We start from the raw sequence: 72,089 nt of genomic DNA, 5'->3' as shown, positions 1-72,089 counted from the left end.
GGTGGATGGAGCGAGACATGATGTCCAAGATGTGCTCAATTGGATTCAGGTCTGGGGAATGGGCGGGCAAGTCCATGGCATCAATGCCTTCATCTTGCAGGAACTGCTGACACACTCCAGCCACATGATGTCTAGCATTGTCTTGCATTAGGAGGAACCCAGGACCAACCACACCAGCATATGGTCTCACAAGGGGTCTGAGGATCTCATCTCGGTACCTAATGGCAGTCAGGCTACCTCTGGCGAGCACATGGAGGGCTGTACGGCCCCCCAAAGAAATGCCACCCCACACCATTACTGACCCACTGCCAAACCGGTCATGCTGGAGGATGTTGCAGGCAGCAGAACGTTCTCCTTGGCGTCTCCAGACTCTGTCATGTCTGTCACATGTGCTCAGTGAGAACCTGCTTTCATCTGTGAAGAGCACAGGGCGCCAGTGGCATATTTGGCAATCTTGGTGTTCTCTGGCAAATGCCAAACGACCTGCATGGTGTTGGGCTGTAAGCACAACCCCCAGCTGTGGACGTCGGGCCCTCATACCACCCTCATGGAGTCTGTTTCTGATCATTTGAGTAGACACATGCACAGTTGTGGCTTGCTGGAGGTCATTTTGCAGGGTTCTGTTCCTCCTTGTACAAAGGCGGAGGTAGCGGTCCTGCTGCTGGGTTGTTGCCCTCCTACAGCCTCCTCCACGTCTCCTGATGTACTGGCCTGTCTCCTGGTAGTGCCTCCATGCTCTGGACACTACGCTGACAGACACAGCAAACCTTCTTGCCACAGCTCGCATTGATGTGCTATCCTGGATGAGCTGCACTACCTGAGCCACTTGTGTGGGTTATAGGCTCCGTCCCATGCTACCACTAGAGTGAAAGCACCACCAGCTTTCAAAAGTGACCAAAACATCAGCAGAAAGCATAGGAGCTGAGAAGTGGTCTGTGGTCACCGCCTGCAGAACAACTCCTTTATTGGGGGTGTCTTGCTAATTGCCTATAATTTCCACCTGTTGTCTATTCCATTTGCACAACAGCATGTGAAATTGATTGACAATCAGTGTTGCTTCCTAAGTGGACAGTTTGATTTCACAGAAGTGTGATTGACTTGGAGTTACATTGTGTTGTTTAAGTGTTCCCTTTATTTTTTTGAGCAGTATATTTACAGAGTGCAATTTCATCTATAAAGTCATATCCAGACTGGGCAACCCTTATGCATCTGCTGCAACAGTTCTTTGCCGAACACCAAGCAGCTCTGGAATGTGAGGCTGACAGGGAGACCGCAGAAAGTGCTGGGCCACCACCCGAGACAGCGTCAGAAGGGCAATGGGGGTATGGCCCAGATTACCTGTTTTCCAGGATGAGTACGGAGGAGCTAATTAAAGAATGCTGGCTGCAGGGTCTTGTATGCCGTGACAATACCCGCAGCAAGATGCTCTGGCAGCTCTGGTGGGCACACTTCTGCGGTCAGGTTCCGAGATGAGTCCTACGTACCTGCTACGTGAGCTGGAGGAATGTTTTAAAGATGCATGGAGAGAGGCACGCAATGTGAGGAAGCTCAATACCCCATTCCATCCCATTCTGGCACGATCAATGTCGCAGAGTGGATGATGAAAGACGTCTTCAAAAGCTTCTTTTATCAGCGGAAGAAGCAGTAGTCCAGCCTGCAGGGGTGCCCCAGGAGGAACAGGTACCCCCATCATCTACAGTCGGTGTGGACTATGTTACAGAGTTCTCGCTTCCAAAGGTGCAGTGTACCCTACTGGGAGGAGATGTTGGTGCGAACAGCATATTACCACCGTCTGCGCAGAATTTGCAGCTGGAAGAAGCTGATTTTCAGGCAAACCTGATTGTGGAGGAGATTATGTTGACAAGAGAGGTGGGAGTGTCAGATATTATTCCCAAGAATGTGTTCGTGAGAACTGACTTTGGACAATTGACAGCACAATCTGTGCCTGACATTTCTAAGTCTGTTGAATAATGTGAATCATCTCAGGTAGTATGTGATGATGCTAAACCTTGCAATGGTACTGCAGTGACTCTGGGTAAAAACGTAGTGCCCCGTGAACATTTAGCATTTTCTACTGTGCTAGAGACTTGTGATAATACCAGTGAAATGAACTGTATTGCGGCAGGAACTAACCCTTCTTTTCCTCAGGGAACACCTGCTGATCCGCACAACATTAATGCCAATGTATGTGATGCTGAGAATGTTACCAACCAGTGTGTACTAGAAAAAAACTCTTTGTTGTTACACAGGGCTGAATCTATTCTGTCAGAAAGTGCATGCCCTGATATAGAGGTGTGTGGGGTGCAGTTAGCAGATTATGTTCCACCTGTATCAGTAGTTGGGTTGAAGGCTGTATACAACAGTGTGTCCCGGGCCACTCTGATTAACGTGATAGGATGTAACCCTGTCTGTCCACAGGCATCTTACCACAAGGTGAGGATAGGGTACCCTGTTCCCAAATGTGTGCTACCCAACCTGCCTAAGAGTGAGGTACTTGAAACTGGTTTGGGGCAAACGCACTCCACCTACATGAATGATGGTGATGTCATTACTGATACTGCAATGTTGTCAGCTTTTCTTGCTATCACCAATCTCCCCCAGGTCCCGGGTGATCCGGATAACATGCCAATGTCTATGTGTAGGGACAAGGAAATGACTCCCTGTATTGTTGAGACAGCTCAGTTTGATTTGCAGGTAGAGCAGGACCAAGATAAAATGCAAATGTTTATGTGTCAGGGGGGTACAGTGAATCGAAGGTGTGGAGGAAAATGCTCAAATTGATTTGCAGGTACTGAGGGGCCCCGAAAACAGGCAAACGTCTATGTATAAAAGAGGGGCAATGATTCCTCGTATTAATGAAAATGCTTGTGTTGTGTTGCAAATACCCCAGGATGATGCACACACAGTCTGGATAATAATGAGGATGATGTATTGTCTTGTACTCGTGTTACCAGTAATTCTGATGATGGATGTATCAATGTAGGAAATAATGTGTCTGTAGGGGGTGCTGCCAGCATGTTAGGTACCAGGTTTGTGTCAACAGCTGAGGGGAAGGGAGAAACACACGTTTCTGTCCCTCACAGTCAGACCCCCCCTCCCTGCACTGCTCTTGCATGCAGACACCCAGCAGGAATCCCCATACACTGAGGCTTCAGTGGAAAACTTACCTCTTCAGGCTGAACAGAGAGCTAGTCCCAATACAGCACAAGGGCAGGAAGAAATTGTTTGGAAAAAGTGCCTAGGTATATTTTCCCCGGTATGTGTTAATGAGGAAATTTCTCCCCATTGCGGTACCGCTAGACCCACCGAGTTACAGACACCTGGGAATTATGTGGGTACACTGTATAAAGATGTGCCTGATGTGAGGTGTGGCCTAGCTATAGGTACCAAGCAGAGGGCAATGCAGAAGGTCTGCACATTAACCCTTGGAAAGGAATCAGAAAGTATTTCTGCTGATAAGAGACTGTCTCCTTTAAACTTAGCAATGAAAGTAGAAAACTTATCAGTGTCAGGAATGGCTGTGCCTGACATAGGCACTAATGTATGTAAAAAGTGTGAAATTGTGTTTAATCAGAATGAGAATCCCCATTTACAAGTGCCAGGTGATAAGATGAACAAAAGATTTGGACAGGAGTGTGATGCAAGTACTGCCATGCAAACCCCCCTCTGTCCTGACAGAGAGCAGCCAGGGAGGGGTGGGCCACAGTCAGAAGCTGCAGAACCTCTGAGGGCGAGGGCCTATCAACCTTCTCCTGAGGCTGAGCCAGGAAAGGAACCTTTTACTCTCTCTCCAGGTGTAGGTAACAGGAGTGTAAAAGTATACAATGGTTATTCACAGAGGTTGTGTATGGAGGTGGGCGCCCCCAGTCTTTTGGAGATGGGGCAGAGTGACAAAGGTCGTAGCTGTGACACAGCTATAACACATACACTAACAGCAGAGATAGCAACACAGGGAGCACCGTGTACGAAAGAGTGTGTTCCCATCACAAAACACATATTTGCCCACTATACCAAGAAAGGGCAACCAGCTGATCCTGAGTTAGCATCTGTAAGGATGCAGATCAGTCAGACAGGCTGGGGAGATAAATCAGGAAGACTTGATCTCAGAAAGGGACATTTACGTGAGGATCCCAATGTCCTAGGTATACCCCAAATGATGTGCAGGGAAACCTGTCAAGAGCATCCTGTAGGAAAAGATGCCCTGACCTCAGGGCCCATGTGGGTGAGGGGCAGGCCACCATATCAGGAAAGGGCACAAGGTGAGATTATGTGGGAGAAGAACATAGTCACTTGTCCCACCGTGAGCATTAATCATGAGAGTACTCCCGTTGGTAATGTATTCACCCATGTAGAGTTGAAAGTACCAGGGGATAATGTGAATCAGATGTGTAAAAATGTGTCTGATGTCGGTCAGAGTAAACTTAATAGATTGTCTGGAGACAATAGGAAACTCCTGAGATGGATTCTCACCTTGCAGAAATATACCTTTACCATCCAGCACAGAAAGGGTTCTCAACACACTAATGCAGATGGTTTATCATGGCAAGGTGAACAAGTGGTCAGTAGCGCAGCACTGAGTCGGTGACGTGAGTCACCGCCCCTTGTGTGCCATTTGCTGGGGGAGATGTCACGTTTAAATACAGAAAGGAGGATCACAATTTATATGTGATCTAAAGTGTGGTGATTACCTGCAGGAATAATCACCAATAATGTTTTCAAGTGACTGAATATATATAATGTTGTATTCTTTTCAGCCTAGATGTGACAGCATGGCTGACAGGCAATAGCCTGCATTTGACCTCAATAGGTCCATGCTGGGGGAGATCTGCAGACCATAAAGTTTGAGATGACATGTGCCTGACTGGACCATTGTAAAGGGGGATGACATTTCTACATCAAAAGCAGAGATTTGCAAGCTCTGGACATTGAAGGCTGATAAGGCCAATTTGTTTGTTGTGTCAACAGATGGGCTGTAAACAGACCAGGGATCCTGTTTCCTGGCTAACGTCATAAACCTCACTTTCTTTGAAAGAGATTCATACAGTACACCTTTGGGGATACACCCCTTACCTCCCCCCTTGGCTTTTGCCAAGCACCAAGTATGTAAAACCTGGTGTAGATGTAGTCCAGCACGGAAGTGGTTAAAAATCCCAAGGGAGGGGGCCTGATGAAGCTGGAGACTATATCTGTCCCTCTCATGAAAAAGTTTGTGTGTTCTCTTGGGGAAACAGTACATGCTGGAGATGACCTGAGTAATCCTGTGAAATCCCCCACAGCAGAAATATTTAAAACTTATTTGCGTAAGTGAATAGGGTTTCTGTAAGTTTTTATTTCCTTTTAATTTTTTGAGATTGCTGTATTCTGTGTGTGTTTTTAAAATATTCTTAATAACCTTTGTAACCTCTTTGTAACCAAAGCTCTGAAGTATTCTTGAAATTAAAAACCTAATTTTAGTTCTGATTCTGTTGTACTTATGAACTCAAAGCCTGTGTATGGCTCACGCCTACCTATTTTTCTAAGTATTGCAGTATGTGTGTGACATGTAAAGCTAAAGATGCCTGCAATGTCCGTAATACGTTGAAAAGTCTTTGCTAGTGGCAGCTGAAAGTATTTAAGTAATCCCGTGTGTCAAAAGTGACCCCGTACGTCACATGTGGCAGTTCTCAAATTGACATATTTGTGGAATTGGCCAGCAGCGTCGTCACACCTGCATACTGTACAACAATTTTAGAGTATATGGGTAATATTAATCCATTACAAATGTATATCATCTTGCTGAAATTACACCATCTACCAAGCTAAACAGTTCTGCTTGGCTCACGTAGATCATTCCAAAATGTCACCTCTCCACAGTATTCAAACTTCTATTATTACTCCATTCACGACATCTGAAAACCAGCATTCGCCCACTAGATTATTTTCAAGAGAAAATATATTTCCTAATACTTTTGGTTGCACTTCATCAGCTGAAACAGCTGCTATGTACCACTGACTTCTTGTAACCAGGCAATTCTCATTTCCAGTTAACGTATGTGATTAGCCGCAACTTCACTGAAAAATATATGCAGTCAGGAGGTCAACTGAACATCAGTATGTCACCAGTTCTGTATGTCAACCTTAACTTTCAGTTGTCTTCGTATTATATTACTTTTTTGTTTTAATCACTACTAACAGTGGCTACCTATTGAGCGATTATACATTTTATTCAGAGATGACCAGCTTTTTTTTTAGGTCACTCGTCTGTCTTGAGAACTTCTGTAGTAAAAATTATTTTTTATTTTCTTATTGTTTACAAATTGCTTCAGTCTGTAAATACCTCATTATAAATCACATTACGGGCCGGATGCAATGCCGTCTGAGTAGGTCAGAGGTGTGGGTTTCGAGGATGAACTCAAACTTTTTCTGTAGTAGCAATTATTTACAATGGGTGTACTATGGTATGCCGGCGCTTGGTATCCCGGTGCCCAGCATACCGGTGCCGGGATCCTGACCGCCGGTATACCAGCAGCGGGGTGAGCTCAAGAGAGCCCCTTGTGGGCTTGCTGCGCTTGCCACACTGGGGGTACGGTGGCGCGCTATGTGTGCCACGCTATTTATTCTCCCTCCAGAGGTGCCGTGGTGGGAGAGGGAAAATAGTTGTCGGTAGGGTTAGGCACCCCCCTTGTGGAGTTAGGATTAGGCTACAGGTTGGGAGGGTTAGGGTTAGGCACAAAGGGGGGAGGTTAGGGTTAGGCTGCGTGAAGGGTTAGGGTTAGGGGGTGGGGAGAGGGTAGAACACCATCTACTCACCCCTGTTGTTATTTTCAACTTCGGTATCCAATCTTCTGTATTTTGATTGCCGGGATACCATACGCCAGGATCTCATACTGATCCCCAATAAAGACCTCGGGTGCAGCTACACTTTGTGCATAAGTGACTATCCACAACCATTCAAAAATAACATAGATAGTAGGAATGAGGCACAAACTGATTTAGCGCACTTAAAATCCACATGCATTAACCAGAAAGGTAAAAACCTATGAAATCACTATGTAGGTCTTAAGCAGTTCCACATACAGCTCTAAAGTTGATAAATCAGACACTTTGTTGTATATTTACTAAGCTTCGTGATTGTGCTGATTTCAGCTGAGATCAATCTCCGCTGACATCGGCCATTTCAGATTGCAGCTTTTTGAGAAAAAAAACACGGTAATTTACTAAACGACCGTGTTTCTTCAATTTGCACTCAATGATGTCCATGTAATTTGTATTGTTGAGCAGTGTTTTACGGGAGAGATTAGTAAAACACTGCCGGACATAACACAATGAAGCCCGGCCGGATCAGTGAGATACGTGCAGGACTTCATTGTGTACAGTATTGAAATAGTAAAAAAAGAAATTAAAAAAATTGCGTGGGGACTCCCCTCCTACACATAACCAGACCCGGCTCTTTGAGCCAGTCCTGGTTGTTAAAATACCGGGGGGGGGGGGGGTGATGCGTAAGGGTCCCCAGTATTTATACAACCAGCACCGGGCTCTTGGACCGGTCCTGGTTCCAAAAGTACGGGGGACAAAAGCAGAGCCGGATTAAGTCCATGGGGGGCCTGGGGTACTTAAGACAGTGGGGCCCCTATTCAAGAGAGGAGGAGGAGGAGGGCGGGGTTCACATACCAGCCAAAGATCGAAGTGCGCTCCCATCCCCGCCAACCGCACAGACAGCTCAGCGACGGCTCAGCTCTCCAATCATGTATGAATGAAGCAGCCTGCTGCTCAGCCATTGGGGCAGCCTACTTCACTCATGTGTTATTGGACAGCTGAGCCGTCGCTCAGCTGTCCTGTTTGTACGGCCGCCGCTGCAGTGCGGACGGGAGCACAGCACCACAGACCGGATCGGAAGAGAGATCCGATCTGTAGTGTGGCAGGGGGCCTTTTTGGAAAGGGGGGCCCGGGGGTACGTATCCCCGGGACCCCCCCTCAATCCGGCTCTGGACAAAAGACGTAGGAGTTCCCCGTATTTTTAAAACCAGCACTGGGCTCCAACAGCCAGGGCAATAATGCCACAGTCGGGGGACAGATTTATGTAGGTCCCTGCAGCCATGGCATTAACCCCCCAACAAGTCACCCCTGGCTGGGGTTCCCTGGGGGAGTGGGGCACCCAAGGACCAGGGGTGAAGCCTAAGGCTTTGGGTGCCAGGCTGATAGCTGTAAAAAGTGTAAAAATATTAAAATAACTATTGTCTTTTGCTGTGAAACAACAGGTCCCAGCAAGCCTCCCCTGCATGCAGGTACTTGGAGAACCACAAGTACCAGCACGCAGGGCATTAAAGGGCCCGCCTGTAACTGTAGTTCCACAATAAAAGAAATATTAAAATAAAGACACACACACCGTGACAGTAAGGTTTTTATAAAACACACACACACTCACACATACTTACAGATGGGTCCACGGTTATCTTGACTAGTTTATTGTGCCTAGGCACAACACGACTTATTAGCATAAACCCTTCATCTATTGTTCTCAACTGCAATACAATACAGAGAACAATACAGCAGGGGATTAAGTCCGACCTGCCAGTCTCAGATAATCCTATTAAAGGTCAAGATAAATGTGGACCCATCTATACCTACATCCCATGCAGCCATTCACGTCTCCTTCTCCAGTAGAATCATGGGGGTACCTGTAAAAAATATAAATATATACTCACCTATTATCCTGTGTATATCTGTCCCATTCAACCCATGTAGGCATCCACAGGGTTAAAAAAAATGGAAACACACAATCCATCGCACTAAAGGGGATCCATGTTTACACATGGATTCCCCTTTCCCCAAATAGCGGGACCCTTCATGACTTCTGTCAGTTGGGAACCTGCCAGCCAATCAGGGAGCACCATGTCATAGTGCTCTCTTGATTGGCTATGCGCTCCTGGCCTGTCAACCAGGAGGAGCGCATAGATTATAATGGAGGATCACAATCCTCCATTATAGTCAATGGTGGGAACTTTGTGGTCTGTGGTAGACCACAAGGTTAATTGATGTCACCCACAAGAGTGACCTCCGTTAACCTCACGGCCTACTGCAGACCGCAAAGTTCCCACCATTGACTATAATGGAGGATCATGATCCTCCATTATATCCTATGTGCTCCTCCTGATTGACATGCCAGGAGCACATAGCCAATCAGGAAAATTGTATATCTGTGTCCAACTGAGTCTGTATATGAAGCACAACAGAACTTAACATGGAAAAAAACCCGGCTGCATCGTAGCACTTCATATGCAGATTCAGAGACTTAGGTGGTCATTTCCGAGTTGATCGCACATAGCAACTTTTTGTTGCTCATGCGATCAACTTGACGCCGCCTATGGGGGAGTGTATTTTAGCATATCAGAGCTGCAATCGCTTGTGCAGCCCTGTTATGCTAAAAAAGTTTCCTGCAAAACAAGAGCAGGGTCAGACCTACTTGCCCTGTGCGACGGATACAGTGATGAAGGTCCCGGGATTGACGTCAGACATCCGCCCTCCAAATGCCTGGACACGCCTGCGTTCGGATCCCTACGCCTGGAAAATGGAGAGTATACGCCCCTGAGCGCCTCCCCGCCATCAGTCTTCTTGCGATAGCCGCTGTGATCACTTTCAGCGCTGGCGGCGACGGTCACCAGGCAACGACGCACGTGCGCATTGCAGGTACCGCGCAGCCGCAGTGCCAACCTATTCGCACCACAGCGAAGAACCGCTGCGTGCGAACAGGTCGGAATGACCCCCTTAGTCACACACAGATATACAAGTGTTGTATATCAAAGTAATCAGCAAGGTGTCCTGGTGGATTATAGTTGAATTGCATTGTGACCAAGATACATTTTCAGCAAAAAGACACCTAATGCTTGCAGCGTCTCATTGAACCTGGGTGGTCATTCCGAGTTGTTCGCTCGCAAGCGGATTTTAGCAGATTTGCTCATGCTAAGCCGCCGCCTACTGGGAGTGAATCTTAGCATCTTAAAATTGCGAACGATGTATTCGCAATATTGCGATTACACACCTCGTAGCAGTTTCTGAGTAGCTCCAGACTTACTCGGCATCTGCGATCAGTTCAGTGCTTGTCGTTCCTGGTTTGACGTCACAAAACACACCCAGCGTTCGCCCAGACACTCCTCCGTTTCTCCGGCCACTCCTGTGTTTTTTCAGGAAACGGTAGCATTTTTTCCCACACGCCCATAAAACGGCCTGTTTCCGCCCAGTAACACCCATTTCCTGTCAATCACATTACGATCGCCAGAACGATGAAAATGCCATGAGTAAAATTCCTAAGTGCATAGCAAATTTACTTGGCGCAGTCGCAGTGCGGACATTGCGCATGGCATTAAGCGGAAAATCGCTGCGATGCGAAGATTTTTACCGAGCGAACAACTCGGAATGACCTCCCTGGTGTACTGAAGGGCTGTTTGGCATGACTGCAGCAATTATGTACTGTGTGAGGACACATCTATATCATGTTGACACAATGAAATATCAACATTATTAGAATGTCCACAAAACAGTGTATCCCAGTGAATCTGTCACTTAACTGCTATTAGATCTTTGACTGCATCTTTAGGGTCAAGTGGTCAGCAGATTGTGACTTCCAGCAGTGATTGAGTGATTCTGGCAGTAAATAATGGTAACTCTCTAACCATAATCCTTACTCTATCCTTCCTGCATACTAACCTTAAGCCTCCCACTAGTGTCAAACACTAACCCTTGCCCTAGTGACTAACCCAAACCCTCCAGAACTGTAGTCTAACCCTTTTCCTTCACTTACACAACCTAACCCTAACATTCTGCTCTGTGCATACTCCTTAAGATTAAAAATGTCCAACACTAATATACATATCAATGCAGTATAATACACTTTTGATACTTAACAAACTTGCTGGAGTGCAGCTTCAGGTAAGGATGCAAGTTCACAGAACTTCAAAGCTACTCCACATATTGTAATATTAAAAGGCACTCACCAGATTTTTGCAGATAAAAGAATCAGTTTTACTCACTTATTTTCCATAAATCTCAGGTCAAGTCGACATTGCAGTCCTTATCATTGACCTTTGTCAAGACATTTACATTATTACATTTCCTTCAAGCGAGTAAAGAACCCAAATAATCTTTTGCTGTATATCCCCACACCCATTAACATCAGTGCTCACACCTGTACACATTAATTGCACATCCACATTAATAAAACTATTAAGACATTTTTCCCATCTATGGAAACAATACAAAAATGTAGAACCTAAATTAGAACCTAATAAAAGGGTTATTAATGCAAGTTCACTAGTGACCAAAGCAATTAGAAGCACTGGCTAGAGCAGTATTAAGGTATTGAGGGCAGGTGACACTGTCCCCTGTGCCTCCCTCTGTCAGGGGCCCCCTAGCCATAGCGCACAGACATCACTGACTCTTATGCAGCAGCAGATGACAGCATTTGGGACTGGAGAGAGACACACAGAGGGTCCTCCTGAGTCCTGTCCCAGTGTGTAAGCAGTACACAAGGTTCTGTTATACTTGCTTGTGACAAGATACTTTAACTGGCAAGATGTGGAGGGTCAGAGGAGTGGGGATGGGCCCCCCATTCATTAAGTGCCTTAGGCAGTCCCAAGGATTAATCAGGCCTTGATTTAGTATACTGTAGGTGCCAACTTGAATGCTTGTTTGACTTGTTGCAAGACCAAATAAGACCATTTGGCTAGATTGGCACCCTTGTTGTGAGAGCTGTAATTGTAGAGAATACCTTGTATGAATTTGTGGTAATAATTGGCAAACCTAAAAACTGCTGTACCATTTTTAGAGTAGTGGTTTGTGGCCAATTGAGAATAATCTGAACTTTCTCTGAACCCATTTGCAATCCAGACCCAGAGATAATACAAGTATCCATTGAAGGGAATGGAGTCCACCTCAAACACACATATCTCCAGCTTGGTTGTTTTGTTTTAATCGAATAAGAACTACCGTTACGTGTTTGCGATGTCACTCAATATTTCAGGAAAAGATGAGGATGTCCTCAAGATAAAAAAGTTTTGGAGCATTGCACAGAGCAAAGGGCATTACTAGACACTGTACTCATAAGGCCCGTCCCAAGTATTAAAAGCTATCTTCCAGTTGTTGTCCTGGCAGATTCTCATGAGGTTGTATGAACCTCTGATGTCTAATTTTGTGAAGATGGTTGAGATCCGTGGAAGTAGATCCCAATATTTAATTGTGATGTAATTTAAGCCTTGATACTCAATTCAAAGGCATAGACCTTCATCTTTTTTTTTTTAGTGCACTGCAAATCTCCCGTACCTCGTGCAGGAATATTCAGTGTAAGATTGTATATAACTGAATGGACTCCTCAGTGTGTTATGTAATCTTTTCAAGCTAAAAAAAACATTGTAGCAACTGATTTGTATTCTGTTAATGAAAAATAATTGTACAGTATAAGACCCTAATTTATAGAAATGATGGGTCCTTTCCTACTTGCACTCTGTGACCTAAACCATAAATCTCAATCTCTTTACATGTAGGCACTAAAATGTTCCAACAACAGAAAGAAATGTGTTAAAAAAAGGGGTGAAACACATGGCTGGCAGGATGATTTATCTAATATGCAGAACCTGTTCAGTAATTTTCAGACTGTGAAAGCAACACATCAGCCACATAAAATAAATTTATTTAATTAAAGGAAGTGTTAATTAAGAGGTCTCATTTATTTTGGCTTTACAAACAACTCTTTTCCTCACTCCATTGAAGCCTGTGGGACTGACATCGATGGTGACAACAGACGTTAATGGTGTCATGAGTTAATAATAAAATGAATCATGTAAAGCATTAAAGAAGAAAAATAGAAGGGGGTATTTGAATCAAGACCAATAAACAAAGCAAACGTATTTATACACAGTGAGAACAATTACCTATTATTGATGCACACACAGGCTCCCTCAAACACGTCTGCTTTTTAATACAAACTGTGCCTTACATTGAAACGATCAGGCATAACAATTTTTTTCCATTAATCTAACTGAAAACTATTTGTTTTATGTGTCCACACACTGCATGCTAATTATTCTTCCTGCGTAGTGATTTTTAAACCAAACACTGAATACCATCATTATGATTTAGCTTGCAATATTTAACATTTTAATGTTGCACGCTGTTGTACCATTTTTTAACCTCACATTTCAGTAGAAGGTGTGAATTTTTATCTGTGATTAGTCTAGCAACTTTTAGGATAGAGTCCGACTTGATCGCAGCAGCAAAATTGTTCTCTAATGGTCAAAACCATGTGCACTCCAGGGGGGAAGGGGGGGGGGGAAACTATAACATGTGCAGAGAGAGTTAAGGTGTGTACACACGGTGAGATTTTTTCTTGAGATTTTGACTATATAGTCAAAATCGCAAGAAAAGTTAGTGCAAATCGCAATGTGAAAGTCACCTTGCGATCCCGATGCGCGGCCCCGCCAGGTCGGCATCGCAAGAAAAGATAGATTGTGCAGGCAAGTCAATCCTTGCTAGATCGGTGTACTATCTAGTTCATCTCACATGTCAATGACATCTCACATAAGCCAAAATCTCACATAAGCCAAAATCGTAAGCACACATAGTCCATATCTCAAGAAAAGTTAGTCAAAATCTGTCCTTTCTGGGCTCCGGGGAGTTCAACGGAAATCGCAAGTAAAAATCGAACATAGCAAGGATCTCACCATGTGTACACACCTTTAGATTTGGGTGGATTATTTTGTTTCCATGCAGGGTAAATACTGGCTGCTATGTTTTTTCGCTGCAATTTAGATTTCAGTTTGAAGTTAACACACCCCACCCAAATCTAACTCTCTCTGCACATGTTATATCTGCCCCACCTGCGCTGCACATGGTTTTGCCCATTAGAGAACAATTTTGCTGCTGCAGGTCTTAATTAGGCCCTCTACTTGCTAATATGCTCATGGGTGTACCGACTGAAGAATCCATTGCTTCTTAATTAATCAGTTAACGAGCCACGTCATGCTGCCTCTAACTGGGTAATGGCAAGGGGTCTATAGCTTGTCTAGTTCAGGGCCTGATTCAAAGATGTACACTCACTGAACACAATGCCTATGTTTGTGCAGTTATCCGACTTTTTGTACTGCGCATGCACCTGGGTCGCACTGCGCAAGATGGCTTAGAGAAAATGGTTTAAATAAGGATGTGGATGCAGATAGGATGACAGACTGTGACCATTTGTGGGATGTGACTGGTGGCGGTTAGTCAAATGCAGGCATGTCGTAACCATTTTGTGGATGTGTTCCAGCCAGCGACTCTGTCTTTGGATGCATTTCAACCCTAGATTTGCTCATAACTTTGATGGTGTGACAGATACAACACAGCTTGTAAATAATCAGTGCATAAGGCTTATTGTATTTGTTTGCAAAATAGAAAACAAAAAAGCTTTTTAAAATATGATGTAGCCTACTGACAATTTCTTATTACTAAACCTTAAAACAAGTGTGTCAAGGATAAATGATAATGGGATTAATTATTAGTTTGTAGACAATCACTCTGCTGGTGAAATACATACAGATGTAGCCATGCTCACCTTACTGCGATGTGGCATGTTGCACCACAGCATTTCCTTTAAGAATGAATGGAACGATCGCCGGCTGGAAACAGTCGCAGCCTGGCATGCCATACAGCAAGTCATGTTGCAGCAAAGATGAGCATGGCTACATCTGTACATGTGCTAATGAGTGTAAACAAGGAAAAACTATTAGCACTCAGTCAGAGTGTTCCATTCTGTACTATAATGTGGCACAAACAGGTAACTGCTTTTCCAATCAGCTGATAAGGATGTGCTTGGTTTTCAGCTGTGCCAGTTATCATCCAATAAGAAATGATGAGGTCATATTGCCAACTGCATCATCATTACGTATGTTGTATTTGATCCTACCCTGTAGCTGATGCAAAAATGTTGTAAGCTTCCTATTGTTAATATATCCGCAGCTGCTGGATGTGTGAACATAACGTTACTTTATATGGCCTATGTGAGAGCGCCATTTCACATCCCTGTCTCTATGGTTTTGAGGGTCAATACCTGAAAGAAATTGTGTGTTCCATATTGCGTTGGGACTTCGCATTGTTATGTCGGCGGTCGGGCTCCCGGCGGCCAGCATACCGGTGCTGGAATCCTGACCTCTGGCATACCGACAGCTGGGCTAGCGCAAATGAGCCCCTTGCGGGCATGGTGGCGCATTATGTGTGCCACGCTATCTATTCTCCCTCCAGGGGGGTCGTGGACCCCCAAGAGGGAGAAAAGCTGTCGGTATGCCGGAGGTCGGGATTCCTGCGCCGGTATGCTGGTCGTCGGGTGCCCGGCCGCGGGCAAACTGAAGACCACCCCTGGGCATGCGTGGTGTAAAGCCACCCAAAGGGCCTGATTCAGAGATGTGCGTGAACTCGATGGTTAACTTACATCTCAAATGTTTGTAGGTCTACAGTTGTGCAGAATGAGTCCTGCATCATCGCTCGCAGTCCCCCATTAGCTGCAGATTGATTGACATGCTGCAGCTTTTTTGAGGCAGAGCAGGCGTGGCAACGAGGACCATTTTACTAAACTAGGGTTTGCATGGGACAAGCTCTGTGTGTTTAGACAAAAATTTTATGGACCTAGCAGAGGCGTTCCGGTGTCAGTTTACTCAGATGGTCAAGGGCTGCAATGGTGATCTGATGCTGCATCATTGGGCACAACACTCTGATCTGCAATACATGCAGGAGGCTTCTTTCTCCTACAGACACTTCCTGCTGCATTAGAATATTTGAGCACCGCTGCAGCGATAATCACTGCATCCATTTCTGAATCAGGCCCAGCCGATGATCACTTCACTATAAATCAATCTCTGAATCAGGCCCAGCCGATGATCACTTCACTATAAATCAATCTCTGAATCAGGACCAAAATAGGCTAATAAACTTAATGGTTTAGTAATCTCTCTCACCACCAGTCCCATAAACTCTAATTACTGTCCAAAACAGATCCGGTTACATGGATATTGGTTTAAACTCTGTACATTTTTGTAACTGTGATCTATTAATGCCCATCTAGACTAAAGCATTGAATGTTTAGACTATTCATGCACTTCATAGCAAAACGTGAGTCACAGTAATAGTAGTAGAACAAACAATTGCACCGATTTACTACAAAATGTAATCTTGAATTCAGCACTTCACAAGTGTACATAACAAAAGGTATTATTACACAATAGCTTTTTCTTCATAATTGTGTCCCCTGAATTTGGGAATGATTAATTTTGAGAACAAATCAGCTCTAATACAAGTGATCACATTTTTCAAAAGCCCCCATGTTTTTATTATGCATCTGGAATCCCTGATAATAGCTCAGACTCTCTATTTTTGCTAATTACAGTCTAAAGAACTTTCCCTTTCACTGATGAAATATATCCAGCTTGGGGCAAGGCTTATTCCCTATAACTCGCAGTTCTGCTGTTATCTGTCACCACTCACACATCTTATGGGGCTATGTGTCATCATTAAGAGGGGAGGCTTCCTGTATAACGGCTGACACAGGGCATTCCTGTATTATCAGTAGTCTGCGCTGCCTGATATTTGCTGTCCAAGGTTTTATTTAAAAAAATAAAATAAAAAATCTCTGATTGACTTTATTCAAAGGTGACTGATCTGTCCTTCCCAGATATAACAATATATAAATGTAAAAATTTCTATCCACAAATAGCTTTTTTTGTGCAATCTATGTAACTGTAGTATGTGTGGGTGTATAACACATATATAATTATTAGTGATGTGCACCGTAAATTTTTCGGGTTTTGTGTTTTGGTTTTGGATTCGGATCCGCGGCCGTGTTTTGGATTCGGACGCATTTTGGCAAAACCTCCCTGAAATTTTTTTGTCGGATTCGGGTGTGTTTTGGATTCGTTTTTTTTTTTACAAAAAACCCTCAAAAACAGCTTAAATCATAGAATTTGGGGGTCATTTTGATCCCAAAGTATTATTAACCTCAATAACCATAATTTACACTCATTTCCAGTCTATTCTGAACACCTCACACCTCACAATATTATTTTTAGTTCTAAAATTTGCACCGAGGTCGCTGGATGACTAAGCTAAGCGACCCAAGTGGCCGACACAAACACCTGGCCCATCTAGGGCAGTGCCACTCCTAGATGGGCCAGGTGATTGTGTCGGCCACTTGAGTCGCTTAGCTTAGTCACACAGCTACCTCATTGCGCCTCTTTTTTTCTTTGCATCATGTGCTGTTGGGGACTATTTTTTTGAAGTGCCATCCCGGCACTTCAAAAAAATAGTCCCCAAACAGCACATGATGCAAAGACCCAAGTGGCCGACACAAACACCTGGCCCATCTAGGAGTGGCACTGCAGTGTCAGACAGTATGGCACTTCAAAAAAATAGTCCCCAAACAGCACATGATGCAAAGAAAAAAAGAGGCGCACCAAGGTCGCTGTGTGACTAAGCTAAGCGACACAAGTGGCCGACACAAACACCTGGCCCATCTAGGAGTGGCACTGCAGTTTTCTAGCGAGAGGATGAGTGCTTCCATCCTCATGTGAAGCTGAACCACTAGCCATGAACATAGGCCAGGGCCTCAGCCATTCCTTGCCACTCCGTGTCGTAAATGGCATATTGGCAAGTTTACGCTTCTCCTCAGACACTTTTAATTTTGATTTTTGAGTCATTTTACTGAACTTTTGTTTTTTGGATTTTACATGCTCTCTACTATGACATTGGGCATTGGCCTTGGCAGACGACGTTGATGGCATTTCATCGTCTCGGCCATGACTAGTGGCAGCAGCTTCAGCACGAGGTGGAAGTGGATCTTGATCTTTCCCTATTTTACCCTCCACATTTTTGTTCTCCATTTTTTAATGTGTGGAATTATATGCCAGTATCAATAGCAATTGCCTACTACTATATATACTGCGCACAACTGAAATGCACCACAGGTATGGATGGATAGTATACTTGACGACACAGAGGTAGGTACAGCAGTGGCCTACTGTACCGTAATGCTATATATTATATACTGGTGGTCAGCAAACTGTGCAAAACTGAAATGCACCACAGGTATGGATGGATAGTGTACTTGACGACACAGAGGTAGGTACAGCAGTGGCCTTCTGTACCGTACTCTTATATATTATATACTGGTGGTCAGCAAAATTATGCACTGTACTCCTACCATATACTACAATGCAGCATAGATATGGAGTGTTTTTCAGGCAGACAACGTATACTGGTGGTCACTGTCAGCAAAACTCTGCACTGTACTCCTCCTATATAATACTGCTGCTCCCCAGTCCCCACAATTAAGCAGTGTGAGCACAGATATATGCAGCACACTGAGCACAGATAACGGATAAGGAGCGTTTTTTTCAGGCAGAGAACGGATAAAACTGGTGGTCACTGATCAGCAAAACTCTGCACTGTACTCCTCCTATATTAATAATACAAAGCAAGCACAAATATTTGCATCAACAATGGATAAAAACGGAGAGGACGCCAGCCACGTCCTCTCCCTAACATTTCCAATGCACGAGTGAAAATGGCGGCGACGCGCGGCTGCTTATATAGAATCTGAATCTCGCGAGAATCCGACAGCGGGATGATGACGTTTGGGCGCGCTCGGGTTAACCGAGCCATACGGGAGAATCCGAGTATGCCTCAGACCCGTGTAAAATGGGTGAAGTTCGGGGGGGTTCGGTATCCGAGGAACCGAACCCGCTCATCACTAATAATTATATTATGGAGCTCACTCATGGCACTGCAGTTTGCGCGAGCCGGTCTACTGCATAACATTATGGGGCTAAAGTGTGCCTGAAGCCTGAAGTGTGCCAGTAACTGTAAAATATTTCCACTGTACTGTACCATATGCCTTCTTGATTGAAGTGTAAATGGGTAGGAAATGCACACACTGCCCCTGTAAGCAGTCCTACTTAGTAAATATGTATACATACAGTAATTAAAAAAAAGTCACAGTGGCTTTTTTATTGTTCTATTAATTTGGCTATTATAAAATGAGAGCTTATGAAATGAAAATAATAAAATTAGGCAAAGGGGGAGGCAGTCATTACTGTTGTGCCTAGGGGCCTCCTCACCCCTTAATCCGCCCCTGGGCTAATGCGGAGTTGTAAGTACATTGAGCATACAGTATGTTGTAGTTATCTAGTGAAGTGACTGCCACTGTGTATGAAACTGGTTTGCTATGAGCCATCAGTCCGCGCTTGCACTTTCCTTGTATAAAGAAAAGATACACTTCCAAACAGATGTATTTTTGCTTACACCCAGCACTGTATAGCTTGCAGTTCCATCGGCACGTCTTCACGGGACTTTGCCTATGTGAAAATGCTCCTCTGCAATCCATTTCCTCTTCATCAGTGAGTTGCTGGTGTGCATGTGATCCATATTCACACAACTCTGCTTTATCTGTACTTACGTGCACTCATTTCCAGAGCATGTTCTGTGCAATTTCATACAGGATACCCTCAGCAAATTGGCATACATTCTGCTATGCCCCTATGAGTGTAATAGTACATGACAATTTACCAGAGGCACCAGACGTGCACGCACATCATACATGGCTGTAATTTCTCATAGATTTTCCAGTGTGAAAATATGCAAATGCTTGTTTATTGGCATTGCGCTTGTGCACTACTGTGCAATAGACATAGTAAATGTTCAACTACACTGGTGGATCTGATTTCTCCCTATTTGATGCATCATCCACTGCAACATTGACTCCTCAAGCAGCCCCTCCCTGGCCCAGTCTTCCTTATAACTTTGTAAAGATATATCCGCTGTGGCTGCTATGCTGCAAAAAATATGGCAGCTGCATGCTGAGACACTCCCATGACACTCCCATAGTACCTCCTCTCTTTGTGAAGACTTAAGGACAACTCCCAGTGTCTGCCATGCAGAGGTTAAAGTGAGCCAGAATGTGGCAGAACTGTATTCCACCAGTTCCATTTGGAGACAGTATGTGTCGCATTATGTGATTTAAAATTTGTGTTGCAAAATTCTGCATGGTCTCCTGAATGTCCCGTATGGCATTGGTTTGGGAATCCAACAGCCTGAGGACATTTTCATGGAATCAGTTGATTTGTTCCTATCTGAATACCAAGGGTCGTGTATCTATTGTTTGAGTCCTGTATTTGGGCCAAGGTGAATAAAATGTCCGAAAGATGGTTGTTTGTGCCATCATGTTGTGGTTTAACCTGTGTGCTGTTTAAGCTGCTGATACACAGTACATAATGAAATGAGCAAACAAGAAAACAGCACTTACAGCAGTACAAGACAATATAGGACAGGTATAGAAAACCCGGGGGTAGGTGCCATCATAGGGAGTATGGATGTGTAATGGGCGCTGCGGATCCCTTGTGGCACCATATAAATAAAGGCTAATAATAAAAATTTGACGGACTTGTGTGTTCAGCAGCTAGGTTCTGATGCCAACATTAAAGATGCAGGAGAAGCAGTATTGGGTGCTCCAGCTGCAGTAGGGGAAGATGTGATGGTAACCATGACCTTGTACTCCATCACTCCACCAATGCCACATCCCCCTATCCCCCAATGCAGTCAGCAATACCCCTATTTGCCCCTACCATACCTCCTGGTCCACCACACCCTGGTTACTAGTAGAACATGATGGACTTCCAAAGTACAATTGTCATTGCTGTACACACAAGTCAGTCAAATCACCAGCTTAAACAAAATAGCACACAGGTTGAACCGCAACATGATGAGTCCATCATGTTCTGCCCTCAATGCCTACCACTAAACCACAAGGTCCACATGGTTTGGGATGTATTTATATGAGTTATGTGTCACTAGCACATTTGACACTTTCTACCAATGAAAAACAATTAAAAGTGGCTTCCATGTACTCCCGTGTTTTACAAACACAGACCGGAATATGGGCGCAATTGAAAAACACAGACCAGACTGAAAACCATCTATTTACGGGAGTTTCGATAATTCTCACCTGAAACACACCTGTAAAATACAATTGCATAAACTTTTAGAAAACACAATCCCCCAAAACATGGGTGCAAAGTAAATTTCCATATTTCCTTTAAAAAAATGCACCCATGTCCAATTGATTCCACCCGTATTTAATCTCGTACAAACGCGGGTAATGAATCTTAGTTAATTTACCCCTATGACTGCTGACACTGTAATTGTTGACAATATGACAGCATCCCATTAATGCCATATGTGTATAGAAAATAGAAAGACTTTTGCTATCAGTGCTATCACTAGAAGACAGAGATAGATAAAGCTATAGATATACAGAGCAATGGTGTGAGAACTGTACGCTGAGGTGTTGATATAGATGAATGTTGTTTGCGGTCAGTCAAAAATAATTAAATCCAGCCCACAGAAACTTTCTTAGTTGTTTTTCTATCATATCTGCACCCTTCCAGCATAAAGTTCAAGCACTGACTTAGACATCAATCGGCCAATAGATGTTTTGAACCAAGATGAGTGCCGGGGAATGAAATGAGTTTAGTCCTCTTCAGCATTTCTCTGCCTTCTTCAATTATTGTGCTATATTATTTTTGTTGTTTGTTAAAAGTAAAGCTTTTAAATTCAATCTGATTTTCTTTACAATTAACAGCACCAAATATACTCTAAACAATAATGCAAACAAATAAAATCATACAGTAAAAAATAATTCAATATTGTTGTTTATTGTTTATAACCAGGCATTAATACATTCTTCAATACCCATTCTATCATGATTTATTATGTGACATACTATTGTTTACTGATTTGTCAATTTTACCCCTGAAAAGTAATAATGCACGTGCTCAAGAGGCCTTTCTGCACATCTGAGATGGATCATAACATCCTATCCCATCATAAAATTATATATATATATATATATATATATATATATAATAACACAATATTACTGCAACATATATTTACATTTGTTGTAACATGTTGTGTACAGTAGATCTATTATGCATAAAAATAGGGGATATCTTTTCTATATTTGTAATTATTCCATCTTCTTGACTGCTTGTGTCTTTTACAAACATGATTCTTAAGGGAGAATTTAATTAGCTTAGAGAGATAGCAACCTAGAAACTAGAAGTGAACAAATCTATTTATTGTGCAGTGCAGAATGACATTTGAAGGATGATGAATCATTGGGGGAATTTGTTCTACATTCCACTTTAATACTATACAGTAGACAATACTTTTAAAACACTTATGAAATAATATAAAAACTGGTTTAGTTGTTATCTGTTAGCACTTTAACTATTAGCATCCCTTATTTTAAACTTTTTATACAGTGAGATGGTGGTGGTATGGAAAGGGGGTCCTGGAGTGGTGGGTGAACAATAATCTCAGTCTCAGACATGTTGTGTTCAAGAAAGTTCTTGGACATCCAGGAAGAGATGTAAGAGAGAAAATTAGAGATGAGAGAGAGTGTAAAGGTGGAGAGGTTAGGTGAGGAGAGGGAGATTTGCATATCATCAGGCTAAATATGGTATTGTAGACTGGAGGAATTGATGGGTTCATTCATGTAGGAGGTTTACAGAAAGAAGAGAAGGTTACCAAGGACAGAGTCTTTGGGAACACGGACAGGAAAAGAGAGTGAGTGAGAGAGAGAAGGAAGTAAAGTTTAGATAGAGACAGAAATGGAGCAGTTAGAGTAGGGGTGGGCAACGTGCGACCCGCGGGCCGGATGCGGCCCGCGAACCGATTCTGCCTGGCCCCGCTGTCTCACACCAGTGTGCAATGACAAGCGGCCCGACTGGATGAGCCGCTTGTCATTGCGCTACATAACTCCCAGACGCGGCGCCGCAGAGGAAATCCCGGTCACGTCACAGGGTCTGCTGAACGGGATTTCCACTGTGACGTCAGTCGCTGGGCGGCACGGGGGGCGGGGCCATGGCGGGAGTGGGGGGGGAGGGGGAGGGGGAGGAGATTAGGGACTGCTATACGGGTTTAGGGGAGGGGGGTGAAGAGGGGACGGACTTCTATATGGGGGGGGGGGGGAGTAGAGACTGCTACATGGGTCTGGGGGGGGGGCTAGTAACTGTGCCCAGGGAGAGACAGAGCTGTGAATACCAGCATTACACAGGATGCTGTTTGTTTTCAGCACTGTTTTTTATTTATTTATTTATTTCTAATATGTGTTTTTTTAGACATTTTGTATTTGCCTGTAAAAAACTGGGTGGTCTTCATGTGACCGCCGGTCAGCTGACCGACAGTCACATGACCTCCTCGGTGAGCCCGACGGCTCACTATCCCGATGGTCGGCATGCCGACCAACAGGGACTATTTCTACTCGTGGGTGTCCACGACACCCATAGAGTGGGAATAGAACCTGTGGCGACCACAGGTCGTCACCGAGCCCGCAAAGGGCTTGCTGCACTCGCCCCTCCCCGCCGGGATCCCGGCGTCGGTATGCTGCCGGCGGTCAGGAGACAGTCGGTCCCCCGTACTACACCCTAAAAAACTATGTATGTAATGTATATTGTGGTGTATGTTTTATATATATATATATATATATATATACACTATGTTTTTATAGTTATATACATAACTATGGGCCTAATTCAGACCTGATCGCTAGCAGGCAATTTTTGCACTGCTGCGATCAGGTAGTCGCCGCCTACAGGAGGACGGGGTAATCGCTGTGCAGGGGTGCGATCGCATCTGCAGAGAACTGCACAGCCCAGGACTTACTCTTCCAGTGCGATGATCAGGACCGGAGCTGACGTCAGAAACCCTCCCTCCAAACGCTTGGTCCCTCCTTCATTTTTCCGGACACTCCTCTAAAACGGCCAATTGCCACCCACAAATGTCCTCTTCCTGTCAATCACTGTGCGATCGCTTTGTTCGTACCATCCCGTCGCTGCCCGACGCGTCTGCACTTTGCATACCGACGCGCCTGCACAGTACAGACCCGATTTTACAAGATATTTGGTGTGTGGCCCTCGACTATTCACTGGAAGTGTTAAGCGGCCCCCCAGCTGAAATAATTGCCCACCCCTGAGTTAGAGGGACAGAAGGAGAGCTAAGACAGAAGGAGAGCCAAGACAGAACAGACAGGGAGCAGTGTCATGGAGCCCACAAGAGAGGAGCGTTTGGAGGAAGTATGGTCAACTGTTTTAAAAGCAATTAGCATGTCAAGCAGGATTAGAATAGAAAAGTAACCCTTAGGTAAGAAGATCATTAGTGATCTTTGTAAGGACACATTCAGTGGAATGAAGGACATATTAAAGTAGGTTAGAGGGAGAAGGAGGAAACAAAAGTAAATATGTGATGACTGACGAGTTGCTTAAGAGCTTGGATGCAAAAGGGAAGTAAAAGATGAGGTGGCAGTTTGAGAGGGAAAGTAGACTAAAAAAGATAGAATAGGAAAGACAAGGGCATACTGTATATAAAGGAGGAGTGGGCCATTATAGTAGAAAGAAAAGTGAATAAGTTGGGAACAAGTCTCGAGAAAGGATAGAAGAACTGGGTTGAAGTGGGATTCAGTGTGCAAATGGAGGAGAAATAGGATGAGAGGAGAGATAGGACTTTATCCCCTCCAATGAGGAAGGGAGGAGAAGAAAGAATAAGTAGGCTGGCATTAGAAGGACAGTGAGGAGCAGAAGAAGAATTTTGAGAGGAAATATATAATATATGGTTTTCGGATACAATACAAGCCTACTAGCAAGTACATATACTTAATGGCATGAAGTCATTTGGTCTTCATTTATAATGTCTACAGTTATGAAGTCAATATCGTTAGAATGTAGACAGGCAATGTGTTGACATTCTCAGAATAACACGGAAGGGCTGGACTGCACACCCTATTTTTAAACATGAGGTGCTACCTTGCTGAGAATTGTAGCGACATACAGAAAAATAAAATGCAGGTGCACACTCTCAGCACTAAAAACACTGTTAATCAGAACAATTACAATAAACTACATATTATAGTTATAATTAACATTGTTAAATTGCAGTTAGCACAATTTTTGGGCAAACATGTGGGTCCATCTACTTTGTCCTGGTGGCCTCATTAGGTGGGAAGTGGGACCCTGACATCCGTAATACTGACCAGTGGCGTCACAACGTGGGTGCGAGGGGTGCGGCCCGCACCCGGGTGTCACCCGCTGAGGGGTGACACCAAAATGCCGACTCCTGCTCAGTGACAGGAGCCGGGTGCTGCACTGTAACAATACGTGCAGCACCTGGCTCCTGTCCCTGTGTAGGAGCCGGCACTGCATTCACGAGAGACTTGCCGCAGCTTCACCCGCCGGCAGCGCCGCACACTCACCGGACACAGGTGAGAGACTCAGGAGCCCCAGGCTGCAGGCTTAGGAGTGGGGAAGCGGTGGGATGGGGGAGGAAGGGATAGAGGCACTTCCCGGGGGGGGGGGGGGGGGCAGCCAACATCTTCTTAACCCCCTGGAGTACCGAAAACGGGGGTCCGGCCCGCCCGCGAGGCCACGCCCCCTTATGCCTGGTCACGCCCCCGTTTCGCGACCTCCCGCACCGGGTGTCACCAGGGGCAGTGACGCCCCTGATACTGACATACAATATTGTATAAATGTATCCAGGTCTTACCTTTCATAGTTACCCTTCTAATATGTAGCCAGCAAATGTAAGGACCCAAACTAATTAAAAACACCTACGGGCAGGTGGGAGGGGTGCTAGTCCAAGCAGAAGGCATCTCTACCTTCAAGTGTACATGCATTTACAATTGCAGAGTACAAGGGGGGCTGAACTGTACATCCTAATTTTAAACATAAGAGCTGCTACCTTACTGAGACTTGTAGTGCCACACAGAATAAAAAGAAAATCTTAGTGTGCATTCTAAGCACTAAGAGCACTGGTAAACTGAACAATTATAATAAACTCTACATTTTAACATAGAGTGAAATTGAGGTTTTTATCACAATCTTGTTGCTAAAAATGTGGGCCATGCATGCGACCTCATTAGGTGGGTCCCGCTTACTCTGGCCGTGGTATGTGATCCTCTGGAGGAGGCATCTCTATGAAACAGATGCCACCTGTTTTGTGATAATGAAGATCTGAGTGCTGCATTTGAAGACACAGAATCGGATCACTATCTCAGCCATCTGTCACGCGATTGTTTAGGCACTGGCCAGCCTGCATAAGATGAAGCTTATTTATGCTTACTGTCAGATCCGTACATCTGAGTCCAGGAAGTCTGCTCCTGACAATGCACATCCTAGACCCACAACACACTCCTGTTTTGCAGAATAGTACCAGTTGCCACCCCTGCTCCGCCCCCTAAATACCACAACATATCAATCATGCTGCAGCTGACAGGGGGTTGTGGCAAACATCGAATTTGTATGCAAACCATAAGGTTTGCATACAAATATGAATTAGGACCTTAGTCAAGAACTTGGGCTGTGCATTTTCACTCCACTTGACTTGCCATTATAACAGGTATTTCAACTCCAGTAGCACACACATATCATCTTTAGAGTTAGGGAGACTCAGGGTTAGGGGTAGGGGTTAGGGATAGGGGAAGAATATTCACCGGAATGCTGGAGGATGAGAGGTCTGATCTGTAAGTGACTGTCACATGACCACAGGGACTCAGAAGCCACTACAGCTGTCAGGAGCAAGTTATTGACCACTGGGCCACCAGGGACAATTTGTCGACATGTCGTCATTTCATCAGTGTCTACATTGTGACTATGTTGACATTCATAATATCGACATTATGTCTGCCGACATATACAGTAATAACAAACAAAAATGTAGTATTGACCTAAATAACCATTATGTTATAGTGATGTTTAATGTCAACATATACGCAAAAATATGTTTTGTTAACTGAAGGTAAAATTATGAATTTGTGATGTTGCGGAGTAAACTTATGGTCTATGCAAACATTTCAGGCTATTCCTGATTGACACACAGGTGAAACTTTTTCCCTATACTGCAAATGCACTGACTGTGAGTGACCTCACATGGGAAGTGGGAACTTGAAGGAGTATGTTTAAAAGACCACCATTTGCAGGTTGAGTATCCCTTATCCAAAATTCGGTATTAGGAAAAAATTATATCTTAGTCATCTTCATATTGAAGATTTGTCCACTCTTCAAATATCTTGCAGGTGCATCTAAATGGTTAAGTCATGTTTTTTATTTCTTTAAGTATTCCTTTTAATTATAAGAAATGTGTTTGTAGTTTAATAATTTTAAATAATACAAAAGGAATTCAGGAGCTGTATATCATTTTTAAATAGAGATTAACAGATGACTATTTACAATATCCTAAAGCAGTAGAAAAATATAGTGCTGTGTGAAATGTCCTTGAACCGTTTATCCAAATGAATAATACATAAAACATAAAAAGGGATGGGACCCTTATTATAAAGTGTTTTACATCTTGAGATGTCAGTAATAGCAAATAATAGTCTATTCACAATAGAGATGTGCGGCGGACACTTTTCGGGTTTTGTGTTTTGGTTTTGGATCTGGATCTACGTTTGTGTTTTGTAATTGGATTGATTTTGCCAAAACAATCCTTTCGGGTTTTGGACCTGGATGTTTTCGAAAGATAACCTAAAATCACAGAATTTTGGGGTATTTTTGATCCTACAGTGTTATTAACCTCAATAACATTCATTTTCACTCATTTCCAGTCTATTCTTAATAGAGATGAGCGGGTCCGGTTCTCAGAGAACCGAACCCCCCCGAACTTTGGCTTCCGAGTCTGGATCCGAGCCAGGCTCGGATCTTCCCTCTTGACTCGGAAACCCGAACTCGGCAAAACGTCATCATCCCGCTGTCGGATTCTCACAGGATTTGGATTCCATATAAGGAGCCGCACGTCGCGCCCATTTTCACTCCAGTGTCGTAGAGTGAGAGGACGTGTACTATTCAGTGTGCTCAGTCTCTGTTTATTCGGGCGGGAAAGTGGGGTGACAAGTGTTGTGCTGCTCAGTCCAGTCCATATAGCCAGTGTAGCTGTAAAGTGGTGCTGTGTTGTGCAGACCAGTCCAGTGTAGTCACTCAGTGTATTGTGCTGCATCAGTCCAGGCAGTCACAGTGTTAGTGTTTTCTGCTGTCATATAGCCAGTGTAGCTGTAAAGTGGAGCTGTGTTGTGCAGACCAGTCCAGTGTAGTCACTCAGTGTATTGTGCTGCATCAGTCCAGGCAGTCACAGTGTTAGTGTTTTCTGCTGTCATATAGCCAGTGTAGCTGTAAAGTGGAGCTGTGTTGTGCAGACCAGTCCAGTGTAGTCACTCAGTGTATTGTGCTGCATCAGTCCATGCAGTCACAGTGTTGGTGTTCTCTGCTGCCAAATATCCAGTGTCCTGTGTCATCAGTAATTCCAGTGACGATATACGCTGCTGTTATATATATCCACTGCTGCAGTATAACAAATTACAATTATATTATTATTAAAAAGCTGTTGGGCTGCATCAGACCAGTGGTAGTGTGTGTCCTGTGTTATCAGTAATTCCAGTGGCGATATACGCTGCTGTTATATATATCCACTGCTGCAGTATAACAAATTACTTACAATTATATTATTATTAAAAAGCTGTTGGGCTGCATCAGACCAGTGGTAGTGTGTGTCCTGTGTCATCAGTAATTCCAGTGGCGATATACGCTGCTGTTATATATATATCCACTGCTGCAGAATATCAAATTAGTTACAATTATATTATTATTAAAAAGCTGTTGGGCTGCATCAGACCAATGGTAGTGTGTGTCCTGTGTCATCAGTAATACCAGTGCCGATATACACTGCTGCTATATATATCCACTGCTGCAGTATAACAAATTACTTACAATTATATTATTATTAAAAAGCTGTTGGGCTGCATCAGACCAGTGGTAGTGTGTGTCCTGTGTCATCAGTAATTCCAGTGGTGATATACGCTGCTGCTATATAACCACTGCTGCAGTATAACAAATATAACAACTAGTGATGAGCGGGTTCGGTTCCTCGGAATCCGAACCCCCCCCGAACTTCACCCATTTTACATGGTTTCGAGGCAGACTCCGATCCTCCCGCCTTGCTCGGTTAACCCGAGCGCGCACTAACGTCATCATCCCGCTGTCGGATTCTCGCGAGATTCGTATTCTATATAAGGAGCCGTGCGTCGCCGCCATTTTCACTCGTGCATTGGAGATGATAGGGAGAGGACGTGCAGCGTTCTCTCAGTTTCTGTGTTCAGTGTACTGCAAATATCTGTGCTCAGTGTGCTGAAAATATCTACGTTCTCTGCCTGAAAAACGCTCCATATCTGTGCTGCACTGTAGTATATAGTAGGAGGACAGTGCAGAATTTTGCTGACCAGTGCCACCAGTATTATATAGCAGTACGGTACAGTAGTCCACTGCTCTACCTACCTCTGTGTCATCAAGTATACTATCCATCCATACCTGTGGTGCATTTTAGTTGTGTGCAGTATATATAGTAGGAGGACAGTGCAGAATTTTGCTGACCATCAGTATATAATATATAGCAGTACGGTACAGTAATCCACTGCTCTACCAACCTCTGTGTCGTCAAGTATACTATCCATCCATACCTGTGGTGCATTTTAGTTGTGCGCAGTATATATAGTAGGAGGACAGTGAAGAATTTTGCTGACCACCAGTATATAATATATAGCAGTACGGTACAGTAGGCCACTGCTCTACCTATCTCTGTGTCGTCAAGTATACTATCTATCCATACCTATGGTGCATTTTAGTTGTGCGCAGTATATATAGTAGGAGGACAGTGCAGAATTTGGCTGACCACCAGTATATAATATATAGCAGTACGGTACAGTAGTCCACTGCTCTACCTCTGTGTCATCAAGTATACTACAAAAGTTCAGTAAAATGACCCAAAAATCAAAATGAAAAGCGTCTGATGAGAAGCGTAAACTTGCCAATATGCCATTTACGACACGGAGTGGCAAGGAACGGCTGAGGCCATGGCCTATGTTCATGTCTAGTGGTTCAGATTCACATGAGGATGGAAGCACTCATCCTCTCACTAGAAAACTGCAGTGCCACTCCTAGATGGGCCAGGTGTTTGTGTCGGCCACTTGGGTCGCTTAGCTTAGCCACACAGCTACCTCATTGCACCTCTTTTTTTCTTTACATCATGTGCTGTTTAGGGACTATTTTTTGAAGTGCCATCCTGTCTGACACTGCAGTGCCACTCCTATATGGGCCAGGTGTTTGTGTCGGCCACTTGGGTCACTTAGCTTAGCCACACAGCTACCTCAGTGCACCTCTTTTTTTCTTTACATCATGTGCTGTTTAGGGACTATTTTTAGAAGCGCCATCCTGTCTGACACTGCAGTGCCACTCCTATATGGGCCAGGTGTTTGTGTCGGCCACTTGGGTCACTTAGCTTAGCCACACAGCTACCTCATTGCACCTCTTTTTTTCTTTGCAACATGTGCTGTTTGGGGACTATTTTTTTTAAATCTGCCATCCTGTCTGACACTGCAGTGCCACTCCTAGATGGGCCAGGTGTTTGTGTCGGCCACTTGGGTCACTTAGCTTAGTCACACAGCTACCTCATTGCACCTCTTTTTTTCTTTGCATCATGTGCTGTTTGGGGACTATTTTTTTAAAATTTGGCCATCCTGTCTGACACTGCAGTGCCACTCCTAGATGGGCCAGGTGTTTGTGTCGGCCACTTGGGTCACTTAGCTTAGTCACACAGCTACCTCATTGCACCTCTTTTTTTCTTTGCATCATGTGCTGTTTGGGGACTATTTTTTTAAAATTTGGCCATCCTGTCTGACACTGCAGTGCCACTCCTAGATGGGCCAGGTGTTTGTGTCGGCCACTTGGGTCACTTAGCCACACAGCTACCTCATTGCACCTCTTTTTTTCTTTGCATCATGTGCTGTTTGGGGACTATTTTTTAAAATCTGCCATCCTATCTGACACTGCAGTGCCACTCCTAGATGGGCCAGGTGTTTGTGTCGGCCACTTGGGTCGCTTAGCTTAGCCACACAGCTACCTCATTGCACCTCTTTTTTTTCTTTGCATCATGTGCTGTTTGGGGACTATTTTTTTATATTTGCCATCCTGTCTGACACTGCAGTGCAACTCCTAGATGGGCCAGGTGTTTGTGTCGGCCACGTGGGTCGCTTAGCTTAGTCACACAGCTACCTCATTGCACCTCTTTTTTTCTTTGCATCATGTGCTGTTTGGGGACTATTTTTTTAAATCTGCCATCCTATCTGACGCTGCAGTGCCACTCCTAGATGGGCCAGGTGTTTGTGTCGGCCACTTGGGTCGCTTAGTTAGCCATCCAGCGACCTTGGTGCACCTTTTTTTTTTCTTGCATCATGTGCTGTTTGGGGACTATTTTTTAAATTGGCCATCCTGTCTGACACTGCAGTGCCACTCCTAGATGGGCCAGGTGTTTGAGTCGGACACTTGGGTCGCTTAGCTTAGTCAACCAGCAACCTTGGTGCAAATTTTAGGACTAAAAATAATATTGTGAGGTGTTCAGAATAGACTGGAAATGAGTGGAAATTATGGTTATTGAGGTTAATAATACTATTGGATCAAAATGATCCCCAAATTCTATGATTTAAGCTGTTTTTGAGGGTTTTTTGTAAAAAAACACCTAAATCCAAAACACACCCGAATCCGCCAGAAAATTTTCAGGGAGGTTTTGCCATAATGCGTCCGAATCCAAAACACGGCCGCAGAACCGAATCCAAAACCAAAACACAAAACCCGAAAAATTTCCGGTGCACATCACTAATAACAACCTGTTAGGCTGCATCAGACCATTGGTAGTGTCCTGTGTCATCAGTAATTCCAGTCATTCCTGTGACGCATATTGGGGGTAATTCTGAGTTGATTGCAGCAGCAAGTTTGTTAGCAATTGGGCAAATCCATGTGCACTGCAGGGGGGGGGGGGCAGATATAACATTTGCAGAGAGAGTTAGATTTTGGTGGGTTATTTTGTTTCTGTGCAGGGTAAATACTGGCTGCTTTATTTTTACACTGCAATTTAGATTGCAGATTGAACACACCTCACCCAAATCTATCTCTCTCTGCACATGTTATATCTGTCTCCCCTGCAGTGCACATGGTTTTGCCCAACTGCTAACAAAGTTCCTGCTGCGATAAACTCGGAATTACCCCCATTGTCTCTTATAACTCCCAAAAAATAATGGAGAACAAACATTTTGAGGAGAAAATAGGGAAAGATCAAGAAGAACCACTTCCTCCTAGTGCTGAGGCTGCTGCCACTAGCCATGACACAGACAATAAAATACCATCAACGTCATCTGCCAAGGCCGATGCCCAGTGTGATAGTAGAGGGCGTGTAAAATCCAAAAAGCCAAAGTTCAATAAAAAGAAACAAAAAAAGAAATTTAAATTGTCTGAGGAGAAACGTAAACTTGTTAATATGCCATTTACGACACGGAGTGGCAAGGAACGGCTGAGGCCCTGGCCTATGTACATGGCTAGTGGTTCAGCTTCACATGACGATGGAAGCCCTCATCCTCCCGCTACAAAAATTAAAAGAGTTAAGCTGGAAAGAGCACAGAAAAGAACTGTGTGCTCTGAGATGGTATCACAAATCCCCAATGGAGAGTCCAATTGTGTCACGGTTGTTATGCCTGACCTTCCCAACACTGGACTGGAAGAGTTGGCTCCTTCCACCATTTGCACGCCCCTGCAAATGCTGGAAGGAGCACCACAGTCCAGTTCCTGATATTCAAATTGAAGATGTCACTGTTGAAGTACATCAGGATGAGGATATGGGTATTGCTGGCGCTGAGGAGGAAGTTGATGATGAGGATTCTGATGGTGATGTGGTTTGTTTAAGTCAGGCACCGGGGGATACACCTGTTGTCCTTGGGACGAAGAAGCCCATTGTGATGCCTGGGCAAAGTACCAAAAAAGCCACCTCTTCGATGTGGAATTATTTCTCCTCAAATCCGGACAACAGGTGTCAAGCCATCTGTTTCCTCTGTCAATCTGTAATAAGTAGGGGTAAGGATGTTAACCACCTAGGAACATCCTCCCTTATACGTCACCTGATGCGCATTCATCAGAAGTCAGTGTCAGGTTGTTAAACTTTGGGTAAGAGTGTAAGCAGTCCACTGACACCTAAATCCCTTCTTCCTCCTGTACCCAATCTCCTGTAAGACACACCACCAACTCCCACAATGTCAACTTCCTCCTCAGTTAGGAACGTCCATAATCCTGCAGGCCATGTCACTGTCAAGACTGAGGGGTCCTCTCCTAACCGGGATTCCTCCATAGGATCCATGAGTGGTACGCCTGCTTTTGCTGCCGCTGCTGTTGTTGCTGCTGGGAGTCGATCGTCATACCAGAGGGGAAGTCGGAAGACCACTTGTACTACTTCCAGTAAGCAATTTACTGTCCAACAGTCCTTTTGCAAAGAAGATAACTGAGGCCTTGACAGCTATGTTGGTGTTAGAGGTGCGTCCGGTATCCACCATTAGTTCAGAGTCACTTAAAGATTTGTTTGAGTTACTGTGTCCCTGGTATCAATTCCCATCTAGGTTCCACTTCTCTAGGCAGGCGGTACCGAGAATGTACACAGGCGTCAGAAAAAGAGTCACCATGGTCCTAAAAAATGCGGTTGTATCCAGTGTCCACTTAACCACGAACATGTGGACAAGTGGATCAGGGCAGACTAAGGTCTATATGACTGTAACAGCCCACTGGGTGTTATGAGCCACGGCAGTGGCTCATTCCTGTTTTGCATTTTGGTTATGTATTTTATGTTATACTTCTGTTTCTGTTCCCCGTGGGTGTCATGGGGTGTCCGGAGCCCACCCTTAAGGAGAGGGTACTGTTATGAACCCCACGTAGTGGTTCATTCCTTGTTTCTGTTCATGTATTTTATGTTATAGTTCTTTTGCAGGCCAGGATTTCCCTTTGCTCTGGTTTAGAAGACTCTTGTTTGCTGCCGGTGGTGAGTCTGTGTAATTGCAGCCTGTTTCCATGTGATTAGCCTCACCTGTCTGTTAATTGCACCTGTCAGTTGTGCAGCAGGGCAGCTGCACAACATAATTAATTAGGTTCTCTGCAGCTATTGGAGGGCTGCCTGTTATATTCTGTGCATTACACAGACGCCGGTGATAGTTTCTGATCTAGTTTCTGTCTAGCTGCTTCCAGCCTTGAAGCATTCTGATCCAGCATCTTGCCTTGAAGCGTTCCTGTCCTGAGGTCCAGTGGCTTTGTCTGTTCCTGATCCTGATCCCGTATCCTGTTCCTTGGTGTCCACTGCTCAGTCGTTGGAACTCTGCCTGTCCTCCGGTCCTGAGAGCCTGTGTCAGCTACATTGGGGGTTCCTGTCCGTTTGCCAGTATTTGTACCGGTTTCGTGAGTAGCGGCTTTGCCGCGTCCGTCGGCCAAGGCCGCTGTATTCTTTAGTTTCTAGTTACTGATGTTTTGCAGAGGGTTCTGCATATGTTGTCAGCGCCGGTACACAACAGTATTGTGTCGGCGTGTGGACAGCAATTCCTTTGTTGTTTATCCTGGCGGCTGTGCCGCATATACATTTAGTTTTAGATCTCTTTGTAGCCCCTATCTCTTAGTTTGGTTTAGTTAGAGGTCCCCTTGTTATCATCCCATCTCGGTTTACGCCTTGTCTCACATTAAGACCTGGGTTCATCGGAGTTGGGCAGACCTAATCCGCCCTTCAAACGCAGCTGCCGTAGGCCCAAGAAACCACAGTCTCGCAGGCATAAACTGACCACGCGGGTGAAACAACGGAGGTAGGTTGCTAGGGGTTACCATCACACCTGGCCATTATTTCAGCGTCATGTTCTGGTGCTTTGGAGTTGCTACACTACACCTCTTTGTTCAGAGCACCAAGAACGTAACACTGGGTAGATGTATGGCCTCCTACAGTGACACCAGTAGCAGGATCTTGCAAACGCCAACTCGTTCCCAGGCAGGCTACGCTATGTATCACCGCTTTCCATAAGAGGCACACAGCTGACAACCTCTTACTGAGGGACATCATTGCAGAATGGCTTACCCCAGTTGGACTCTCCTGGGGATTTGTGATATCGGACAATGCCACCAATATTGCGCGTGCATTACAACTGGGCAAATTCCAGCATGTCCCATGTTTTGCACGTATAATTAATTTGGTGGTGCAGAATTTTTTTTAAAATGAGAGGGGTGTGCAGGAGATGCTGTCAGTGGCCCGAAAAATTGCGGGCCACTTTCGGCATTCTTCCACTTTGTGCCAAAGACTGGAGCACCAGCGAACACTCCTGAACCTGCCCTGCCATCAACTGAAGCAAGAGGTGGTAACGAGGTGGAATTCAACACTCTATATGTTTCAGAGGATGGAGGAGCAGCAAAAGGCCATTCAAGCCTATACATCCACCTATGACATAGGCAAAGGGGGGAAAATGCACATGACTCAAGCGCAGTGGAGAATGATTTCCGTCTTGTGCAAGGTTCTCCAACCCTTCGAACTTGCCACACGTGAAGTCAGTTCAGACACTTCCAGCTTGAGTCAGGTCATTCCCCTCATCAGGATTTTGCAGAAGCAGCTGGATAAATTGAAGGAGGAGCTTTGACGGAGCAATTCCGCAAAGTATGTGGGACTTGTCAGGATTCAAGGGTGGTCAATCTGTTGAAATCAGAGCACTACATTTTGGCCACCGTGCTTGATCCTAGGTTTAAAGTCTACATTGTATCTCTCTTTCCAGCAGACACAAGTGTGCAGAGGTGCAAAGACCTGCTGGTTAGTAAATTGTCAACTCAAGAGGAACGTGACCCATCAACAGCTCCTCCTTCATTTTCTCCCGCAACTGCGGCTGCGAGGAAATGAGTAAAATTTCATAGCAGATCCGCTGGCGATGATGAAGGACAGTCAGGAGCAAGTATTGACATCTGGTTTGGACTGAAGGAGCTGACAACAATTACTGACATGTCTACTGTCACTGCATATGATACTGTCACCATTGAAAGAATGGTGGAGGATTACATGAGTGACAGCATCCAAGTAGGCATGTCAGACAGTCCGTACGTATACTGGCAGGAAAAAGAGGCAATTTGTAGGCCCTTGCACAAACTGGCTTTATTTTACCTAAGTTGCCCCCCTCCAGTGTGTACTCCGAAAGAGTGTTTAGTGCAGCCGGTAACCTTGTCAGCGACGGCGAAGGAGGTTACTTTAACAAAATGTGGAGAAGATGATGTTCATCAAAATTAATTATAAAGTCTTCCGGGAAGACCTTTACCAGCAATTGCCTCCAGAACGTACACAGGAACCTGTGATGGTGGATTCCAGAGGGGACGCATTAATACTCAGTGAGGAGGATGTACACAGTGAAAGGGATGAGGAATCGGAGGATGATGATGAGGTGGACATCATGCCTCTGTAGAGCCAGTTTGTGCAAGGAGAGATTGATTGCTTTTTTTTTGGTGGGGGCCCAAACAAACCAGTCATTTCAGCCACAGTCGTGTAGCAGACCCTGTCGCTGAAATGATTGGTTTGTTAAAGTGTGCATGTCCTGTTTATACAACATAAGGGTGGGTGGGAGGGACCAAGGACAATTCCATCTTGCACCTCTTTTTCTTCTTTGCATCATGTGCTGTTTGGGGACTATTTTTTTTTGTGCCATCCTGTCTGTAACTGCAGTGCCACTCCTAGATGGGCCAGGTGTTTGTGCCGCACACTTGTGTCGCTTAGCTTGGCCATCCAGCTACAGAGTTGCACCTCTTTTCTTCTTTGCATCATGTGCTGTTTGGGGCCTTTTTTATATCTTCCCTCCTGTCTGCCAATGTAGTGCCACACCTTGATGGGCCAAATTGTTTGTGTGACTTGGCTTAGTCATACAACTACCTCATTGCAATTATTTTTCTACTTTGCATTATGTGCTGTTTGGGGACTAGTTTTTGAATAGTGCCATCTTGTCTGCAACTGCAGTGCCACTCCTAGATGGGCCAGGTGTTTGTGCCGCACACTTGTGTCGCTTAGCTTAGTCATACAGCCACCTCGGTGCAACTTTTAGGCCTAAAAACAATATTGTGAGGTGTTCAGTGTTCAGAATAGACTGTAAATGAGTGAAAATGATTGTTATTGAGGTTAATAATACTGTAGGAGCAAAATTACAGCCAAATTCTGTGATTTTAGCTGTTTTTATGTTTTTTATCTTCCAAAAATCATCCAGATCCAAACACACTGGAGAGGGGGCAACTTTGGTAAAATAAAGCCAGTTTGTGCAAGGGCCTCCAAATTGCCTCTTTTTCCTGCCAGTATACATACAGACTTTTTGACATGCCTACTTGGATGTTGTGACCCATATAATCCTCCACCATTCTTTCAATGGTGACAGTATCATATGCAGTGACAGTAGACATGTCAGTAATTGTTTCAAAATGAATACAGAAAAGACAGAAGAACAGTAGACTCTTGTTGGGGAGCACTCAATTTCAGACATACAAATATTTGTTATGAATATCTGTTAAGATCATAATTTTTATTATTTAAAGTTAATAATTTGTTCAGGTTTTGCCCATATATGCGAAATTCTAAAAATATATTAAACATAATAAATAGCCTTAGCTATGATAAGTAAATTAGCCAGATTCCTTGGTGTTATAGTTGATGTATTTAGAGGTATGCTCAATAAAGTGGTATCTTAAGAAAAAGTTCTTATGGCCATCATTTGATCTGCATAAGCAACTTTAAAGAAAGGTTATTGCAGAAATTTAAATCAGAGGTCATGTATCCAATTGACGGTATCCTGTTTTTATAGACTGCTTCCTGTTAGCAGACAGGTGGATCTAGTATGCAGCCTTAGATTGCAGTACCTGGGTGTTCCAATGTGGTCTCCCATCCGAGTACTGGCCCGTCCCTCCACTTCTTGGCTTCCAAGATCAGATGAGATTGGGCATCTCCAGTGGGGTATGACCGCAAATTGCTGTGCTTAGACCTCCCGTCTGAATAGACAGTGGTAACAGGCCTTAATATTTGTCAAAAACAGTGGTAAGAGTACATAACACTACTCAGTTTAGGCAGTAACCACTTCCACTTGTGAAATATTTGGCTAGTCTATACAGTGGTCACCATTAGATAGGTATTTTCACATGTGTATAAGTAATCACAGGTGAGAGTGCAGGAAGTATTAATAAATATCCTGCTTTAAAGGTAACACCGTACGTTGGCTGTAATCTCTATGATTGTGATCATAAATAAACCACATTAATATGATAAATCATAACATTACCATATATCTGGAATTAAAGCAATCCTCCAGAGATAAACGCTCCTATGTCATAAGAAACAACTGTATCTATAATAATGTGATCTTTCAATCAATGCTAAAAATAGCAGGTGCCCATATGAGGCGAGAGACTCATAGAAATAGGGTAATATGCCACAATATAGCTCTTATACCGTGGGAGCTTAAAATTCAATGCCACAGGCTGAAGTTTATTGCCTTTGATGTCTAGAGTTGATTGCTATACACAGTATAATCTCACATTCTGTGCTAAAAAATAGCAATTCGTGTATGAAACAAGAAACTCAAAAGCATAAGATAATATACTACAGTATAGCTCATATACCACAGTATAGAAATTATGATCTTAACAGATATTCATAACAAATATTTGTATGTCTGAAATTGAGTGCTCCCCAACAAGAGTCTACTGCTCTTCTGTCTTTTCTGTATACATTTTGATACAATTTTTTGACTCCGGGGAGCACCACTGAGGGCTAACCTATATACACCGTACTGGCGAGAATAAGTCTCAAGATGCTTGGTTACCTGATTATGAAGCAATTTCATTGATTACTGTCAGTTTGTTCAGACAACTATCATCATTGATTGATTACAATTATCATAATCTGTGCGGTTCCCCATATAACCAATTTCTATGTCAGTAATTGTTGTCAGCTCCTTCAGTCCGAACCAGATGTCAAGAAAGAGAGAGATAAAACATAGGCTTTAAACCTAGAATAGAGCATGGTGGCCAAAATGTAGTGCTCTGATTTTAACAGATTGACCTCCCTTGAATCCTGGCAAAGCAAATGAGGGGCTCCATCCACAAGTTCCACATACTTAGCAGAATAGCTCAGTCTTAGCTCCTCCTTCAATTTCTACAGCTGCTTCTGCAAAAGCCTGATGAGGGGAATGACCTGACTCAAGCTGGCAGCGTCTAAACTGACTTCATGTTTGGCAAGTTTGAAGGGTTGGAGAACCTTGCACAACACAGAAATCATTCTCCACTGCGCTTGAGTCATGTGCATTCCCCGTCCTTTGCCTATATCGTAGGTGGATGTAAAGGCTCAAATGGCCTTTTACTGCTCCTCCATCCTCTGAAGCATATAAAGTGTTGAATTCCACCTCGTTACCACCTCTTGTTTCAGGTGATGGTAGGGCAGATTCAGGAGTGTTTGCTGGCGCTCCTGTCTTCGGCACGCAGTCGCTAAATGTTAAAAGTTGCCTGCAATTTTTCGGGCCACCGACAACATCTCTTGCACACCCCTTTCATTTAAAAAAAAATGATGCACCACCAAATAAACTGTATGTGCAAAATGCTGGAATTTCCCAGATGTAATGCACGCACAATATTGATGGCATTGTCAGATATCACAAATCCCCAGGAGAGTGTAAGTGGGGTGAGCCATTGGTGGTCATTCCGAGTTGTTCACTCATTGCCAATTTTCGCTATGCTGCGAATTGTTGCTAAATGCGCATGCGCATGTTACGCAGAGTGCATGCGCTAAGTTATTTCACACAAAACTTAGTAGATTTGCTGGTGTTCGTGAGGCGCTTTTTCAGTCGCACTGCTGATCGGTGAATGATTGACAGGAAAGGGGCGTTTCTGGGTGGTAACTGAGCAGCATTTTCCGGGAGTGTGCTAAAAAACGCAGGCGTGTCAGGGAAAAATGCGGGAGTGTCTAGAGAAATGGGGGAGAGGCTGGCCAAACGCAGGGCGTGTTTGTGACGTCAAACCAGGAACTAAACGGACCAAGCTGATCGCAATCTTGGAGTATGTCTGGTGCTACTCAGAAACTGCAAGAAAATATTTAGTAGCAGTTCTGCTACTCTTTCATTCGCTATTCTGCTAAGCTAAGATACAGTCCCAGAGGGCAGCGGCCTAGCGTTTGCAATGCTGCTATAAGCAGCTAGCGAGCGAACAACTCGGAATGAGGGCCATTGTGTGATGATGTCCTTCAGTTTCCATAAGATGCTGTCAGCAGTGTGCCTCTTACGGAAACTGGTGATACACAGCGTAGCCTGCCTAGGAACGAGTTGGCGTTTGTGAGATGCTGTTGTTGCTGCTGCAGAAGGCAATACATCTACCCAGTGGGCTTTCACAGTCATGTAGTCCTTAGTTTGCCCTGCTCCACTTGTTCACATGTCCGTGTCACTTCGTGTCGTGAATGGCATTTTACATAGTTACATAGTTTCTTAGGTTGAAAAAGACAATTTGTCCATCGAGTTCAGCCAATTTTTGCTCTCCTACACTGTATTATTTTTAGAGATGTGCCCCGGAATTTTTTCGGGTTTTGGTTTTGGATTCGGTTCCGCGGCTGTGTTTTGGATTCGGACGCGTTTTGGCAAAACCTACTTGAACATTTTTTGTCGGATTCGGGTGTGTTTTGGATTTGGGTGTTTTTTTTTAAAAACCCCTCAAAAACAGCTTAAATCATAGAATTTGGGGGTAATTTTAATCCTATAGTATTATTAACCTCAATAACCATAATTTCCACTCATTTCCAGTCTATTCTGAACACCTCACACCTCACAATGGGGGTCATTCCAAGTTGTTCGCTCGTTGCCGATTTTCGCAACGGAGCGATTAAGGCGAAAATGCACATGCGCATGGTACGCAGTGCGCATGCGCTAAGTATTTTAGCACAAAACTTAGTAGATTTACTCACGTCCGACCGAAGAATTTCCATCGTTGAAGCGATCGGAGTGTGATTGACAGGAAGTGGGTGTTTCTGGGCGGAAACTGGCCATTTTCTGGGAGTGTGCGGAAAAACGCAGGCATGCCAGGATAAAACGCGGGAGTGTCTGGAGAAACGGGGGAGTGGCTGGCCGAACGCAGGGCGTGTTTGTGACATCAAACCAGGAACGAAACGGGCTGAGCTGATCGCAGTGTAGGAGTAAGTCTCGAGCTACTCAGAAACTGCTAAGAATTTTCTATTCGCAATTCTGCTAATCTTTCGTTCGCTATTCTGCTAAAATAAGATACACTCCCAGAGGGCGGCGCCTAGCGTGTGCAATGCTGCTAAAATCTGCTAGCGAGCGAACAACTCGGAATGACCCCCAATATTATTTTTTAGTCCTAAAATTTGCACCGAGGTCGCTGGATGACTCAGCTAAGCGACCCAAGAGGGCGACACAAACACCTGGCCCATCTAGGAGTGGCACTGCAGTGGCAGACAGGATGGCACTTAAAAAAATTGGCTCCAAACAGCACATGGGCCCTCATTCCGAGTTGTTCGCTCAGTAATTTTCTTCACATAGCAGCGATTTTCCGCTAATTGCGCATGCGCAATGTTCGCACTGCAACAGCGCCAAGTAAATTTGCTAAGAAGTTTGGTATTTTACTCACGGCATTACGAGGTTTTTTCTTCGTTCTGGTGATCGTAGTGTGATTGGCAGGAAGTGGGTGTTTCTGGGCGGAAACTGGCCGTTTTATGGGAGTGTGTGAAAAAACGCTGCCGTTTCTGGGAAAAACGCTGGAGTGGCTGAAGAAACGGGGGAGTGTCTGGGCGAACGCTGGGTGTGTTTGTGACGTCAAACCAGGAACGACAAGCACTGAACTGATCGCACTGGAAGAGTAAGTCTCGAGCTACTCAGAAACTGCATAGAAAAATCTTTTCGCAATATTGCGAATACTTCGTTCGCAATTCTGCTAAGCTAAGATACACTCCCAGAGGGCGGCGGCTTAGCGTGTGTACTGCTGCGAAAAGCGGCTAGCGAGCGAACAACTCGGAATGAGGGCCCTGATGCAAAGAAAAGAGAAAAAGAGGTGCACTGTGGTCACTGGACAGCCTCGCTAAGCGACACATTCACCTCAATATCACAGGAATTATTATTCATTCTAATCAGTGGTATTATTGGTCCAAATCACTGGAAGAAAATGACAAAATCACAGGTATTATTTGTTCTAATCAATGGTATTATTGGTCCAAATCACTGGAAGAAAATGACAAAATCACTGGAATTAAAAGGCAGTAATGTCGGGAATTATATCAAATGGCATTACCACTGGACATATACGGAAGTTTCAACCAGGATGGCACTTAAAAAAATTGTCCCCAAATAGCACATGATGCAAAGAAAAGAGAAAAAGAAGTGCACTGTGGTCGCTGGACAGCTAAACTAAGCGACACAAACACATCAATATCACAGGAATTATTCGTTCTAATCAATGGAATTATTGGTCCAAATCACTGGAAGAAAATGACAAAATCACAGGAATTATTCTTTCTAATCAATGGTATTATTGGTCCAAATTACTGGAAGAAAATGACAAAATCACTGGAATCATTTGGCAAGATCACTGTAATTAATAGTTAATTATAAATCACTGATATTAATTGGTAAAATCTCGCTATTGCCTGCCTAGTGAAGTGGAATCTAGATGGGATTTTATACCGGGGACACAATAACTTCATCAATTGTCTAAATCCCAATGCACTAATGGCGGAAAACGGGTGCACGTCTAACAGCGCACTGATTATACTGAGAACTGATTATACTGATCAATCACTGATTATACTGAGCACTGATTTTACTGAGCACTGATGATACTACGGAGAACTGACACTGAGCAGCGAGAACAGCACTGGACTATTGTACTGTAGTATACTGGTCACCACAATGCAGCACTGTACTACTATATATATATGGAATGGATACTTGCAGTGGCACGGAGCTGCAAGATACAGCAATGGCCTACTGTACTGTACAACTATATACTATTGGTCACCAAAATGCAGCACACTGAGCACAGATATTTGCAGCACACTGAGCACAGATATTTGCAGCACACTGAGCACAGATATGGAGCTTTTCAGGCAGAGAACGTAGCCACGTCCTCTCCGTTCAATCTCCAATGCATGAGTGAAAATGGCGGCGACGCGCGGCTCTTTATCTCGCGAGAATACGACAGCTGGATGATGACGTTCGGCTGCGTTCGGGTTAACTGAGCAAGGCGGGAAGATCCGAGGCTGCCTCGGACCCGTGTAAAATAGGTGAAGTTCGGGGGGGGGGGGGGGGGGGGGTTCGGATCTCAACGAACCGAACCCGCTCATCTCTAATTATTTTCAGGATAAATTTTCCTACACTGTATTACAGGTTGAGTATCCCATATCCAAATATCCGAAATACGGAATATTCCGAAATACGGACTTTTTTGAGCGAGAGTGAGAGAGTGAAACTTTTGTTTTCTGATGGCTCAATGTACACAAACTTTGTTTAATACACACAGTTATTAAAAATATTGTATTAAATGACCTTCAGACTGTGTATATAAGGTGTATATGAAACATAAATGAATTGTGTGAATGTATACACACTTTGTTTAATGCACAAAGTTATAATAAATATTGGCTAAAATGACCTTCAGGCTGTGTGTATAAGGTGCATATAAAACATAAATGCATTCTGTGCTTAGATTTAGGTCCCATTGCCATGATATCTCATTATGGTATGCAATTATTCCAAAATACGGAAAAATCCGATATCCAAAATACCTCTGGTCCCAAGCATTTTGGATAAGGGATACTCAACCTGTATTTTCAGGATACATTTTTACTGTTGATAAAGTTGGCCGTTGTGGTGTATTTTTCCCTTCAGTTTATTATAGCTACAGTGCCTGATCTATGCACTATAAAGTTTTTACTAAGTCTGCTAATACTAATCTCTCAGGTGTTTTCTTACTGTGAAAAAACCTTTTCGCCTCTGTGTGGAATCTCCTCTCCTCTAACTTAAGTGGGTGTCCACGTGTCTTCTGTGTTGATCTTACCAAAAACAGATCTCCTGCAAGCTCTGAGCATTGTCCCCTTAAATATTTCTAAATGTTTATAAATGTTGCCATTTTTACGTTTCTCATCAGAAAATTTTTGTTTTTCTGGTTATTAATTTTTGTTTCTTGGATTTTACATCACCTCTATGACATTGGGCATCGGCCTTAGCAGACGACATTGATGGAATTGCATCGTCAATGTCATGACTGGTAGCAGCAGCAGCTTCTGCACTAGTACTAGGAACTGGAAGTGGTTCCTGATCTTCCACAATTTTTTCCTCCAATTTTATGTTCTCCATTTCACAGGACAGCACCCCTTGATTATTACAACACATAGAACAGTTCCCCTTTATTTTCACAGTACCACTGTATTTTTACAGCATACAGGACAAGTGTACTTTTATTTTAACAACAGCACCCCTATATTTTTTTACAGCATACAGGACAAGTGTACTTTTATTTTATCAACAGTACCCCTGTATTTTTACTTCATACAGGACCAGTGTAGTTTTATTTTAACAACAGCACTCCTGTATTTTTACAGCATACAAGACAGGGCCAGTGTACTTTTATTTGAACAACAGCACTCCTGTAATTTTACAGATTACAGGACCAGTGTACTTTTAATTTAACAACAACACCCCTGTATTTTTACAGCATACAGGACCAATGTACCTTTATTTTAACAACAGCACCCATTTATTTTTACAGTATACAGGACAAGTGTAGTTTTATTTTAACAACAGCACCTCTATTTTTAAAGCATACAGGACCAGTGTACTTTTATTTTAACAGCAGCACCCCTGAATTTTTACAGCATACAGGGCCAGTGTACTTTTATTTTAACAGCACCCCTGTATTTTACAACATACAGGACTAGTATGCTTTTATTTTAACAGCACCCCTGTATTTTTTACATCATACAGGACCAGTGTACTTTTATTTTAACAACAACACCCCTGTATTTTTACAGCATACAAAAAAGGTCCAGTTTACTTTTATTTGAACAACATCACTCCTGTACTTATACAGCATACAGGACCAGTGTACTTTTTTATTTTTTTTTATTTTAAACAACATTTTATTGAAGAACTGCACAAACATACAGAAAATAGTTATTAATACAATAGTATACAGTAATCCATTTAGGTTTCGCATGTAACATGAACACATTAGTATGAACAACAGAAATTTTGAAAATGTAGAATGGATCAAATAAAATATACAATATACAGGGTGGAAGCATCGGTGGTAGATACCTTAGAAAATACAGATCATCCAAAACTGAGCCTAGTTAGAAAGGCTGAGCACCAGTCGTGAGCATTTCAAGACTGTAACATGAGGTTAATGATATTGCAGTATGTAATGTAGTTTTTAGTGAAAGGGGAAGAGATTTCAAATGAGGCAACCATATGCTAAAAAATTTACTGGCCTGCTTCTCTTTATTAAGTGACATTTCAAGCCAATCCATTGAAAATAAATATGAAACCCGAGGTAGAAACAAAGATAGTGTTAATGTATCCGACATAATCCATTGTGATAAAATAGTCTTTCGTCCCGCTGCTGCAAGTCTAGCTAAGAATAACCTTTGTCCTGGTGGAGACCTATTCTCAAGGGGAGTCAGGTATACATCCCATAAAGCCCATTCTGGGGTAGGGGTAATAGATAGATCGTAAGTATCTTGTATGCATCAGCTTATCATCATCCAAAATTTGTGAACCTCAGGGCAGCTCCACATGCAGTGATACAAATCTGCATCTGGAACTGCACATTTAAAACACCTTGAGTCAGTGGAGGCACCCATTAGCAGACATCATTTTGGGGTATAGTTTGCTTGATGTAGTAATTTGTATTGCATCTCTATGTAGGAGGCTGAAATTAGTGTTTTGTTTAATCGTGTAAATGCAGAGAGGATGGTCTCAAGGAAGATATTGGGGAAGTCTGTGGTCCATTTTGCCATTCCTCCCTGTAAACCTTCCAGGGTAACTTGTCTTTTGATATACGTGTATAATAAAGAAGTATTGTGTACCCTGCAATCAGCTTGACTGATCAATATGTATAGTTCATTCAAGGTGTCTTTCTCAGTAAATTTGGAAAGAATACTAGAAACATAACTTCTGACTTGATAATACACAAATAAGGGAATGGGTAAATTTGGGTATTTGGCCTGTAATTGCTGAAAAGATAATACATTCTTACTCTCCTTTCCCAAAACATGGAACAGTAAACAAAGACCTCCCCTGGTCCAAGCCATAGACAGTGGGGAATGCTGTGTTAACGAGCCATGTGTAGTAATATCATGGTAAAGTGGTAAGAATAAAGTATTATATGATGAAAATCCCATGTTGGAATGTGACAACCGCCAGACAGTACAAGTAGTAGTAAGTAATAAATAAATTATTAGCTATGTGAGAGGGGTATATAGAAGGTTTCAAATGTAGCAAACCAGGTAAAGGTATGTCTGGACAGAAGGCTTGCTCCACATCAGTGTTTGCATAATTACTAGTTGAAGTGATCCAGTCCACCGCATATTGATAGTTTGCTGGTAACATATAGCTGCGTATGCAAGGTAGATTTATGCCATCCAGAGAAGTTGACTGATTTAATTTAAACAGCGATATTCTAGGCTTTTTTCCTTCCCAGATAAAAATGCTAAATCAGATTCCTTCAGCAGTACTGGAAGCATTTGTAAGGCATACAACAGCCGGGGGAACAATATCATCTTGATTAAGTGGCATCTGCCTATGTTTGACAATGGTAAGTTTTTAAATGAGTGAAGGTCTGACAGTGTGCAGGTAATCAGTTCAGGGAAGTTGGCTTTATACAAGTCTGCCGGTTTCACCGGTGTAGGGAGGCCTAAATAAATGAGTAAAGAATCTGCCCACAAAAATGGAAAGCTGCTGTCCAATTTTCTCTCGCACCCACTTGTAGAGCTAATGCTTTGGTTTTTAATTTATCTATAAGAAAACTTGAAACATTTTCAAAATCATGCAATATTTGCAAAAAACCCGGGAATGCCTCCTGGGGATTCATGAAATATAAAAGGAGGTCATCAGCATAAGCCGAGACTTTCAGTACATTTGGTCCTATTTCTATCCCACGCCAAAGGGTGTGCAGATGAAACAACCGGATTAAAGGGTCTATTGCTAAATAAAACAATAAGGAGGATAATGGGCAGCCCTGTCTAGTGCCACGAAACAAAGTGAAACTTGAAGTGTTTAAGTCATTAATGGTTAGGAAGGTCGTAGGAGAGGTGTATAAGGTGCAAAACAGGTTAATAAATCCCACAACAAAGTTTTGCATATGCATCACATGAAGCAAATGCGCCCATGATACCCTGTCATAGGCTTTATCTGCATCGAAGCTAACCAAAAGGGATTTGCCATCCGGTTCAATCAAGGACTGGGTCAGGGCAGCTACTACCTGCCGTCTGTTATGAATTGAAGAATGACCTTTTACAAAGCCGGTTTGGGAGGGGTGCAGTAATTTGGGCAATACAACCTGTAGTCGTGTCACTATAATAGTTGTTAGTAATTTAAGATTGGTTTAAAAGGGATATAGGGCTTTATTATGTGACTAGTGTGGGGTCTTTGCCTGGTTTAGGTAAAATAATAATCCTGGATTGATTAAAATCAAGGGAAGGGCGTTCACCTGATAGTATGGAATTAAACAAATTCAGAAGATGCGGCAGTAAATGTGGAGCCAGTAATTTGTAATATTCGGCACTCAATCAGTCAGGGCCCAGGGTCTTACCATTAGCCAGTCTATGAATAGCAGAAACAAGTTCCTGTTCCGAAACAGGATCTACCAGGGCTTCATTTTCAGCCTCCGTCAAAGTCTGTACCCCAGCTTTTCTAATAAAATCCATACCTAGCGGAGGATTATCAAGGGGGGCAGTATAGAGGTGTTTATAAAAGTCTAAAAAGGAATTAGCAATGTCAGGAGCTGATGACAATTGTCCCGTGTCAGAAATGATTTTCGGGATTTAGGTTCGTGGCCATTGACTCCAGACCACTGAAGCCAACAATTTACTTGCTTTGTTTCCCCACCTAAAGTAACGGTTATTTTGGTAGTCTAAAAAATACTGCACCCTCTCAGTACATAAGGAGCCATACATTGACTTCGTATCAACATATAGTTGATGATTTTCCGGAGTGTCGTTATGCAAAACATTGGAGTAAGAAGTGGAGACTGCTAAACTAAGTTCCTGTAGCCTCGAGTTCAGAGCTTTATGTTTCACCGAGACATATGCAATAATATGGCCCCTAAGTACCAGTTTGAACGCAGCCCAAAATAAATTGATGTCATCTGAATACTGGATATTATCATCTAAGTAGTTTAAAAAATGCTGTTCAAGGGACAATTTAAAATCTGGGGAGTCCGCTAACTACAATGGGAACCTCCAATTAAAAGAGAGTAATTTAGGAGAGGGAAGTTGCAGTGTAAACCATGTTGGCACGTGATCTGAAATAGCAATATTCTCAATTTTCGAGTGACATACACTGACTAGAAGAGAAGTGGGGATAAACCAAAAATCTATTCTAGTAGAGGTGTGGTGCAGATGGGAATAAAAGGTGTATTCTCTCCCTACCGGGTTTTGAAACCTCCAAGGGTCAGAGAGATCCAGAGACTGCATTTATAAAGCAAGAGCTGCCGGAGGGAAAATACGGGTGGCATTATTCAATTTGTCCAGTGACTGGTTTAGGGTGGTATTGAAATCCCCTCCGATAATTATTAGTGATGAGCGGGTTCGGTTCCTCGGAATCCGAACCCCCCCGAACTTCACCCTTGATACACGGGTCCGAGGCATACTCGGATTCTGCCGTATGGCTCGGTTAACCCGAGCGCGTCCGAACGCCATCATCCCGCTGTCGGATTCTCGCGAGATTCGGATTCTATATAAGGAGCCGCGCGTCGCCGCCATTTTTCACTCGTGCATTGGAAATGATAGTGAGAGGACGTGGCTGGTGTCCTCTCACTTTGTTTCAGGGGGCTGCAGTGCAAATATCTTTATACTGGGGACCAGCAGTATTATAGGAGGAGTACAGTGCAGAGTTTTGCTGACCAGTGACCACCAGTATTATACGTTCTCTGCCTGCAAAATGCTCCATATCTGTGCTCAGTGTGCTACATATATCTGTGCTCACACTGCTTTATTGTGGGGACTGGGGACCAGCAGTATTATATAGGAGGAGTACAGTGCAGAGTTTTGCTGACCAGTGACCACCAGTATTATACGTTCTCTGCCTGAAAAACGCTCCATATCTGTGCTCAGTGTGCTGCATATATTTGTGCTCACACTGCTTTATTGTGGGGACTGGGGACCAGCAGTATTATATAGGAGGAGTACAGTGCAGAGTTTTGCTGACCAGTGACCACCAGTATTATACGTTCTCTGCCTGAAAAACGCTCCATATCTGTGCTGCATTGTAGTATATAGTAGGAGTACAGTGCATAATTTTGCTGACCACCAGTATATAATATATAGGAGTACGGTACAGAAGGCCACTGCTCTACCTACCTCTGTGTCGTCAAGTATACTATCCATCCATACCTGTGATGCATTTCAGTTTTGCACAGTTTGCTGACCACCAGTATATAATACAGGGCCGAAACTAGGGGGGGGCTAGGGGGGCAGGCGACCTGGGCGCCGGATTGGAGGGGGCGCCGAGACCCCCAAACACCGCCGCGGCACTTTTAAACCCCCTTCTCCCGAGTGTCCAGCTATTTTTATTCATTTATTTATTTATTTATTTTTTATTTTATTATTTTTATTTATTTATTGTAAAATAATTTTATTTATTTTTTGCGGGGGGGGGGGGGTGTCAAATGACTACCTTGCCCCGGGTGACGGAAATCATAGTTTCGGCCCTGTATAATATATAGCAGTATGGTACAGTAGGCCACTGCTCTACCTACCTCTGTGTTGTCAAGTATACTATCCATCCATACCTGTGGTGCATTTCCGTTTTGCACAGTTTGCTGACCACCAGTATATAATATATAGCAGTACGGTACAGTAGGCCACTGCTCTACCTACCTCTGTGTCGTCAAGTATACTATCCATCCATACCTGTGGTGCATTTCAGTTTTGCACAGTTTGCTGACCACCAGTATATAATATATAGCAGTATGGTACAGTAGGCCACTGCTCTACCTACCTCTGTGTCGTCAAGTATACTATCCATCCATACCTGTGGTGCATTTCAGTTTTGCGCAGTTTGCTGACCACCAGTATATAATATATAGCAGTATGGTACAGTAGGCCACTGCTCTACCTACCTCTGTGTCGTCAAGTATACTATCCACCCATAACTGTGGTGCATTTCAGTTTTGCACAGTTTGCTGACCACCAGTATATAATATATAGCCGTACAGTACAGTAGGCCACTGCTCTACCTACCTCTGTGTCGTCAAGTATACTATCCATCCATACCTGTGGTGCATTTCAGTTGTGCGCAGTATATATAGTAGTAGGCCATTGCTATTGATACTGGCATATAATTCCACACATTAAAAAATGGAGAACAAAAATGTGGAGGGTAAAATAGGGAAAGATCAAGATCCACTTCCACCTCGTGCTGAAGCTGCTGCCACTAGTCATGGCCGAGACGATGAAATGCCATCAACGTCCTCTGCCAAGGCCGATGCCCAATGTCATAGTAGAGAGCATGTAAAATCCAAAACACAAAAGTAAAATGACCCAAAAATCAAAATTAAAAGCGTCTGAGGAGAAGCGTAAACTTGCCAATATGCCATTTACAACATGGAGTGGCAAGGAACGGCTGAGGCCCTGGTCTATGTTCATGGCTAGTGGTTCAGCTTCACATGAGGATGGAAGTACTCATCCTCTCGCTAGAAAAATGAAAAGACTTAAGCAGGCAAAAGCACAGCAAAGAACTGTGCGTTCTTCTAAATCACAAATCCCCAAGGAGAGTCCAATTGTGTCGGTTGCGATGCCTGACCTTCCCAACACTGGACGGGAAGAGGTGGCGCCTTCCACCATTTGCACGCCCCCTGCAAGTGCTGGAAGGAGCACCAGCAGTCCAGTTCCTGATAGTCAAATTGAAGATGTCACTGTTGAAGTACACCAGGATGAGGCTATGGGTGTTGCTGGCGCTGAGGAGGAAATTGACAAGGAGGATTCTGATGGTGAGGTGGTTTGTTTAAGTCAGGCACCCGGGGAGACACCTGTTGTCCGTGGGACGAATATGGCCATTGACATGCCGGGTCAAATTACAAAAAAAATCACCTCTTCGGTGTGGAATTATTTTAACACAAATGCGGACAACAGGTGTCAAGCCGTGTGTTGCCTTTGTCAAGCTGTAATAAGTAGGGGTAAGTACGTTAACCACCTCGGAACATCCTCCCTTATACGTCACCTGCAGCGCATTCATCATAAGTCAGTGACAAGTTCAAAAACTTTGGATGACAGCGGAAGCAGTCCACTGACCACTAAATCCCTTCCTCTTGTAACCAAGGTCCTGCAAACCACACCACCAACTCCCTCAGTGTCAATTTCCTCCTTACACAGGAAAGCCAATAGTCCTGCAGGCCATGTCACTGGCAAGTCTGACGAGTCCTCTCCTGCCTGGGATTCCTCCGATGCATCCTTGAGTGTAACGCCTACTGCTGCTGGTGCTGCTGTTGTTGCTGCTGGGAGTCGATCGTCATCCCAGAGGGGAAGTCGGAAGACTACTTGTACTACTTCCAGTAAGCAATTGACTGTCCAACAGTCCTTTGCGAGGAAGATGCAAAGCGGATAACTCAGGCCTTGGCAGCCTGGGCGGTGAGAAACGTGTTTCCATTATCCACCGTTAATTCACAGGCAACTACAGACTTGATTGAGGTACTGTGTCCCCGATACCAAATACCATCTTGGTTCCATTTCTCTAGGCAGGCGATACCGAAAATGTACACAGACCTCAGAAAAAGAGTCACCAGTGTCCTAAAAAATGCAGTTGTACCCAATGTCCACTTAACCACGGACATGTGGACAAGTGGAGCAGGGTAGACTCAGGACTATATGACTGTGACAGCCCACTGGGTAGATGTATTGCCTCCCGCAGCAAGAACAGCAGCGGCGGCACCAGTAGCAGCATCTCGCAAACGCTAACTCGTTCCTAGGCAGGCTACGCTTTGTATCACCGCTTTCCAAAAAAAGGCACACAGCTGACAACCTCTTACGGAAACTGAGGAACATCATCGCATAATGGCTTACCCCAAATGGACTCTCCTGGGGATTTGTGACATCGTACAACGTCAGCAATATTGTGCGTGCATTACATCTGGGCAAATTCCAGCACGTCCCATGTTTTGCACATACATTGAATTTGGTGGTGCAGAATTATTTAAAAAATGACAGGGGCGTGCAAGAGATGCTGTCGGTGGCCAGAAGAATTGCGGGCAACTTTCGGCATTCAGCCACCGCCTGCCGAAGACTGGAGCACCAGCAAACAGTCCTGAACCTGCCCTGTCATCATCTGAAGCAAGAGGTGGTAACGAGGTGGAATTCAACCCTCTATATGCTTCAGAGGATGGAGGATCAGCAAAAGGCCATTCAAGCCTATACATCTACCTACGATATAGGCAAAGGATGGGGAATGCACCTGACTCAAGCGCAGTGGAGAATGATTTCAACGTTGTGCAAGGTTCTGCAACCCTTTGAACTTGCCACACGTGAAGTCAGTTCAGACACTGCCAGGTCATTCCCCTCATCAGGCTTTTGCAGAAGAAGCTGGAGACATTGAAGGAGGAGCTAAAACAAAGCGATTCCGCTAGGCATGTGGGACTTGTGGATGGAGCCCTTAATTCGCTTAACCAGGATTCACGGGTGGTCAATCTGTTGAAATCAGAGCACTACATTTTGGCCACCGTGCTCGATCCTAGATTTAAAACCTACGTTGTATCTCTCTTTACGGCAGACACAAGTCTGCAGAGGTTCAAAGACCTGCTGGTGAGAAAATTGTCAAGTCAAGCGGAACGTGACCCGTCAACAGCTGCTTCTTCACATTATCCCGCAACTGGGGGTGCGAGGAAAAGGCTAAGAATTCCGAGCCCACCCGCTGGCGGTGATGCAGGGCAGTCTGGAGCGAGTGCTGATATCTGGTCCGGACTGAAGGACCTGCCAACAATTACTGACATGTCGTCTACTGTCACTGCATATGATTCTGCCACCATTGAAAGAATGGTGGATGATTATATGAGTGACCGCATCCAAGTAGGCACATCAGACAGTCCGTACGTATACTGGCAGGAAAAAGAGGCAATTTGGAGGCCCTTGCAGAAACTGGCTTTATTTTACCTGAGTTGCCCCCCCTCCAGTGTGTACTCGGAAAGAGTGTTTAGTGCAGCCGCTCACCTTGCCCGCAATCTGCGTACGAGGTTACTTCCAGAAAATGTGGAGAAGATGATGTTCATCAAAATGAATTATAATCAATTCCTCCGTGGAGACATTCACCAGCAATTTCCTCCAGAAAGTACACAGGGACCTGAGATGGTGGATTCCAGTGGGGACGAATTAATAATCTGTGAGTAGGGGGATGTACACATTGAAAGGGGTGAGGAATCGGACGATGAGGAGGAGGTGGACATCTTGCCTCTGTAGAGCCAGTTTGTGCAAGGAGAGATTGATTGCTTCTTTTTTGGTGGGGGTCCAAACCAACCAGTCATTTCAGTCACAGTTGTGTGGCAGACCCTGTCGCTGAAATGATGGGTTTGTTAAAGTGTGCATGTCCTGTTTATACAACATAAGGGTGGGTGGGAGGGCCCAAGGACAATTCCATCTTGCACCTCTTTTTTCTTTCATTTTTCTTTGTATCATGTGCTGTTTGGGGACTATTTTTTTGAAGTGCCATCCTGTCTGACACTGCAGTGCCACTCCTAGATGGGGCATGTGTTTGTGTCGGCCACTTGGGTCGCTTAGCTTAGTCATCCAACGACCTCGGTGCAAATTTCAGGACTAAAAATAATTTTGTGAGGTGTGAGGTGTTCAGAATAGACTGGAAATGAGTGGAAATTATGGTTATTGAGGTTAGTAATACTATGGGATCAAAATGACCCCCAAATTCTATGATTTAAGCTGTTTTTGAGGGTTTTTTGTAAAAAACACCCGAATCCTAAACACACCCAAATCCGACAAAAAATTTTCAGGGAGGTTTTGCCAAAACGCGTCCGAATTCAAAACACGGCCACGGAACCGAATCCAAAACCAAAACACAAAACCCGAAAAATGTCCGGTGCACATCACTAATAATTATATGTTCTGCCGCCCAATCTTGCAATTTGGCATAAACCATTGTGAAAAAGACATTATTTGGGCCAGTCGGGGCATATAACGTTACTATTGTATATACTGTACTTCCCCTTCTAATCTTAGTTTTACAAAAATAAATCATCCTTCCAGATCACACAACTTATCTAACACCGTATATAGTAAAGACTTATTGATAATAAGAAGCACGCCACACCGTTTGGCAGTATAAGAAGCAGAAAAGTAGTCGGAGAACCAAGTATCTTTAAGAGTGTTAGGGTCTCCATCCTTCCAATGTGTTTCTTGTAGTACCGCAATATCCGGTTTGAACCATTTTAAGTGTTGCAGCACTTTTTTCCATTTCTTCAGAGTATTAAGGCCTTCTATATTCCAGGTTATAAATTTAATGTGTTCCCATTTAGTGTGAAACAAATAATCAGATTCAGACATGAAAGGGGTGATTTCCCCTGTCCCAGCTAGCAGGGGGACCACCAAAAGGAATATTAGACATATTGTAAGTAAAAATGGAAAAACTGTAAAATAACGAATACATAGTGCAGTTCTAAACAGTTTTGTAATTTTATGAACCAAGGCAGACAGCCAGGTTGTCCAAACATAATCAGCAGTAGAAACATGGAATCGATATATAAAAGGGAGATAAAAGGAAAAGGAGCAGCAAAGCCCCCAGCAAAGATGCAGTAGTAAGGGAATAGAGGAAACCAAGTGAGCCTCAACAATTCAAATTTTAAAGGAAGAAAACATCAATATTTTCAATTTGAAATGCATTACAAATCACAAGGTAGAGGGTATACTTGCGAACTCTCAAAGTCATCAGTCCATGTCCTCAGACGGAGTGAGCGGTCTGTTTGAGAGAGAAGCAATGAACGACTTGACAGGTGATACAGATTCGAAAAAATATTGCTTGCCGTCATGTTGAACTCTCAATTTGGCAAGTAGAGGAGTGCAAAGCGAACTCCCGCTACAAACAAAGACTTACAAACAGGCGAGAATTCCTTCCTTTTCATTGCTACTTGGTAAGAAAAGTCCTGGAGCAGGAGGAGCCTGTCACCTTTGTAATTTAGATCACAGGATTTTCTGTAGGCATCTAACATGCAAACTTTATCTGTGTAGTTTAAGAATTTAAAGATGACTGGTCTGGGCCTGCGACGGTCATTCTGACGATCCGGGCCAATGCGGTGCACTCTTTCGATTAACATGGAGCCGGATGCAGGTAAATACTTCAATTCCTCTGGAAGCCAAATAGAAACCAAATCCATCATTTCTCTCGGCTTGACCGACTCAGGAAGACCAATCAGACGGAGGTTATTGCGAAGATTTATTTTCTCAAGATCTTCTAATTTATCTTGTATCGCTACAAGAGAGGCTTCTTGGAAGGCAATGGTGGTTTTAGCTGCGACGAGGTCATCCTCTATATTGGAGATGCGTTGTTCTGCTTCCTCAAAGCGAGCGCCATGCTCCTTTAGTTGAGCCACCGTCGAGTCTATGGCGTCTTTTAAGCCTGCCAGTTTCTTGTCAAGCAGGGGTGACAATATATCAGAAATCTCCTGGGCTTTGGCCACAGACGCCGCACTATACACAGAGGGATCGGGCACTCCTTGTGATACATCATCACCAATAGGGGAAGAAGGAGGGCTCGCAGCCGATGTGACCATTGCTCTAGTTTCTCGTGTTTTGGCAGCTGTCCCTCCCTTGCCTCCTCTCTGGGATTTGGCGACAAATTTATCCATGTTAATGAATGGTATGAGAGGAGTTACAGGTATATAGAGCACTTGGACTGAAACTGCACTGAAACAAAAACAGCCAAGAGAATCTGGGATTGATACAACCTGACCAGCAGGAAGCGATGTGCTGTTGTAGAATGCTGAATTTTGAAATAGACAGGCAGTAACAAATGGGTGCAGAGTAACAATATATTGAAAAAGTGTCTGGAAGAAGATGGCGTTTCTCTGGAGATATATTTACTTGTTAGTGAGAGGTCAGTAGGGAAACACTAAAATCTACCGTGCTGCCACACAGAGATTTTATGTCTATCAAGCTTTGTGCAATATTGCAGAAAGAGGAATATGAGGTTATTCTACTGTACAAGGCATCAGCACAGTAATGGGTAAAGGGTTGTCTCCAATTCCAGAGTGTGAGGAGTTCCCACACTTGTGAGGCGAGTGGGGTACTCTAGATTATAATTGCAGGGCTCCAGGCCACTGTCTCCACACTCACCATGGCTGAGGGGGAAGGGTGCTGGTTCCTGATTACCTGGGCTTTGACGGAGCAGCAATGTTCCACAAAAAAAAAAAAAAAGGGCAGCTGGGGTTGTGAGATGGCGTCCACTGTCAGGCTCCTGCTCTTGTGCCACAAGACCAGTGTCAGCAGGGCGGCAGAGAGTCAGAGGGGATAAGAGGGCCAGCACCTCCATAGCGGGATGACCAGTAGTTGGGTCCCCTGCACCCGCTCACGGGAAGGTAAGGGACAGCTTCCCTGTCTCTGATGTGGTGGCCGGGCAGAGGCAGTTCAGGGAGAGGGTGTGGGCAGCTGGAAGGCTCCCGCTGTCAGGATCGCTCACAAGTGCAGCCTCCCTGTCTCCAATGCGGTGGCCGGGCAGAGGCAGTTCTGCGAGAGGGTGTGGACAGCCGGAAGGCACCCGCTGTCAGGATCCCTCACAGGTGCAGCTTCTCTGTCTCCGAAGTGGTGGCCGTGCAGAGGCAATCCGGGGAGAGGGCGGGGGTAGCTGGATGGCAGCTGCTCTCAGGATCCCTCACAGGCGCCGCAAGATCAGAAAGAGCAGAGCGGCAGGACGGCTGAAGGGAGCAGAGGTTCAGGACGGCTGAGGGGAGCGGAGGTTCAGTGCTGCTACAGCAAGATGTCGAACAGCTGGGTCCCTCCATGGGAAGGTAAGGGGGAATCCTTGCCGGCTCTGAAGCAGCAGTCAGCCAGTGGCAGAGCGGGGGAAAAACGGGGGCTGCAAGATGGTGCCCACTGTGTGGCATCTCATCAGACGTCTTGATTCCGGCACTTACAGGGCGGTGGGGAGCCGGGAACCTCAGCCTCTTGCCCACTTCTATCTACGATGCCCGTGGATGGTATTTGCAGGCATTAGTCCTGGCGTTGGCAGATGTAATTAACTCCAAAAGGCAGAGGGAATGGAGAGCTCGGTTAAGACGCTGCCAGCAACTTGATCCATCCACCGTAAGTCCGACCAGTGTACTTTTAATTTAACAACAACCCTGTATTTTTTTTTTTTTACATATTTTTATTGGATTTTCTTTCAGGATAACAACAATAATAATCATTACAGAAAAAGAGAGAGAAGATCAAAACTAGTGAAAAGTCAGCAAAATGTATCATGTACAATTATCACTGAAATGTGTCCAGACATCGGGTGTACAGATTTATCATCGAGTAATAAGAGACGACAGTTTATATGAACATGGTATAAAATTGAATGAATGACGTAGCAGAATGTTACTTTTTTATACAAATGATGTATGATGATAATAAAATTTAAAACAAATAGTAGTTACGCCTGTCTTCTTTAGCATATCTATAGGACTACAATATGAAATATAATTCTCTCATAATAACTTAGCATATAAACTAAACAAGGGAGGGGGAGGGAGGGGTGGGGAGCATTATTCAGCTAAAGAGGGGTTCTGCATCGAGGAGATATTTAAAGGTAAGAATAGGATGTCATAATCAGTATAGATGTTTTAAGACCAAATAAAATAAAAGGGTGGAGAAAAAGGATGAGGCTTAGGTCAGAAGAATAGAGAAAGAAAGTACCTTACAGTTTGACCCAGGGGAATACACTAATTAAGTGAAGTCTTCCAATCGTTTATAATGCCACCAATCAGTGTTTTCATAGAGCTTGAATATCTTGGATCGTGTCGTCTCATCAAGTGTATTAATGTATATGCCCCATTTTCTATAAAAGCAAACTACCCCCTTTTCCAGGTCAGGAATTGTTGATTCCCTATCAAAATAGAGGATCTTGAGGAGTAGGGTTTTCACTTCACACAGCGAGGGGGAGGTTGACGAATTCCAATGTCTCATAACAACTTTTTTCGCTACGAATACCAAGATCGTGAGGAAAGGGATCATGTTTGGTAACATGCCTTGTTGTATCCAAGGTTGAAAGTTAGCAAAAAGACAAGGGATTGGGTCTAGTTTAAGCTGTAATTTTAAAGTAGTATTAATAAAATATACAGTCTTATTCCAAAATTTTCGGATTTTGTGACAATGCCATACATAGTGTATAAATGTCGCAGATGTAATAGAGCATTTCAAACAACATTTGAGTTCAGAAGGTATATAGTGCTGGTGTTGCGTTTGTGTGATGTAAGCCCTATGTATCATCTTGGTATGAATCTTGTAGTAAGGAGGATCTTAGTAGTTTCATAGATCGGTCATAATGTTGAAATATTGTTGCGGGTTATTCTACCAAAGGGAAATCTGCAGACCATTTGGATACTATTGAGGTATACATCTTATCTTTGTATAATGTCAGTAAAGGAAGGTAGAGGAATTTCAATCTATAAGTATGCTGATTTAGGAAGTGTAGGGTTGAATCTATGTCATTGGGGGTGGATCCGGAAGGTGCAAAGTGGGATAAGGAGGCGACAAAGTGTTGAATTTGCATGTAGGGGTAAATATGTAGCGATGTGAGTCCAAACTTCTCCCGGATAGCGGGAAAGGTGTACAATTTGCCTCCTGGGTCAAATACATCTGAGGTAGCTCGGATTCCCTTCAAGTAAAGTCTGTGAAAAATGGAAGAGTCTCTCCCCGGCTCAAAAAGGGGGTTCCCCATAAGGAAATATGTTTGGTGTAATGATGGTCACGTTTAAATTTTTTATTAATAGCCAGCCATGATATATACATGTCTTTAAAGAGTGGATTAAGGAATAACTTGGGGGGTAGTTTTGCTCTCAGGGTATGGAGGAGGGCATTAGGTGACAGTGGGTGTAGTAGCGCAGAGTCTAATCTATAATCAGTGAACATGCTTTTTTCTAAGAGCCAATCAGAGGCATATCTGAAAAGAATAGAATGGGTGTAGATCAGTAGGTCAGGGAGGCCTAGGCCACCGTGTTTGCGTGACATCTGTAGTTTTTTCCGTGCGATGCGGGATTTCCCCTCTTTCCAAAGAAATTTTTGGAAGATGGAATTTAAAAAAGAGATGTCTTTATTGGATATACATATATGGAGCATCTGCATCAGGTAAAGTAATTTGGGGAAGATTATATGTTTTATGACCGCCACTCTGCCCAACAAAGATAGAGGAAGAGATTTCCATCCCTCCAAAATATTAGAGATGCACAATATTAAAGGAGTGAAGTTAAGGTCATATAGATCAGAGAGCTTAGCTGGAACTTGGATACCTAAGTATTTAAAGTGTGCAGGGACTACCGTCATGGCATGTAAAGATGGGTCGGAGTGTATAAAGTCTAGAGACCCTGAGATGGGCATGATTTCTGATTTGTCGATGTTTATTTTGTAGCCTGAAAAAGTGCTGAATCGGGCAATGATATCCATTACCACTGAAAGGGAGTGTTCTGGATGTGATAAAAGCAAAAGCATGTAGTCTGCAAATAGGCAAATTCAGAGGTCAATCGGACTTACACGAATGCCTTGATAAAGGGGGGAGTCACAACGTGATTGCCAGCAGTTCCAATGCAATGTCAAGGAGTAGAGGGGATAGTGGGCAGTCCTGTCTGGTACCTCTCAATATGGGAATAGGTTGTGATAGATATCCATTACATGATAGTTGAGAGGTAGAGGAAAAATATAAAGTTTTAATAATCTTCATAAAGCAGTCTAGGAAACCAAATCTGGTCATGGTAGAGAAGAAATGATTCCAGAGCACCACGTCGAAGGCCTTCTCGGCATCTAGGGAGAGTATGGCGCTAGGCATTGGGGAGACTGTTTGGGAGGCCGAGAAGATAGCCGAGAAGACCCTTTGAACATTAGTGAAGGAATGTCATCCAGCTACAAATCCAGATTGATCTGTGTGGATTATAGAATGAAGAAAACATTTTAGTCTATCAGCTAGGATTTTCGTTAGGATTTTATAATCTTGGTTGAGAAGTGATATTGGCCTGTAAAAGGAGGGATTGCTAAAATCTCCTCCTGGTTTTGGGATTAGCTTAATTATAGCAGAGTTAAAATATTTTGGGAGGGTATGAGTGGTGATAATTTGGTTATATAGAGCCGTCAAAATAGGGACAATGGAAGGAGCTAGGAGTTTGTAAAATTCGGTCGTCAGACCATCAGGTCCTGGTGCTTAACCTGATTTTAAATTAGAAATCATGGTTTTGACTTCCAACTCAGTTATTGGAGCTGTGAGTAAGTCAGAGGTGGATGATGGAAGCATCGGAACAGTTAGGTTGTCCCAAAAGGAGTCATCAGCCTGGGTGTCATTTGTGGGGGTAGAGTATAATGAAGTGTAAAAGTCCATCATGATTTCAACAATATACACACTACAGGATTCCAAGGAACCATCTGGGAGCCTCAATGGGTGAATCACCATTGGTGGGGATTGGCTGCGTAGCAGATTTGTCAATAGTTTGCCCACCATGTTACCGAATTTAAAGAATAGATGATCTTTGCGGAAAGAGTATGTAGATTCTAATTTATTAAGTAAGGCATCAAAATTGGTCTTTGCGAGGGAGTAGGTCGATTTATTAATGGGGGAGGGGTCAGACATGTAGAGTTGGTAGGAGGTAGTGAGGTGAGATTGTTGAGAGGTAATCAGTTGCCAGTTTCTTTTTAAAGGAATGGGTGTAAGCTATAATTGTTCCTCTAAGAACCGACTTAGATGCCTGCCAGAATAATGAAGGGTCAGTAGATAGTGATTCGGTGTTGAGTAATTCATAATCTGCCCAAGCAGCTTGGACTTTGCTAAGGAATTTAATAGATGTAGAAAAGGAAGTGGGGTAGCGGCATTGAATGTAGGGGCCTTGGTCTATAGTGGTGTGTAGTGTCAGCCTGACTATGGCATGATCAGATATGCAGATAGGGGATATTTCAGCCTCTTCTATTTTAGAGAACAGAGAGGGTGAGACTAGAATGTAATCAATTCTGAATAGGGAACCGTGGGCTGCCGATAGGCACGTATATACCTTGTTAGTCATGTGATGCATTCTCCAGCTATCAAGCAGTTGGAGTTTGTCTGGCAGCATGGGTATGCCATATTTCTGAGCCGGGTGAGGTTTGTTGGAAGTACCCTGTTTATCTAAGTGCGGAGAAATGTACATATTAAAATCGCCACAAATTAGCATAGGTAAATGAGTGTGTTGCTGAAGGGCGGTGAGAGTAATACCATAAAAAAATTTTGGGGAAACATTGGGTGCATATAAATTACAAAAAACATAGACTGTTACACCAATCTTAACCTCTATTAAACAAAGCGCCCATCAGGGTCTGTCGTGGATGACAGGAGTTCAATGGGAATGGTTCTTTTATCTAAGATGACTATGCCTCTTTTCTTTGATGTATATGAAGCAGAGTGTAGTACTCGCCAACCAAGGATTTGCAACCTGAGTACATTATCGGGTAGGAGGTGTGTCTCCTGAAGGAAGGCTATATCAATGTGTTGTTTAGTCAGGTAGAGCAAGACTTTCCTTCTTTTTGAAGGTGAATTTACTCCTCCTACATTTAGCGAACCAATTTTGAGTAATGACATCATCTATCAAAATAAATGTACTGCATGAAGGTATCACTAAACATCATATAAGAGAAAAATAAAAGCAATAGTACCACCTCGATAGCAAGAGCTTGGATGTAAGTAAATGATAAGGGGGGAGCAAGTCGGGAGCAAACTTGTTCCTGAAAATAACAAAATGCAAACATACAAAACATTAAAACATATAAAGGCATCAAGCAGAGGTTGGATCCCCTACTCGTACCTTTCCGAGTCAAGATTGACCATCTCTGTGATGCGTAAACTTGGGAAGTTAGACTTCCAATATGTGATAACCAGAAATTTAACATAAGGAGCATGGGAACAGCTCCGTAACACCGCCCAGGCGTTGAGAGAGGAGTGTCTGAAAAGACACGATTGTTATTGCCAACCAGTGTGGGGGGGTGGGGTGGGGGGGTATTGGGGAAAGCAGGTGTGATACTGATGCAGACTTAGTCACTGCATTGATTCTGTAAAAGGAAGATCAAATAAATTCAAACAGGCAAATAGAGCATTACAGTAATGAACAGTGTACATATTTGTGTATGAATGAATTTGCACAAATGTGCAGGAGAGCGTTAGGGAATCAATCGTAGTAGACAGTCACATCAATCATCGTCATGCCCAGATTGGGCGTCTATATCAGCATGCAGTTCTTCCAGGTATTGTTGAGCATCGGCCACTGAAGTAAAGTCTATGTGTGAGGACACGTTGTAAATGCGGAGCCGTGCCGGATATAACAAGGCAAATTTTTTCCCCTTCTTGATTAAGTAAGAACAAACTGGGGAGAACTCTTTTCTAGCAGCTGTCCGTTCTGCCGAATAGTCTTGAAATAGGAGTAGTCTATTTCCATTCCACTGCAGGGAACCGAGTTTACAGGAGGCTACCCATAGTAAGTTTTTGTGTGCGTAATTGAGGATACGGAAGATGACTACACGGGGCGTGCTCCCGTCTGGTTGCGTACCGGTCCTTGTCGGTGTGCCCGCTCGATTACTATATCTTGGCATTGATCTGAAATTTGAAGTCATCTGGGAGAGTGATTCTTATAAAATCATAGAGGGCGGGACCTTTTACATCTTCAGGGACCCCAACAACCCGTAAATTACTTCTGCGCGATCTGTTCTCCAAATCTTGCAGTTTGTTAATGATCGAGTGTTGCAGCTTCTTCTGTTTGGTAGAAGAGGTCTGTAAATCTGCCACATCAGAAAATATAGGTACCAACCTCTGTTCAGTGTCCTGGACTCTATGAGTGAGTTTGTCCAGCTTCTGTGTGATGCTGGCCATTTGTGCAGTGATAAGGGGGCCTATGGCATCCCTAATTGCAGCCACCATGTCCCTGTAAGTCACAGGGGAGTCTAATTGTGCAGCATCTGTGCTAAAAGTGTGCCCAGGGGGTAATGGGAGGCAGCTCACCTCTGCTGTGCAGCTCTGTGCTTGTAGCTGCAGATACATGTGCTGGGGAGTCCATCCAGCCAGCTCCGGGTGCCATCTTGGATGGGGCCTCCTTAGCTCCCTTGCTCTTATTGCGGGGCATCAGGGGGAAAAGGTAGCAGTCCATGCATCGCAGCAGAGTCAGTGAGGGCAGCGGGTGTGGGTCCCGGTGGCGTGGAGGCTGTGTGATCAGCCGTTAGATCGAGAGCCCGGCGGCAGTGTCAGAGCTGCACTAGCGTGTGGCTCTCATCAGTTGGGCTGGGAGCGGAAGTCCAACCCTGTATTTTTACAGCATACAGGACCAGTGTAGTTTTATTTTAACACCAGCACCCCTGTATTTTTAAAGCATACAGGACCAGTGTACTTTTATTTTAACAGCAGCACCCCTGAATTTTTACAACATACAGGGCCAGTGTACTTTTATTTTAACAACAGCACCCTTATATTTTTACAGCATACAGGGCCAGTGTACTTTTAATTTAACAACAGCACCCCTGAATTTTTACAGCATACAGAGCCAGTATACTTTTATTTTAACAGCACCACACCTGTATTTTACAACATACAGGGCTAGTATACTTTTTTTTTTAACAACAGCACCCCAGTATTTTCACAGCATACAGGACCAGTATAATTTAATTTTAACAACAGCATCCCTATATTTTTACATCATACAGGACCAGTGTAGTTTTATTTTAACAACAGCACCCCTGTAATTTTATAGCATACAGGACAAGTGTAGTTTTAATTTAACAACATCACCCCTGTATTTTTAAAGCATACAGGTCCAGTGTAGGTTTATTTTAACAACAGCACCCATGTATTTTTAAAGCATACAGGACCAGTGTACTTTTATTTTAACAGCAGCACCCCTGAATTATTACAGCATACAGGACCAGTGTACTTTTATTTTAACAGCACCCCTGTATTATTATAACATACAGGACCAGTGTACTTTTATTTTAATAACAGTACCCCTGTATTTTTACAGCATACAGGACCAGTGCACTTTTATTTTAACAACAACACCCCTGTATTTTTACAGCATACAGAGCCAGTATACTTTTATTTTAACAGCACCACCCCTGTATTTTGCAACATACAGGGCTAGTATACTTTTTTTTAACAACAGCACCCCAGTATTTTCACAGCATACAGGACCAGTGTAATTTTATTTTAACAACAGCATGCCTGTATTTTTACATCATACAGGACCAGTGTAGTTTTATTTTAACAACAGCACCCCTGTAATTTTACAGCATACAGGACAAGTGTAGTTTTATTTTAACAACATCACTCCTGTATTTTTAAAGCATACAGGACCAGTGTACCTTTATTTTAACAACAGCACCACTGTATTTTTAAAGCATACAGGACCAGTGTACTTTTATTTTAACAGCAGCACCTCTGAATTTTTACAGCATACAGGACCAGTGTACTTTTATTTTAACAACAGCACCCATGTATTATTACAGCATACAGGGCCAGTGTACTTTTATTTTAACAACAGTACCCCTGTATTTTTACAGCGTACAGGACCAGTGCACTTTTATTTTATCAACAGCACCCCTGTATTTTTACAGCATACATGGCCAGTGTACTTTTTTCTTTAGTTTTACAGAATACAGGGCCAGTGTACTTTCATTTTAACAACAGCACCCCTGTATTTTTACAGCATACATGGCCAGTGTACTTTTTTTTTAACAACGGAACCCCTTTAGTTTTACAGAATACAGGGCCAGTGTACTTTTTTTTAACAACAGAACCCTTTTAGTTTTACAGAATGCAGGGCCAGTGTACTTTTATTTTCACTGCATCCCTGAATTTTTACAGCATACAAGACAGGGCCAGTGTACATTTATTTTAACAAGAGCACCCCTCAATTTTTGCAGCATAAAAGACAGGGCTAGTGTACATTTATTTGCACTGCACCCCTGATTTTTCACAGCATTCAAGACAGTGCCAGCACCCCTGTATTTTTACAGCATAGAGGAGGACAGTGCCCCTGCCCCATGTACAATACAGTGACAGCCAGGACATCAACACCCATGTACAACTGCAGCACCCCTAACAGCAGATGAAACACCAGTGATAGCCAGGACAGCACCCCTAACAGCACAGGGACACCACAGTGACAGGAACAGCACCCCAAGTCCATAGTAAAAATGGCGGTGACACACGGCTATTTCTATGAAATCCAAAACCCGCAAGAATCCAACATGACTTTTTGCCTCATTCTGGTTTTTGAGTCTGGCTTCAAGTCCCGAGCCGGACTCAGATTCTGGCTCAGAGCATGAAGATCATGGGGGTTCAGTTCTCTGAGAACCGAACCCACTCATCTCTAATTCACACCAAGCTTATATACTGTAAGAGCAAATATACAATAAAGCTCTTTAAATATCATGATGAAATAAACTGAAAATAAAAAATAAAAGTCATCAAGGAAGGCAGTAATGGTTGCAAATGAACTATACAGTATAGTTATCTAAAAATATCTCAGTGGCTTTAAAAAACTATATCTAGAAAATCTACCACAGAATATTAAATTAATATATATGAATCACACTTAGCTGTTACATTTGAAAAAGCAACAAAAACAGTATACACCTGTTCTATATTCTTCTTATTTTCATGAAATCAAGTTCATATACAAAGAAAAGAAAAAGAAACACAGTAACAGACAAAAATCTACACAAAAACTGTATAGGTAAAACACATAAAATATTGTGCGAATGTGTACTTTCAGTACATATTACTAAGGTACAAGTCAAATGGATTCAATGAATAGGAAGACACAGAAGCAGTATCATCCACAAGTACACATACAGTATTGGGCCTGATTCATATTTGTAAGTAAAGCAAAAAAATAGCATGTAACTTTGAGCCTGGAGCAAACCATGTTCCTGTCACAGTCCCAGGGGATGCTGTTATGGTCAGTCCCCATTTCCTACCTGTCAGGCCGCTTGTGAGGATTCAGAGTGCTCTGGCGGCGTGCTGTTTGCAGCAGCTGGGGGTGATCCTCAGTGTGCAATGCTCCTGCAGGTCTGGCAGCATGGACGACGCTACCTTGCTCAGTGTCAGCTGACCAGTTTCTGACCAATTCTATTCAGTGTTCAGGTTGCCAGTATCATAAGTCACACTGCTCTTTGTGAGAGATTTGTAGCTGCACTCCTCAGAGTTTCCAGTTGCTACCAGAGTTCCTGTATTTCTTTGACTTCTCAACACAGAAACCAAGTCTGCTATTGCCAGACCATCAATGCAAGTCCAATATTCTTAGACCATCGGTGCAAGTCCAATATTCTCCGACCATCGGTGCATGTGCGATATTCTCAGTCCATTGGTGCAAGTCCGATATTACCAGACCATCTGTGCAAGCCTGTTATTGCCAGACCATCGGTGCAAGCCCAATATTCTTAGACCATCGATGCAAATTCATTCACCAACTGCCTGCTATACTCTTTGGCAGTCCTCTGCTAACTTCTCACAGCCACATTCCCTTTTAGTGCTAGCTCCAGGTAACCCAGACAGGGGGCCCCGACCGGCCCACCAGGTGTCGCAAAGCCCAAACCCCCTTGCGAGGTTCCCTGGTGAAGACCACTGATGGGTCCAGTAAACTACCTGCTGCTACTTTTCATGACTGTCAGTCGCCACACAACAAAGGCTTATTACATTAGCTGAGCATGTCTAGCAGAAACACATATTTAAAGTAAAACCTGCCATGGAGATAATGGGTACTCCACTTGCTCAGTCAAAGAAAATTTGCCTTAAACACTAAAACACTAAAAAGAACTAAATTTCAGTTGGACCCAGCTACGTCTGTGTCATTTTCCTCTGTAGCATCTTCAACGTTATGTTAATGCTGCTACAAAACCTTTTACCGATGTATGGTCTTGCGTCTGAATGTGCAGAGACTGAGACATCCACTTTGAGCATCATTAGATGCTAAATTGCCGGTTAGTGCATCCTTAGATTCCACTATTGGTCACACCATCAAAACCTGCACAAGCCATATGTGTCTCTTCTTTCCATTCTGGGTATAGGCCCTCATTCCGAGTTGATCGCTTGCTAGCTACTTTTTGCAGCCATGCAAATGCATAGTCGCCACCCACAGGGGGGTGTATTTTCGCTTTGCAAGTGTGCGATCGCATGTGCAGCCGAGCGGTACGAAAAAGTTTGTTTCAGTTTCAAAGTAGGTCTGAACTTACTCAGCCCTTGCGATCACTTCAGCCTGTCCGGTCCCGGAATTGACGTCAGACACCCGCCCTGCAAGCGCCTGGACATGCCTGCGTTTTCCCTACCACTCCCAGAAAACGGTCAGTTAACACCCATAAATGCCCTCTTCCTGTCAATCTCCTTGCGATCGGTTGTGCGAATGGATTTGTCGCTAGAAGCCTTGCACAGCAACGATGCTGTTTGTACCCGTACGGCACACGTGCGCATTGCGGTGCATATGCATGCGCAGTAATAGTAACCTGATCGCTGCGCTGCGAAAATCTGCAGCATGCGATCAACACGGAATGACCCCTTTAGCCTCCAATGTGAGTGATGAATCATGCAACCAGTTTCAGCAACATGTCTGTGACACTTAACACTCCCATAAGTTGCTCTTTATATAACATAAATTCATTTTTTGCTGTTGTCCGACTTTTGTTTTCAGTTTTGGGTGATTGATCTCCATTGCATGCATGCAATAAAATGAACTAATACATCTGAGCACTCATAGGGTGACATTTAATTGATTATTGTAACTGATCTCTTGTCTAAAGTGACAGGAGATTACAAGGGCGATATTAAATTGTATTTGTTTTTGTGCTGATCACACTTATAGAGTTTAGCCACGTGAAGAAGCTAAAACAGACAATAGTGCTGAGTACGATTGCAAAAAGTGCCATTTGGTCATCAAAACGGATCACTTTGCGCCCATTTAATTTCGCCTCCCCTAGGGGTGCGGGCTGAAATGCAGGCCATCATGTCCGAATGGAGCTACAATTGAATAGCTCTGTTTGGGCGCCATCTAGTGGCTGATGGCGTGATAACAATTGAATCTCGCCCATATAGTTAAACAGCAGAAAATATTAATACAGTAATTGCTTTTCCACTGCCCTGAGAACAACTGGCCAATTTAACACACTAGATTTCAGATAGATACTGTACATGTTACTGCTTTCTTGCTTATCTTATTATTTGATAGCAGTTTTAAAAACCAAGCACTTAAACAACTTGTTTTTTAATTTTGTTTATATCTTTGTTACCAGTATAGAAATTTAAACTCATTAATTAGTGAGTGTGTAGTCATAACTACTTATTCTGACTCCCAAAAAACATCACTAATTAATCTGATTCCTCATGTTCATGATTTTTTTTATCATTTGCAAAATAATCAGAGAAACTATTAATAAAACAGAATATGGCCCTTTAAAAATAAAAGCAAAAGAGTAATTAGCTATTAATTATTCATTTTTTCACACTGGAGGCAAGTTGGCCTCCTGTGCACTCATTTTAGATGTCAAGAAACTGGTTGCTAATAGCTATTTATTAACAACTGCAGTACTTAGATAGGTCGAACAAAACTCTATTCACCTAATAGGTTTATACCAGCAGCAGGCTTGTAAGTCTCACGCCTCCTCCAATTCTAGACTTCAGCTAAATGAAGTTAGAAGGCCTCCTGGAGAAATCGCCCAGAAGTGGCTTAAAGCAATTAGTTTGAAGACAAAAAACAATTAACAGTCATCAATTATCTTTATTCCCAGGATTAATCTATTGAATCAAATATTAAAGCCTTGTTACAGTTGTGTAATAAGGCGTTGTAGTGGCCCACTAGTTCTCATTGCTCTCTGTTGTTGTTTAACTACTTTCAAAATGTTCTGGAGTCTTTGTGAATCTAACCAACAAAAGAAAAGTAAAAGTTCATTTAAGAACTTTACTACTATAATGAATATACTGTAGGTAGATGTTATTATTACAACCTATAAATTGCCACTAAATTATCCCCCTCAAAAATCAATATGTTTTAGAAAAGGGTGAACTGTAGTTTTTGTGTTTCTTGAAATAAAAAATATTAATTTTTAAAATTATTTAGAATTGTTTTGTTAGATGTTGTTATGTTTTTATGAAAGTTTGTTCCTTTTGCCTATTCACTGAACATCATTATCATCAATAAACACTGTATGAGAATTATGTTGAACCACATTTATATATAACACTTTGAAAGATGAAGCAGCATATGTACAATAGAGCAAAAAGAAATTGACTGATGAAAATAGATGTTATCACCGGAGTTAGGGCATCTCCAGTGGCATAACAATAGAGGGTGCAGGGATGCAGCTGCTTTGGGGCCCGGTGGCTTTGGGCCCCAAAGGCAATCCCACTGCACCCTCAAAAAAATATTTTCTAATTTTTTTTCACTAGTAATCACTGCTGCCGCGCCAGGTTCAGAGCCCGGCAGTGTACTTACAGGGAGGGAGGAGGGAGGAGGGAGGAGGGAGGCAGTGCCATTTGTTCTGCTGAATCCTGAAGCATGGCTGCGCCTGCTCCAGAGCGCTCTTGACCTCAGACTGGGGCGACGGTTCATCTTTCAGCAGGATAACAACCCTAAGCACACAGCCAAGATATCAAAGGAGTGGCTTCAGGACAACTCTGTGAATGTCCTTGAGTGACCCAGCCAGAGCCCAGTCTTGAATCTCTCTGCAGAGATCTGAAAGTGACTGTGCACCAACGCTTCCCATCCAACCTGATGGAGCTTGAGAGATGCTGCAAAAAGGAATGGGCGAAACTGCCGAAAGATAGGTGTGCCAAGCTTGTGGCATCATATTCAAAAAGAATTGAAGCTGTAATTGCTGCCAAAGGTGCATCAAAAAAGTATTAAGCAAAGGCTGTGAACACTTATGTACATGTGATTTCTTAGTTTTTATTTTTAATAAATTTGCAAAAATCTTAAAAAAAACTTTTTTCACGTTGTCATTATGGGGTGTTGTGTGTAGAATTTTGAGGGAAAAATTAATTTATTCCATTTTGGAATAAGCTGTAACATAACAAAATGTGGAAAAAGTGAAGCGCTGTGAATACTTTCCAGATGCACTGTAAAGAAACGTATAACTATAATATTATTCCTTTAGTTTGTTATATTGTTTTACTTTAAGGTACTGTATGTAAATCAATTTCCATTGATTGTGTTTTCCCATTGTATTCCATTTAATGACATATACAACTGCAGATTACATGATTCAAATCTTGTAAAAAAACAAAACACAAAAAACAAACAAACCCTGGAATATTACTGTATAAAGCTGCTGTAGCACTAAACAGAACAACTCCCCTGGTAAGACAAGACATATTGTGGCCCTGTCACAATGGTAGCAATCATCAATGATTAGAAGTATCTGCCAACACCTCAGTAAACATTTTGATGTACTAGAGATTTTTTTTAGTCTACTTTGCTGATAGATTTGGGATTTCGCAGTCCCTCAATGAGCTTCTCTATGCCTGTGTTTGAATTGTTTTATGTCTGTTTCCAATTTATGGGCTGCAGTTTATTTTTGTGTTTTAGCCTTTAAGGCAAAATGTAGATATTAGAATTTCATTACTGTTACTATTAATGGTTAGGGAAATATGAAATATTTGTAGACCTAGTTCTGGAAAGTGTTAAAAGTTTAAAACACAAGGAAGAGCTCCCTTGTGTCTTTAAAATCTAACTTCATTTCTAAAAGTTATATCATATTGAAAGGTGTTAAAAATAAATATAATGAAACCTCAGTTCCTGTTATGGCTCTGGGCAAACAATTCTGTTGCTTGCCTTAATTCAGCAGATATTGATTATAAGTTCTGTATTTGTGGGCCTGATTCAGAGATGGGTGCAGTTTCATTTGCTATTGTGATTGTTTCTGGATTCTATATTCAAATGCTAGTTTCAGTGTACTTGAGTGTAATGTGCAAGCAATGAGACACCCACTTTAACTGACCGTGGTCAGTGTAAATTCAATGACAGTTGTAAATTCTCCACCATCTGTGCATCATTAGTCTCACCATCAACACTTGCCTATGGCAGGCGTAGTGGCTCCTTTTTAACTCTGGATAAACATGGTCTCTTTGGATGTGGTACTAGGCCTGAGAATGCAGCTGCTTCTGTGGCACTTACGTAACTCACCCATGAGATGGTCTTATTTTGTGTTCACTTCAGGCCACTTCCCAGTCAACACCCAGGAACAACCACGGTTTTGCCTCGCGATCCTGATACCATTGCTCGTCTATGAAACAGCATAAGGAGTCATACAGATAGAGAAATGTAAGCACTGTAGGGGTTTTTAGGACTTTTATGGACAGGAAGTAGCAAATAATCACTCAAACATCAATAGCGGTTGCAAACATTGACACCACATCCACCTCTGACTCAGGCCCTTTATCTGCAATAGTCAATTTTTATCTCAGATGTTGAAATAGCAATTTTATTAGGAATTTTGTGAGAATCGAAATGCTTTGGAACCTGGGCAGTATATTTACAGATGTTAACATTTTTATTTTTCATTTGAGACATTAAAATGTAAGCATCCTTTTTGTCCTAAAACATTTGTGCATATAACATCCAGATGTTGGGGAAAAACCACCGTGATTTTGTTTTTCATATTATTGGCACTTTAAAACATTGAAATAAAAAGGGGTTTGTGGGCAGTCCTGAATGTTTTATTAGATGAAACGCGTTGAAATCGGACTCCTGTTGGATTGTTTCCATCTACTTTGC

The 72,089-nt window shown here is 43.3% G+C and overlaps 1 pseudogene; it reads right to left on the bottom strand.

Moving 5' to 3' along the window:
- Positions 1–37,790: 37,790 nt before the first annotated feature.
- LOC134897843 (5S ribosomal RNA) lies at positions 37,791–37,910 on the bottom strand (annotated as a pseudogene).
- Positions 37,911–72,089: the final 34,179 nt, after the last annotated feature.

Source organism: Pseudophryne corroboree, chromosome 3 (assembly GCF_028390025.1).
Source record: "Pseudophryne corroboree isolate aPseCor3 chromosome 3, aPseCor3.hap2, whole genome shotgun sequence".
Lineage (NCBI taxonomy): Eukaryota > Metazoa > Chordata > Amphibia > Anura > Myobatrachidae > Pseudophryne > Pseudophryne corroboree.
The sequence above is the reverse complement of the archived record's forward strand: the minus strand, read 5'-3'. Positions and strand labels throughout refer to the sequence as shown.